The 72089-nt window shown below is 28.8% G+C and overlaps 6 protein-coding genes, 5 long non-coding RNA genes and 1 other non-coding gene across 12 annotated transcripts in view; 2 read left to right on the forward strand and 10 right to left on the reverse strand.

Moving 5' to 3' along the window:
- The window catches only part of LOC107025881 (transmembrane 9 superfamily member 9), a 4723-nt gene extending 511 nt beyond the window's left edge, over positions 1-4212 (reverse strand). Inside the window, exons 1-7 of the mRNA XM_015226655.2 lie at positions 3959-4212; positions 2178-2342; positions 1920-2029; positions 1718-1823; positions 1506-1618; positions 1267-1417; positions 1-951 (exon numbers count right to left, since the gene is read on the reverse strand). The exon at positions 1-951 is cut by the window's left edge and continues 511 nt beyond it. Of these exons, the coding sequence (XP_015082141.1) occupies positions 1-951; positions 1267-1417; positions 1506-1618; positions 1718-1823; positions 1920-2029; positions 2178-2342; positions 3959-4081 (1719 nt within the window). The 5' untranslated portion in view covers positions 4082-4212. The remainder of the gene's footprint in view (positions 952-1266; positions 1418-1505; positions 1619-1717; positions 1824-1919; positions 2030-2177; positions 2343-3958) is intronic.
- A 1762-nt stretch (positions 4213-5974) lies between these two features.
- Positions 5975-11677, reverse strand: LOC107024391. Its single transcript, XM_015225367.2, has 7 exons — positions 11296-11677; positions 11040-11081; positions 8550-8632; positions 8328-8429; positions 7586-7800; positions 6499-6593; positions 5975-6416 (listed from the first exon to the last, which is right to left on the reverse strand). Exons 1-7 carry the CDS (start codon positions 11435-11437, stop codon positions 6163-6165), a joined length of 933 nt encoding a protein of 310 aa, XP_015080853.1. The 5' UTR covers positions 11438-11677; the 3' UTR covers positions 5975-6162.
- Positions 11678-24442: 12765 nt separating this feature from the next.
- Positions 24443-25431, reverse strand: LOC114078057. Its single transcript, XR_003579510.1, has 2 exons — positions 25331-25431; positions 24443-24785 (listed from the first exon to the last, which is right to left on the reverse strand). It is a non-coding gene; the product is annotated as an uncharacterized LOC114078057 (long non-coding RNA).
- Positions 25432-26485: 1054 nt separating this feature from the next.
- Positions 26486-30684, forward strand: LOC107023984 (26S proteasome non-ATPase regulatory subunit 9). The gene is made up of 5 exons (XM_015224842.2): positions 26486-26727; positions 27733-27793; positions 28685-28789; positions 30026-30371; positions 30502-30684. Exons 1-5 carry the CDS (start codon positions 26587-26589, stop codon positions 30521-30523), a joined length of 675 nt encoding a protein of 224 aa, XP_015080328.1. The 5' UTR covers positions 26486-26586; the 3' UTR covers positions 30524-30684.
- A 255-nt stretch (positions 30685-30939) lies between these two features.
- On the reverse strand, positions 30940-36892 carry LOC107023983 (probable WRKY transcription factor 32). The gene is made up of 5 exons (XM_015224841.2): positions 36512-36892; positions 35164-35216; positions 32422-33095; positions 32155-32313; positions 30940-31540 (listed from the first exon to the last, which is right to left on the reverse strand). The coding sequence occupies exons 1-5, from the start codon at positions 36795-36797 to the stop codon at positions 31183-31185; spliced, it is 1530 nt and encodes a 509-aa protein (XP_015080327.1). The 5' UTR covers positions 36798-36892; the 3' UTR covers positions 30940-31182.
- A 4523-nt stretch (positions 36893-41415) lies between these two features.
- Positions 41416-42506, reverse strand: LOC114077862. The gene is made up of 2 exons (XR_003579150.1): positions 42401-42506; positions 41416-41728 (listed from the first exon to the last, which is right to left on the reverse strand). It is a non-coding gene; the product is annotated as an uncharacterized LOC114077862 (long non-coding RNA).
- Positions 42507-48256: 5750 nt separating this feature from the next.
- On the forward strand, positions 48257-51046 carry LOC107024040 (probable purine permease 5). Its single transcript, XM_015224919.2, has 2 exons — positions 48257-48530; positions 49647-51046. The coding sequence occupies exons 1-2, from the start codon at positions 48500-48502 to the stop codon at positions 50723-50725; spliced, it is 1110 nt and encodes a 369-aa protein (XP_015080405.1). The 5' UTR covers positions 48257-48499; the 3' UTR covers positions 50726-51046.
- Positions 51047-51465: 419 nt separating this feature from the next.
- Positions 51466-51538, reverse strand: TRNAE-CUC. Its single transcript has one exon. It is a non-coding gene; the product is annotated as a tRNA-Glu (tRNA).
- Positions 51539-54278: 2740 nt separating this feature from the next.
- On the reverse strand, positions 54279-54963 carry LOC114078098. Its single transcript, XR_003579645.1, has 2 exons — positions 54875-54963; positions 54279-54650 (listed from the first exon to the last, which is right to left on the reverse strand). It is a non-coding gene; the product is annotated as an uncharacterized LOC114078098 (long non-coding RNA).
- Positions 54964-56799: 1836 nt separating this feature from the next.
- On the reverse strand, positions 56800-57518 carry LOC114078099. The gene is made up of 2 exons (XR_003579646.1): positions 57430-57518; positions 56800-57072 (listed from the first exon to the last, which is right to left on the reverse strand). It is a non-coding gene; the product is annotated as an uncharacterized LOC114078099 (long non-coding RNA).
- A 5243-nt stretch (positions 57519-62761) lies between these two features.
- On the reverse strand, positions 62762-63837 carry LOC107025700. Its single transcript, XR_001457442.2, has 2 exons — positions 63737-63837; positions 62762-63052 (listed from the first exon to the last, which is right to left on the reverse strand). It is a non-coding gene; the product is annotated as an uncharacterized LOC107025700 (long non-coding RNA).
- A 3442-nt stretch (positions 63838-67279) lies between these two features.
- The window catches only part of LOC107024711 (protein YIF1B-like), a 10920-nt gene continuing 6110 nt past the window's right edge, over positions 67280-72089 (reverse strand). The window contains exons 2-5 of the mRNA XM_015225695.1: positions 69318-69504; positions 68648-68746; positions 68058-68209; positions 67280-67667 (exon numbers count right to left, since the gene is read on the reverse strand). Of these exons, the coding sequence (XP_015081181.1) occupies positions 67280-67667; positions 68058-68209; positions 68648-68746; positions 69318-69504 (826 nt within the window). The remainder of the gene's footprint in view (positions 67668-68057; positions 68210-68647; positions 68747-69317; positions 69505-72089) is intronic.

Below are 72089 nucleotides of genomic sequence, written 5' to 3' on the forward strand. Positions count from 1 at the left end.
AGTGAGGTATGACCTCCACCACCAAAGATAATCCTCACTGCATAGCTGGAAATAGCAGAGCACAATGGTAATCTCGGCACAGGTGACGATAAGGATGACGAGCACAATGAAGAGGAAACCAAATATGTAATAGAACTGCTGTAGCCAGATTGAGGTGAGGATGAAGAATAGCTCGATGAATACGGCTCCAAATGGGAGTATGCCACCGATAAGGATAGAGAACACTGGGTTCATGTACCAGGCTTGCTCCGGTACTTGTCGAGGGATCTTATTTGTTTTCACAGGATCCTCAATAGCTGGCTTCTTAAAACCAACATAACTGCCAACAAAAACGAGTGGTACAGCTATGCCAAACCACAAGAAAACTAATGCAAACATGGTTCCAAAAGGCACTGCCCCTGACGATTTCTCTCCCCAAATTAGAGCATTCAACACAAAGAAAAGAACAAAAACAACTCCGGGGAACATGAGTGCTGTCTTGAGAGTGATTTTCTTCCATTCAGATCCTTTGAACATCTTGTAAAGGCGGGCTGAAGCATAACCAGCAAAAACACCCATGAAAGCCCAGAGAAGCAACATTGCTGTCATCAATCCTCCCCGATTTGAAGGGGATAAGAATCCAAGGACAGCAAATGTCATTGTAACTACTGTCATTCCAAAGAACTGGACACCAGTACCAACATAAACACACAACAGATCAGAGTTAATTGGAGGCCTAAAGACATCCCCATGGACCAATTTCCATCCTGTTTCTTCTTGAGCCTCTTCCTGGGTCTCCAACTGATTATACTTGGAAATGTCACGGTAGAGGGTCCGCAACATAATCATTGCTACCATTCCCGAGAGGAAAAGAACAATCATCAATGAGTTAACAATTGAAAACCAGTGGATCTGATCATCAGCCATCAAAAGATAAGTATCCCATCTTGATGCCCACTTGATATCACTTTCCTGAGAGTTGAAGAACAGACACGGGAGTTACAAATTCATCACAACCAGCTAGCTTGCATGTGCTATTTATGCTGGCAACGAACTTTCTTTTAATTGTTCATGATTGTTACAAAGTAAAACACCGTCTTGAGAAAGTTTCATGAGAAATTCAACATCACCAGTAAAGTTTTGAATAGGACATTGGAGGTACTTTTGGGCATAAAGATAATGGCTGACCAGGGTATCAGGCTAGTAGTATATGCACTTAAACTGTAGAGTCAAACACGGAGACTTAAAAAAGATAAAACATTATCTTCATAGTTAGATGTCGTATACCTCAAATTCAACATCATATGTGAAGATGATTTCCTTCTTATCTTCAACCTCTTGGGGAGAATCAGAACTTGTAACAGTACGTTTGGCATGGGGATCACAAGTGGTCAATCGATTTTTGCCATTCCATTCCCCATCATATTCGTGTTTCACACTGGAAATGAAAAACGCAATTTATATATCAACATTCATGACAAAGAAACAATAATTGAAGTTGAAGCATATAAACCACACAAAATTACCTGAATGGTTTCACTTCAAATCCTACAACTCTCGCAGCATCAGTTTGTGGATCCTTGTGAAACTTGACAGTGAATGTCAGATGATTATGGATGAAATGCTTCTCCTCCTTGCTCTGAAGGGTAAAAAAATGCAGAGGAAATAAGTTCACAATGCCTCCAGAGTATTACAAACCAAATTCACCAAAAGAACATTGAAGAAATCTGATACATACTCCAGCATATTGTCCCTTAAGACCAACATGAAAACCATGCTGATAGACTGTAGTGTCCAGATCAGGCCTTTTGATAGGCATAACAAGAGGAAGATTGTCCAAGATCCTGTTAAACGTCACATCTCATGTCAGACCCAATACTATAGAACCAGAAAAAAAGGAAACAAAATTTAATATGCAGAGTCCACAAGAGATTTCTCACATGTTGACCCGATACTCATCTTCAATCTTCTCTTTTAACTCTTTGGCATTCTTTGCATTGAGAACAACACGACACACAACATTGCACATCTGTGGTTCTCTCATATGGAACTGCATAACACATTTCCCAGTCAAAACAAATTCCCCCTTGTTCAAAGAATAAGACAACTGCACACTAGCAACCCAGCAAAACCCTCCACAAGAAGAAGATAACAAAGAAAAAGCATGGGGAAAAGCATATCTGAGATAAGTGACTAACCTCAAAAGGAGAGTTCTCAATACGATCACCACGAAGAACTTCACCAAGATTCTCTGCACTGTCAACAATTTGTTTTGGCGTGCAGTAAGGAAGGGAATAATAGGAATAAGGAAGTTGTGTTTTTGTAGAGGTCAACTTGTTGACTTTCACCATCAGAGGGTCACCCTGCCCCATGAAAAAGAGAGGTGAAAGAAATCAATTTAAGACAAAAGAACATTTTTTACCAGACTGACTAAGAAATTTAGCGTGCTGAGGAGCCATTTAAATGTGGATACATGGACAAAATCATCATTTAACTTAAAGAAACTTGTACATAATTTCTTTGGACAAGAACAAGAAATGCTTAATAAAATTAAAGCTTTTTCCTGCATTCTGTCTACCAAGAATGTCTCTCTCTGACATTGCTCCTAACAATACTAGTAACAAAAGAAATTTCCTTTTTCATTATATCAATCTACAGAGTATACTCACTAAACATCTGAATCGACAACTAAAACTCTCAACAAGGACAACTTATACACCTCAATTCCAAGCTAGCTAAGGTCAGCTCTATGAATCTTTAGTCTCCAGTTAGCTCAATTTGGTCCCATTTCGTTCCGATATTCAAATGACAGTGATGATATTAGCTTTGAATTACATCTTTTATAGAGATAAAAACAAAATATTCAAAAAAATTCTGATCCTACGTGGACACAATGAACACTTGATATAGTATATCAACCAAAGACTAGAAGTAAAACCAATAAACACAGAAAAGTTAGTGATGGTAATTAGCCAAATGCACGGCAAAGACACAATACATGAAACACCAAAGACATCCTAATTAAAACCATTGGCCCAACTTGCAGGCATAGACAATCGAAACGCCCATAAACTGCGGTGCTCAATAAATGTTGGACAGTAGGATCAACCATTTGTATAGCACATTCGAAAGTACAATGTTGATAATACTTCTTTCTTTTATGAATAGAATGTTGATAATACCCGATTAAAACCATGTGTTTCTCTTGTACAAGGGGGAGTTGATTCAGACCATGACAAACACATCAAATCTAACAGAAAAAAACAGTAAAAACTACAGACACTAGACGACCAAAACCACTAAAATCCATTAAATGATATGCGTAGATCTAACAGAAACAAAGTGTTACATACCATCGGTCAATCTTACTAAATTTATTATCATTTTACTCTCAAACTTCCTAATCTACACCAGATCTAACATATAAGCCGCCAAATATCCAAATCTAAACTTATATCACCAAATAGCACATGTATCAACAAAATAGAATCCAGTTACATACTGCATAACAGCACACAAACTAGAATCGAGATCAACAAAGTACACTCATTTCTATCTCTAACCTCCAATATCCCCACCGAATAATGTAATTACAACATATCGCACACATAAACACACATAAATAGCATAAAATATTAGCATCGAGATCAGCAAAGGAAGCTCATTTTTTCCTCCATCTTCTATCTTCAACCACTAATATCTTCACATAATCATGTAATTACAACAAATCGCACACATAACACATAAATTAGCAACGAGATCAGTAAGGAAGTTCATTTTTTCTCCAATATTATATCTCAAACCTCCAATATCTCCACATAATCATGCAAATACAACAAATCGCACACAATACACACATAAATAGCACAAAAAACAGCATCGAGCTAATATTTTCCTCATCATTCAATCTCAAACCTCCAATATCTCAACATAATCATCTAATTACAACAAATCCTACACTACAGCTGGAAAAGCTCACCTTCATGAAATCCTGCGGAGCAACACCTGGTAGATAAAAACATTGAGCTTCAAATGAAAACAAACATATCAGCACAAAAACCGAGATCCACCGGTGAATCAACTGAGGCCTTACGACCTCCATAGCTCTCTCTCACTGAGATCTAGATCCACACACACCGACACGCACTGAAAATCAAAATCCGAGAGCGGTAGAGTACAAATTCCGCTTCTCTCTCTACAAACTTTCTCTCTCTATATGTAAATCTTTCTTCAAAGCTTTGGTGATATATATATATATCTAAATGATACACACAAAGTTAATTAGTGAAGAGTGGGGTAAAATGTGGATTAAGGAAGTGATTAAGAGATTAATTATGACGCGTTTGTTGTATAATGAACGGTTTAGATTGGATCTGAGTGACTGCCGTCATATATCTAAGTAATAAAAAACATTTAATGAAGTACTAATGGATTATTATTGGTAGATTATTAGATTTAATTTGTATTTACTTACCATAACTTTTGTTTATAAAATCATCTTATTTTCTTTAAAAAAAAATCTTTCTTTTTATTATGTAGGGAAGTCGTTCTCGTATTTTAAAACACTTGTTATGTTTCATTTTTTGAGAATGGATTTAATTAATTTCGGAGTTAAATGAATTAAATTATTTTAATATTTAAAGTAAAATTTAGAAATTCAAAAACTATTAAAGAAATGTTATATGATACAATTCTTCCTATATCAATATTGAAGGGAGTAAGGATATTCACCCGAACCTGATTATAAAAAAAATTACAATATTTTTTAAATCACAGCAATAAAAATTTACTTAGTGATTAAGGAGTTTTAATTCACTTTTGAGGTACTAAGTTCAAATTTTACTTATATTAATAGTTTTTGAATCTACATAGTGAAAATTTAAATTCGTAACAATTTAATATATTAGACAAAATATGTGTAATTTAATTCATAAAAAAAGATGTAACAAATAATTTGAAATGAAGGAAATACGTTCTAGGCTTATAAATATCTTTTTTTCTTGTTGAGATTTTTATAAATTTATTTTACTTAAAGAATAAGTAGATCATAGATCAATCAAAATTGACACCGATTTTTACATTGACAAGTTTTGAAGGTTATATTTAAGAAAAATTCAATACAAGAATAAGAAAAAAAGGGTAAATATTTTATAAGATTATCATTGAAATTTATATATATAGTATGTAGAATTGGGAAAAAACATGTATATGCATGATACATTTTTAAAGTTATTTTTCTTCTCACTTATCTTTAATAATAAATATTCGATATCCAAAATTTACTAATCGAACTTATATGAGAAAATCAAAGCAAATCTAATCATGATCCTTTTTTTCATTTATCAAACTCGAATCGACACCTTTGATTGAGGTTGATTTTATTTTTCATTCAGTTTATTATAATCCTTAATGGTATCATAAATAAACACCAAAAAGATAATATAATCAGACTTTTCTATATAACAATTATTTTTTATAACATATTTTTTTAGTATAACTGATATTTACTTATATTATTGTATCATAGCAATCAAAAAGTATTTCGAAAAGCATTATATTTTTCATAAAAATATTTTTTGTCATGACAATTACTTTTGACTTTAAAAATATTAAAATTTGATAGAAAGCAAATTGAATCACTAAGCAATAAACAAAAGTCCAGCTGTTAGATCTTTACTTAAACAAGAAATAATTTGAGTATTTAATTACCTAGATTAGGACTACCTACTTGTATATGACTAAACAAAACTTTTATTATAACACATTAAAATAAAATGCAAGTAAGTTTAAATCCTAAAACATACATATATTATATATAACAAAATTATATACACTTGCAATAACACAAAAATGGTATTAACCATTACTGGAATTTATCTTGGAATTAGTTATACAGTTCAAATTATCTGTCGTGTTTCTTTACTACACGCTTCAAAGAAAACATTAATATTAACTTGACCGAATAAGAATTCAAACTGAAAAAACAAGAACATGGTTCAGTATTGTAACCAACAAAACCACTCATTTTCCATTTGTTAACCAACAAATAAATCTTTCAACTTATCTCAATGAATTCACAGAAACAAGATCTTTGAGCCATATACCAGCAACAAAAGAAAAAAAAATCAATCAATAAATAACAATGCACAAGAGCGAAATGGCGAAAAGTTCAACAAGTATAGTTTAGGTTTCGTTTTCAGGGGATGCTTCGGTTAGCCTTACTGAACGAGGAAGCATGAACTCGGCGTATACAGGATAATGAGAAGAAGGATAAAAGCCATCAATGTTGTCGCTTACCACCTCACACGAGACGGGTATTAGAGATCTGCCTCTGAAAAGGATCCAGTCAACATGTAGATCCTGAGTTTGGCGATCCCAGCACAAGCAAAGTGCTCGGAATATTAACTTGAAGAACTCGAGTGGACCTTGTTTGGTACCTGATGTAATCGAACAGTCATTTTCATCATATCATATATCGGTAAGTCAATATAGCAATGGGATTTTGGAGGATTACACAACCTTTGAATCCATGATACGTCCGTATAAGGGATACGTTTTTTCTCACACGAGCATTTGGCCAAACATCTCTCATATCACCGACAACTCCGTGCTCTCTGAGAAATACAACATGTCAGCTATATCAAGCATTTTAGCTCACACTTTAGCGGTAACCACCGGTGGTAGAGCCAGGATTTTTACTAAGGGGCTCAAAATATGAAATGTAAACACATGAAGAACCCGAAGGTATTCATCATCTACTATATATACATAAAAAATAATTTTAACCATGTATAAACAATGTAATTTTCAAACCTGGCTGCGCTCCTGGTAATCACCGACAGGCATGCAATCTAGGCGATGACAAAAATGTAAATCATAATTTACTATAGCTCGCGCTACTAGTTTAGTTATTTCTTTTTCTGTGTGATAATCAATGTTCATAGAAAGCAAAAGTTATCATAGCTTAAATGCGAGGGAAAAAGGTTGTTTCCAATAGATGCTCAGCTCAAGGAAAAGCAAATGAAAGAAGTTCAGAAAAAGAAATAACGGAAGTGAAGAAGTCTTGGCAAAGGGAAAAACAACATTGATCAATAATGTCTCCCGAATTTATTCACACGGCACAGTATGACAAGGCTTTGAAATCTATACGGCGCAGAATAGTAACGAATATTGTCAAGTCCTGGACAAATGCGTCCTCTGGGGTTAATGTTCTAATAATACAAATAGAGTAGTTAATGATTTTCTAAACTCGATTATGTCTGAATAGCAACAATTGTCAAACTACATTTTGTAATCAGTATATTCCAAATGTTATATTGAAAGACGACAATTAGTTATTTGCTTATTCTATATGATAGATTAACCTGGCCGAGTAGAAACAGCCTACGAGTTTGCCAGTTGTCAAATCACAACTTAAGGCAATATATCCCTTGTTTGAGTAGTTAAAATCAGGCCATATTCCGTGGTCTGACAGGAAAACTAGCAAGTTAAGTAGTGCCACTGCAAGGTCGAGTTTGCGAATAACTGAATATAGTAAGCAAGGTACTATAATGGTAAGACTGCAGAAGCGATACAATAGAAAATAAAATGCCAGCGGCATTATTACCTAGATCTCCCAAGAAGAAAACGACCTGTAGTGGATTCCTTTTGGGTATTAAATCCCCCACAGTACACAACGGATAAGCTAGGGGGCAAGGATGCAATATGCTGCCAAGTGAGCAAAGCACCTCGCCTGCGAGCACGGGGACTGAACTCATCCATGGTTGTATTAACAATCTGAAATGAAAAACCTGGCGGCTCAACGCCTTTCAGCTGGAATGTGTAGAGTCTATGTCAAGGGAGCAAAGCACTCAATAATCCATGCAGTAAGGGGTCATTTCATTGCCGGTTAAAGTTATGCAGGTATTAGTTATTCAATAATCCATGAATATTTTTTTACCTTTCTCCCTGAGTTAAGTCATATTTGGCCATAAAATTCTAAAAGTCATATTTGGCCATATCACTCACAAAAATTCCAAAACAATTCCAATTTGTATTCATGGCCAAACACAACCCGGAATCTCAGTAGCTCAGGTGGTTCGCTAAGGGCTTGATTCCCCATCATGCAATTCCCTCCCCCATTCCCCTTCCCCTTTGTAATACACCAATTTCCAAATACCATTTTTCACTTTGAAAACAAAAACGAGTTTTTTCAAATTTCGCAATTTTCATGGCACAAAGCATCTAATAACATGGTAGTAGCTCTTCTACTTTTGGATAGTTCCCTTCCTAGCCGGCAACCAAACGACTCCTAAAGAACAAAGATGAAGGTGAAAAGACAATTAAAATTAAATAGATCAAAAGGATATTGCCCATGTTGCGGTGCACGGTACTGTAGAACCCCAAGACATACTTCCAGGCACCGAAGGTGATTCAGACAACCAAAATGTTCCCCCTTCTAAAAGCTCGACCTTCAATCGAAACCAGATGATCTAAGATAGCTTGTATAAAATAATTTTGTTTGATTTTCTCTAAGCCAGATGCTAAGTTACATTACAAAAGAAAACATGGTTCTTTAGGGGGAAGAAGACCTTTTCCTTGTCGTAAAATATAGTACAGTGCTGATCAGAAGTGTCTTCAGCTCCTTTTCTTGATATTCCAAACTGTTCATAACCTAGTTGGTAAAAATAAAACGATACAAATAACGACCAGCCATTAGCTCTTCAACATAAAGAATACTAACACAAAAACATACCTAGTGTAATCCCATGTGTGTACGCAGACCTTACCCCTACCTTGGGAGGTAGAGAGGCGGTTTCTGATGGGCCCTCGGCTCAATGATCAAGAATACTAACACTCCAAAAGAAAAAGGGAAATCATAAATGTTGTCATATTATACTTACCAATAAAATAAAATTAATTACTAAAATACATCCTTGTATTTCTTAAGACACATGAGGAACTCCTTAGACTGAATATGAACAATGTATTGTAAAATGCATCATCTTATTTTCCATGAATAAAGTAAACTTGGTAAAATTGAACATTCGATTCAGCAATCAAAAAAAGAAGGAAGAAGGTATTCAAAAGTCTATTTTTGACGACCAAGGAATCTGTTGTTTCAACTTCGAAAGTCGGGGATAATGTACTCATCCCTCTACCCCTCCCCACTTAAATACTAGACAACCATGTTTCAAGCTCATAATGTGCGTCTACTACATCCCACTGTACTACTTTACCGTTAACAAAGTCTTTAAAGTTACTCTAGTTTCTAAGGTTCATATCTATCATACACAACGATCATTTGGGGAGGTCATGATGATAAGAACAGGTAATAGAGGCAGATACTTCATCTATCCCATGTGAATAGAATGAACACAAACATTTCTTAGGAGAAAATTATGTATAGCTTTAACATTTGTTTGCCTATTACCTTCATTGTTTTTGCCTCAATTTGCATATAACATGTAGAACCATCTTGATTCAACCCCTTTTCTCTCCCTACATATTCCCTCATACTTTCTAAGTCATAAACATGTTAGTTTCTACAAGTCCAGAAATAGGATATGTACAACACTAATGCCAATTTTTTCATTACATATACTAACCTTCTCTCTGGTGGACCAAACACTAAAACATAGTCATTGTTTGGGTATCGAGTTGAACAAGCCGAGCCAAATCGAATTAGAGACAGAGTTTATTACAATATTATGTCAAGCTGAGTTCAGCCGAACTTGCTATAATAAGGAGTAGAGCTGAACTAAGCTATAATATATTCGAGCTCGACTGAACTGGAGACAACTCTTCAATATTTGTTTTACGAAAATCAAGCTGAGGTTATACAGTTTTAAGGTCTAAGTTTAGTGGGAGTGGAATGGTTATCTGAAAAAATAGTTTACCAGGATATAGGGTGAATATATACCACTCTGCAGTTCATGCCTTTGTTACTATTTTCTGGAAAACCATCTTCAAGAAATGGTACAACAATCCTCAGAAGAAGATGAAAGTAAAAGCCAAAGGTATCTCCTATCCCCAAACAGCTTTCTATAAACTGTAATTCTTCTATATACCATCCCCCGTGTCTTCTAATCGGAGATCTTTTTATGGTAGTCCATCATCCACATTCCTTACACCACCTCATTGAACATTATGACCCTCGTTTAATGTATATGCTGCTTAATGAATTTTTTTACAGTAAAACCTACAAGAATTGTAAGATACTTATTTGAGTTGCCAATTGTGCTTGCCTACCAACCTACTTAATGTTAACAATGTTGCTTGGACTCTTCAAATATGTTGCAGTGTCCGTGTAGGATGCTTCAAAATAGTGCGTTTTCTTGAGGATCCGACATGAGGGCAGCAAGATTTTTGGAGAGTCTAAGCAACATATATATTTCTAGAAGGCTGAACTTAACTGTATACAATAGAAGCTCCCTCTTGACGAAATGCTCAATATCTTACTCTTCGTAGCATATTTGAACAAACACTAAACTCTGGTCCATAACTCCATATATGACATAAACTCAAAGTAAAGACGACTCTCAAACTGTCATCTATCTCTCCAGCAACCATTTTCTGGAATGTCACACACAAAGAACAACCAGAAAAGTTGAAAACAAACATCTTCAATTTAACTTAGCTATACTGGCTACAACATTACACCCCCACCCAAATTCTCATAGCCAATTGATTCTGAGCACAAGCATGTGAGCACTTTGAAACAATTCTTCAGAAAAGCAAAATAACCTATTCTTCCCAGACAATGTGCAGAGATGATGAAGCTAGCTATAGTTCACAACTAACAACAATAGCGCACCGAAACTATCACTTTTTCGCGACTTTCATACCTCAACTACCCATGGTTCTCTCTACCTACCTAAACTCTCACTCGATTTGTATTAAAACACACCTCGATGCTGAGTTGGTCAAATATTTGTTCCCAATCAACAACAACCCGTGTACGCCAACTCAGCATCGAGGCGTGTTTTAATACAATGGAAGTGATAATTGAGATATAAAACTCGCGAAAAGGTGAGTTTTTTTACCATTAACTTAAAATAAGATCAATCTAAAAGATTTACCTTGTAAGCACTGCTGAATATAGTCCAACTGTGACTTCACACCTACAAAGCAAACACAACCAAACATTGATTAACAAATGGCTGCAGAAACAAAACACAAATCCAAAGAACTGCAAAAAAAGACACAAAACCCATAAAGCAAATCACAAATCAAAGCAACCCCAAATCACCCATTCCAACAAAAACCACAGAAAACCCAATCAAGATCCACCTAAATACAGAAAAGTAACAAAAAAAAATGAAACTTTATTCAAACCTTGTTGGGTACAGAGAATCATAGGAGAATAACTTGTAATAACACTTATACACAAATCTTTCCTCTTCTCCCATGAGTTTGGACTGTCCTCTAACTGATCTTCAAGAAGATTAAAAGTCATTACACTCAAAGAAACACTCATTTTTTCCAAAAAAAAAAATTGAATCTTTTTCTGTATAATCAACTAAAATTGTATCTTTTTTTATATAATCAAACACCCTTTATCTACATGTTCATGAATCAATCATCAAACACAAATTCAAGAACAAAACAACAAAAATCAAGATTGTTTTTTTAAATTATTTTCTGAAAGTTGTAAACTTTTGAAATGCAGTTTTATTCAATTTTAGCTAAAGAGAGCAGCAGACAGAATCAATCAAAGACGTGTCTGAAACCCAGAAGAAAACAGTGGCCATTTTCAACTTTCGCACGTGCCAAGTCACACGTGTGAAATGGATCAACAACAGTTGGATTAATTTTATTTTTTTTGCTATTTATTGTAAAAAAATAATAATTCAAATTAACCAACGAAACGAAAGAAATGTGGAGAGTAAAACAAGAATATAAAAGGGAAAATTTGTTCATTTTATTATAATCCCAAAATTTGATAGTCACGTATAAAGTCATTAATACACAAACTATGAAAATAAAAAATGATTACAAGTCTCGGTGGCTTTGTTTCTCAAATTGAACAAAACATAAGATAAGGAACAAGAGAGTCCGTGGGATGACAAGTAGCTACATCTCAAAAGTCCTCCGACAAGCTCCGAAAATAGGAGAATTTTCGGAGAAGAAGAAGGACAATCACACCGTGTTGGGCTCAGAACCTTCACAAGTGTAGAAGCAAGGAGTTAGACCGACGAACACAAGCAACCAATAAATAAGGCAAAACTAGCTAGAAAATGAGTACTTTTTCATCCCAAACAAACCTTCTCAAACTACAATATGCATATAGATCAACTCATCCGACAATTTCGCAATACTCCATTCACAAGGCTTAACGATCACAGTTCAATGGTCACAATTCAATATGTCAATCACAAGTAACCAAATGCATCGAGCCACAATAGACAACTCTTGCCGAAATCATTTCAATTTGGCACAATATTGCTAGCCGGAAACATTTCTCTTCGATTATCTCATATCACTAGTAAGAACCTTTACCCTTTGCTTTATATCACATTAGTTGCAGAAACGATTCCCCTTGGGCACATTATCACTAGTCGAAATTATTTTCTTTCGATTTCATATTACATCACAAGCCAAATTATTTTCCTTCGACTTTATATCATGTCACTTATTGAAATCATTTTCCTTAAGCATAACATCACATATCTCATCACGATACACAATAATATTAATGCAAATAAGTAATTTCACACTAATACTAATAATCGGTTAAAAAACATCAAGTGTATCAAACAGGTTCAATTTTACCCCTTGTAGTATTAGATACTTGTTAATATAATAATCAGAAAAATAAATAAGCCAAAAAAAAATTTGGATACATTTAATTAAAAAAATATATTTCATCATTGTTTGGGAAGATCCCTAGAAAAAATTGATGTAATTGAGAATAATTTTTGTTTTAATTATTCTTCTTTCTTCACTATAAAACGATCATATTGTGCTATTAAGTTTTCAATCACATATCAAAAGTTTTAATTTAATGGACAAATCTAGAATTTTATATTTTATATTTCTCCTAGTAATTTTCACTTTCTTTCTCCTTTCATCAAACAGTAAGTAATTTATTTATTTTTAATTTCTCCAATTAGTTACTTTGCTACTTTATTGTTATTTTTCCTTTTGTTGGTTTTGTTTACTATCATCATTCAACCAATCTTTTGGAATTGAATTAATTAAACTTATAGATTTATAAACATGATATTAGAACAAAATTTATTATTGATATTGGACCAATCATATTATACATGTTATTTTTATGCTTTAAATGTCCAGTTCTAAATACGAGAATAAATCTAACAAATGATTATATAACCAGCGTCGTTAACTTTTAAAGTCGAGTTACTTTCACCATTTTTTAAATAAATTATCATACAAAACAAAGATTTTCACAAAAAGAAACCAATCAACTAGTTAGAACTACATGTGCTTGACCTATTTACCCAAGTTTTATACAACTAATTAAACATATATTAGGATAAATTAATATTATAAGGGGTGACTCAAACAATATTGGTGACTTGTAATTACATATGATTCAAAAAGTAAATATGTACTTAGCTAGATTCATTAGATCATTGGAAAAGAATCTTTTATTATTCACCCTAAAATAAAATTAACGATAAATTACTATTTTTAGCTATAAAAATTATCTGTCGCGTTTTAAAAGACTCTCAATTATTGGTTTGTGTAGATATTGTAAGAGTTGAAGGTGGTGGTCTTTGTAAAATATGGAGTGGAAAATTCAAAGGGCCATGTTTAGTTCCCTATTCTTGTGATGAGACATGTAGGTTAGAAGAAGGGGCTCTTCATGGAGAATGTGAATGGATTGGCATTAAAGGAATTGCTTGCATTTGTATAATTGGTTGCTAATTAATTTATAATTGTATTTAATATTTAATAATAATTCACAGTGACAAAGCTAGAAATTTCACGAAAGATATTTTGTAATTTGTTTGTGTATAATAAAAGTTGATGATAAATAAGTGAAAATATAATAAGTTGTAGAACTTGAAAAGAAGAAGAAGAAGAGAGAGTTGGGGATAATTTCCGATTTCAATTCCGATTCTAATTTGAATCAAAATTATTAATAATTGTATTTAGCACACAATAATGGTTCAGAGTGACAGAGACAGGAATCTCACAAAAAAAGATGTTCTGTAATTTGTTCGTGTATAAAAAAGGTTGATGATAAATAGGTGAAAATATAATAAGTTGTAGAACTTGAAAAAAGAAGAAGAGAGAGTTGGGGATAGATTCCATTCCGATTCTAATTCGAATCAAATATAAATAACAAGTTAATAAAGAGAGTATTTTTTCCATACTGCAATTCTGTTTTGAAAATATTTCTTTTAATGAATTGAAAATTTACTGAAAATAAATAAAGTTTACGTATATTTTATTTTACTTAACCCCTTACTCATAAAATTACTCTAAATATGTCATTGTTATTGTGGTGATGTTGTCATTGTAGTGACTATTAATTGGTTGATATTGCTTATAGAACTAATGTGTATAACTTTAAATAGAAGTTATTTAAAGCAATTAAATTTATAAATATTTGTAAATTTAGACTATGCCTTAAATAGAGTTTTAAAAGGGAAATTTACATAAATATATTATAAGAAAAAAATATTTATCATTTATAGCAATAATATTTTTTTTTACTTGATCACTTTTAATTTATTTATAATACAAGTTTAATACATATTACAAGAATAATTTATTATTCACATATAATACAAGTTTTAATGATGGATAATGCATTTATCACACATTTTAATACATTTATAATACAATGTGACAATTTTTAACCAAACAAACATAAGATATTTCAAAAACAATTATAATTCAAATATATTGCAAACATAATTCACTTTTAATACATATTACAGATTATCATAATATTGCTATAAATGATAATAAATAAAAAATATCGCTAAAATTAATAATTATTTTTAAAAATATATTAATTGACGTAATTTTTCCGTTTTAAAATCAGTTATATGTGCACTTAGAGCCCATTTCATATAATTATTTTGAGAAAATTGAATAATGTTTTGGTTTAAACAACACAAGTTTGGATTGACTTTTAGGTAAAAGACCAAGATTATTTTTCGTTTTTAAAAAATAGCTTTTAAGACTATGATTACTCTCTGAAACTATTAGACTATATAATGACAAGTAAGATTTATTTATTTTAAATTAAAAATTTTAAATTGAGTACTTGAAAAAATAAATAAATTTTATTAAAAATATGTGAATTTAAATTTAATTGATCTCAATATGAATTCAAAAAGATAAAATTGACGATAATGTTGAAACATATCACATCAAAGTGAAAGCTAGAGGCGAAGATTTATAACTTGAAGCAACAAAATTTGTTTTATTTGTCTATTATTTGCTTAATTATATCATTTTTACAAATTTATATATCACACTCAATCGTGATGGAAATGTAACAAAATTCTAAATTGTAGAAACATTACCTCAATAATATATACACACAAGTTATCAGAAAATCGTTATTTTTTTAGAAAATATTTTTCTTTGAACCGATCATAACCTTTATTTCAATTATTTACACAAGAATATAATGAAATTTAAAATCGTTATAAGCATATGCTAATTATTGACTAAATGACATTTATGTGGATTTAAGAGGACCAAAAATTTCAATTTTTAACCCTTGGTGGATTAGATGCTTGTTAATATAATCAGACAAAAAAAAAAGCAAATTTGAATGCATTTAATTTTAAATTATATTTCATCATTGATTTAGAAGATCCAAGAAAAATTGATGTAATTGAGTATAATTATTGTTTTCATTATCCTTTTCTTTTGCCTATAAATATGAAAATATTATGCTAGTACAATATAAAAGTTTTAATTAATGGATAAATCTAGAATTTTCTATTTTACATTTTTCCTAGTATTTTTCACCTTCTTTCTTCTTTCATCAAACAGTAAGTAAATGTTTTTGTTTTAAAAAAAAATTCTTCCAATTAGTTACATTTCTACTTTATGGTTGAGTTATTTTTCATTTTGTTGGTTTTATTTACTATTATCATTCAATAAACTTTTAGAATCGAATTAAATATAGAATCTATTTATATATATAAAAAAAAGGTAAGTATAATATCGTTAATCGGAAAAATGAGGTTTCCAATTAAAAAAATAGGCCAAGTGAAACTAATATTAGGGCAACTTGATAATACTAGTCACTTAAAGTTGAATATTAATAAAAATTCAATACACTACAAGTTGAAAAAAAAAATACTAACTTCATGTTAAATAATTCATAACTAGTAGTATGATTTTTTCTTATAATTCATTACTAAATAAGATTATAAACTGATTTTACTGTTTAGCTATAAAAATTATCTATCAGAATTTTATTTAATTTATTTTAAAAAAGAAATATTCAATTGGTTTATGCAAATGTATTATTCCCTATGATTGTGATGAAACATGTAGGTTAAAAGAAGGGGGTATTGAAGGAGCTTGTGTTTGGACTGGATTTGAAAAAGGATATGTTTGCATTTGTACATTTGGTTGCTAATTAATTAATTAATTAATTATGGTATTTTCAATTTTCATGTATAATAAAAGTTGATGATAAATAAGTGAAAATATTATAAGTTGTTGATTGTTGGATATGAATGTATAAAAGTAATTAATTAAATATCCACTCTCTCATTGTTTTCTCTATATTCTTTGTTCATAAACTCTCTTCAAACCTAAAAGAAGTTTGAAATTGTGGTGCACTGATAGAAGCGTTTCACTCTTAAATAGGGTCCTACAAAACGTGATTTGAATTTAGTCGGAGCTTTAATATGAGCTCTGAACACCGAATGGAAAATCAAAAAAAAAAAACTTCCTGATTTTTATATTTTTTGTATTATTTAAGTGTTTTTATTTGTAATATTATCATAGAGCGTACGTATAATTTTTATAGAATATATGTATACAAATTATGTTATGATTAAACAATACTTTATTTTCTTGATACTTTGATTAAGTTTTTTATATATTTGTTTATAAATCGCATCTGAGGAATGTATCAAGTTTTTGAGTCAAATTAGTAACTTCATCTCCTTCTTGTGGAAAAAAACTCTAAATTGAATAATAATGCTAAAATAGAAAAAAAAACACATGCATAATTTAACTTCCATCTTATTTATCGAAGAATACCTTGTTGCTGGCTCCTAGTAACTTAGCTAGAGGAATCAAAAGATACATTTCAATGAGACAAAAAAAAAATAATACTAAGAAGAATAGAAACAAGTCAAACGATGATTTTGAAAATACCAAGAACGAGATTTGTTTCCTATTTGATGTTCGATATCTGTATTGAAATTTGATTTAATTCGAATTCGAGAATCACACAATTCATCTCTTGGGGGCGGCGCTCCTAACAAAATTCTTTCCATTCCTAAGTACTCGAACCCCCGATAACTCTGAGTAAGAGTAGAGGAATCTCAATCATCCCATCACAACCTGTATTGTATTTTTTTTTCTTGAATATATTATTAAGTTTGAATGTGACTTAATTAATTAATTAAGAACCCAACTTCTATTCTCCCTATAAATATCTTAATTCATCCCACTTAATCATACAACTCTTTATCACATTAGATATATAATTAAAAGAGAATTTTAATATGGCTGGTTATAATATTTGCTTTACTAGGTTTTTGGTGATATTTTTTAGCTTAGTACTCCTCATTGCATCAACTGGTGAGTTTAAAGAATTAGATGAAATTTTACTTTTATTCCCATAATTAATTTGATCCTTATGATGTGTGGCACTATAAAAGAAAATTGGAATTATATACTAATCTATCGCTAATTCATTACTATATTGCTAGTAGCTAATAGAATATTTAGTTATCCATTGATGAACAAAATTAGCAACAAATTATGTTGTTTAGAAGAAGATTATAATATCATTAGGGGCCACTCAACAGGAATTAAGTAATATGATTTTCGGGAACCTTTTTTCAATTTTTTTACAGGATTCTCCGTAATGACTTGAGGGAATAATACGTATAGCTTCATCATGGTCCACATTATTTTTTTTATCATTTAGGAGCCACTTAACACTAATTAGGTTAGGTGATTATTTTCTTGTTTTTTCGTGTATAAGTCAATGAAATTATTAATGACATGGTTTTCGAACATTTTTTTTCAAAACTTTACACGACCCTCTGTAATGATTTGAGGGAAAAATATGTATGGTCTCATCATGATCCACGTCATTTTTTTAGCATTTAGGGGTCACTCAACAAGAATTAGTTGATATGATTTTCGAGTTACATTAATTCGTAATGATACGGGGAACAATATGTTTAAGTCTCACCATGATCTGCGTCATATTTTTTAGCATTCAGGGGTCACTCAACAGGAATTAAGAGATTTTCTCAGTTTTTCGTATGCATTAGTCAATAAGTTTTTCATAGATATGATTTTTGACCATCTTTTTTCTCCAAATCTTTCCAAAACATATTTTCGATGATAATCATATTTTATCGTTTACCCTATTCGATTAGATTCTAGGTTTTACCCTACATGTCCATATTAAGAAACTATTTCTTTAAAACAAAAAGTTAGTATATATCACACTTTTTATGTCCAAACACCTACTTATATTAAATTTTTATTTTTTTATGCAGATGTTAATGGTATGAAAAATGGAATTTGCAAGAAATTTAGTGGAACATTTAGTGGACAATGCTATGAATCTGCTCATTGTGAAGAAACATGTGTAAAGGAAGGGTCTCCCTCTGGAGAATGTGAATGGAAAGGAGTTCATTGGGGATATGTTTGCATGTGTGAATATTTTTGTTGAAAAAAAAAATACTATATAATATATAAAATCATCAAATAACAATGTTGATCAAAATAAAATATAATATATATGTATAAATGAAACCTGTTTATATTTTATGAATAATAAAACAGGTTGAATAATACTTTGTGTTTATTCATGATTAAAGAATAAAGGTGTATCTAGTTTTTTGTGTGTATGTATACTAGATGTAGTTCTATTACAAAATATATAATTTGTGAGTTTTATGTACTTTTCTTTTTAGACTGTTTTTAAAGAAGAATCAATATCGTTAGTTAGATTTAATTTTTTTTTAAATATTATTATATAATATTTATATTATATTGTCTTACTCGCAGTGTTCACACTGATATTTTTGTGAAAGTTAGATTTTATGTTTCCTTCATTATATCTACAAGACGAGGTTTCATTCCAGACTTTCCGCCACCTTAAAGTTTCGTGACAAACCTTTTGAAGGTCAAGAATGGATGAGATTTAGTCAATATGAACTCGAAACCTCTTTCGTTGTTCTCAAAACTTATTCGTAGCCTAATTTCAAATGTTATTATAATTGTCACGTGAAAAAATTACTTAAGTTGTATAATTACTATTCTAATGATTATATATCGTCACAAATAAAATAATAATTTCAAAACAAGCCGATAATTCTCATCAAATGTTGTTTAAAACCATGAACTTGTAATTTATTTAATCAATCAAAAGATCAATACTAGATGGGCTTGAATCACCTTTTATTATTAGATGTGATGATTCAATCTGAACATAAATTAAAACTCATCGATAATATATATTAAAAAAATTATACATATATATAACTCAAAAATTCATATTTTATTGCATGAATATTGGCAATAACAAGCAAATCCCAAAAGAAGTCCACCCCAAAGTGCATCATTATAACATTTCCACTATATGTTGAACTCAACTTTTGGCACCCCAAAATTGCACCCACAAAAGGAAAATGGCCTGCATGCAAAATTGAAGAAAAATAAAAATAAAAATAATAATTTATTTTTAGTACTTTAGTATATTAATAAATGAATAAATAATATAAGTCTTTTCAAATAATTTGAATTTTAAACGAGACTGTCAGAATTTTAAATAAGACTGTCATACAGTTCGACATACTTTCAAAAATGTATGTATATCATTTTACTTTTAGATAAGTTGATCAGATAAACGTTATACTTAATGAAAAGATCAAAATTATGGTAACAAAGATTTGCTTTCATTTTTTAAAACTCACCATTTGACACAATGAGGAGTACACTGAAAAGTATGACCAAAAACTTAGAGAAGCAAACTTGAGATTCACAAATATTTCAAATTACTCCTTATATCAAATTGCAAAAGAGTTTTATATGAATTGAAATTAATAACAAATATTTATAAGGAGAGAAAAAAAAAGTTGGTTACTTAATTAATTCAAAGTAATTAGATTTAGTTTATTCAAGATATACAATGTTCTTGGTATCTTCAAAATCAACATTAAACAAATTATTTGAGTTGTTTACATCCTTGTTATGTTTGTCTCATAGTATAGTATTGCAGGATTCTTGAACACTATATTTGGATGGTTGTTACGTATTATATAAATGAGTGAATAAAAGTGTATGGTGATCTCTGATAATTTGAACTTTGAGATAATATAATCACACACTATAACATGCGTGAACGTTGATAGGTTTAATTTGAGTCTTATCGCCATTCATTACTAAAAAAAAAATTTCATACGTTTGATTTATGTAATTTAAAAGAATCAAACTCTCACGTGACAGAACTTACTTAAGATATAATTAAAGGTATGATCTCTTCAACAATTTAAACTCTAAGATCATGAGATAGTCATGTTAAGTCGGTAGAATGAGAAAAAATTGAACTTAAAATCCTTTCCTCATGAGCATACTATCGATATTGAGTTAGAATCAGAATTCATTTCTTTTACGGATCGCACACTTCAACATATAGCAAAACTACAAAATAGATGAAAGATGTCTTTTACACATGAATTATTTATTTTCAATATCATACAATAGAAGTAACATCAACAACACTTTATTCAATTACACAACACTTCTTTTCTTATTTTGCACTCAATTAGATCATTATTTTTTCATCTCAATTAAAACTCTCTTTTATCTTATTATATTTTATATTTTATATACATAATAACAAGACAAAGCTTTTATATTTTCTTATATGTATGCATTTTGATGATGATTTTTCAGTTTCACTTAACATAAATATTCACACATACAAACAAATCCCCAATGTATTCCTTTCCACTCACACTCTCCTGTTGAACTTCCTTCTTTAATGCATGTTTCCTCACAATGAGATGACACATAGCATTGACCACTAAATGTTGAACTAAATTGCTTGCAAATTCCATCCTTCACACCTTCAATATCTACATCCACATAAAAAGAAAAAAGAAGAGTAAAAGAGTAATATATATCTCATTGAAATTTATTACGTTGTCAGTCTCAATTTATGTAATATTATTTGACTTAATACAAAATTTAAGAAAGAAACAAAGGCGTTAGAAAACTCGTGGTTCACATTAGAGTATTTTCATTACTAGAAAATTGCTAATTTTCGACAGATGTTTCTATGGAATTTAGTGAGATTCTCGATCAAAATTTTGTTGAAAATATTATTGATGAACCGAATTCTGATGAAATGAATTAGGTAGGAGATAACGATTTTCTGGTAGTATAATTTTAGATGAAATATTGATTACATAATTCAATATATTATTATAAAAGCAGACAAAGACTAATTTTTCAAATCTCATCGCTACACATTATTAAAAAAGAAATTTTCAAATGTATATGAAAAAAACATGTTGTATACCTAACATAAATAATAAATATATAGATCTCTAACAATTTATGCATCCAAAATTATTTTATTTTTTTAACTAACCATTTGACACAAGGAGGAGTACACAAAAAAGTGTAACTAGAAACTTAGAGAAGCAAATATGAAAATTAGCCATATTCAAACTTCTTCTTAATTATATCTAATTAAATAGCAAAGGCCAAAGAGTTATATGAAAATTGGAATAAAATGGCAAGATATTTATAGGAACTAATTGGATTCTTAATCAATCCAAAATTAAAACTTAATTAAATAGTTAATTCTAGAAGCAACATTCTTGGAATCTTAATTCCAAAATCAACATGAAAAATATCGAAAAAAAGAATTGTTTGAGCTGTTTTTGTATTTGTTTTATTAAATTTGTAATTTTCTGTCTCATAATAATGAAATATTAATCTTGATACCTTTAAGCAACAAGATCCAATAAGCTATTTTTTTCCCATATTTATATTTTAGATTTAAATTATATATATAGAATGTATAAAGGGTTTTTTTTATATACAAGTATTGTAATAAAATGACAGATTTAAATACTTTTTACGCGATCATTATTGTAATTTTAGTGCTTATAATTGACCTATATCGATGAACCCAAATTAACTTTTTTTTTATAGAACTATCAATAAATTTTAACATGTTATACCAGATTAGCTAATTATAATTTTTATCAAATTATTATTTCGTATTTATCAAAAAAATTATCTATAATTACCTTACGATCTTATCGTGTGAATTATTTTATATATTGTCAATGCATAACTTAAACTTTATATTTGACTTATATTTTACAAGAAATTAATTATGCATGTGTTTTTTTAATTTTTTTTTTATGTTTTGTTTTTGGACTTTTATGTATGTTGGAATTGATAATTATCAAAACCAAATCGAGGTAATATTGGTGTATAGTGAATATAACAACCAATACTAACAAAAAGAAAAGTCAAGTGATTAAGAAAAAGTTTGACAAAAAAAATAAAAAGTGTCATGAGTTTTATCTCTTATTTATCAAAGTAAATTTGTTGTCTTCATTGGTGATTTTGAAGATAACAAGAATTATAATTGCTAATTGAATAAATATAATATATCAATTATTGATATCCTAATTTATGTATTGCCCCTATAAGTATATGTTGTTAGTGTAGGTTAATATACACCTAATTCTTGTAACAAATTAAACTTCTTGTTAATTATTTCATATAGAAAAAAAAGATATCAAAATATATAAAATGGCTGAATATTATGTTTGTTATTCTAACTTTCTTCTGATACTTCTTTGCTTGTTCCTCATTGCTTCAAATGGTGAGTAATGAAAAAGATTTAAGTATAAATATATACTAATAGTTTAAAGAATTTTTTATATTAATATTGCAATTTAATTTGTTATAATAAAAATTACATAATTTCTTTTTTCTTATTATCGTGTCAGATATATTCACATGTATAATCTATATATTATCGATGAAGAACAATAAAATAAAGTCGAGTTAAAGCACTTGATTGTTTGTATTGACAACATTAGCTTTATGATGTGATGATATATAAATATTCTCTATCCTCTTGTCATGTCATGACTCCTTTGTTGTAAATTAATATTAGTTTTACTCGAGCGTAGTTAGTCAGCTTCGTAATTTATTTATTTTTTTAAATTATTTGCAGAAATTGAAGTTGTGGAGGGTGCTAGTGCTGGTTTTTGTGATGCATGGAGTAAAAACTTTAAGGGACAATGTTACAATGGTTACCATTGTGATAATGTATGTACAAATGAAGGGTATATTTTTGGAGGGGAATGTTTGTGGGAAGGCATTTTTACAGGAATGGCTTGTATGTGTGTCTATAGTTGTTAAGACTCAAAAATCAAATTCCATCTCATAAATATATAATAAAATATAATAAGAGCGTAAAATTTATCTGTATTTAATATTTATATGAAATTTGATATTTTATGTATAAATATCGGTTGCAGATAAATATTATGTTAAGAAGATTGTTTTTGATTAGATGTTACTTTGTATAGGGCTGTGTATCGGTCGGTTTGGTTCGGATATGAAGTTTATCAATTTGTAGAGATACTAAACCGTTAAAGAACCATTAAGATGTTGGATTATCGGTTATTGATTTGTCAGTTTTTTATCGTTATCGATTTAACCGTTAAGATTTGACACAAAAGAAAAAACATTGAAAATCACTTAGAAACAAGGTGACAAACCAAATAAACATGCACTTGAGTTCACAAGTTACATCATTCTCAAAAGCAAACACTTTTATATTGCAGAATAATCAACTGTTTGAGACAAACAAAAATAAAAGTAGGAAATTAAACTCTGAGTCGAGGACTTTATATACAAAATGGTATAAATATAATTATTTAATTTACTATCGGGTTATCGGTTAACCCGTTAAGAAAAAACTTCAAACCGTTAAGAAGCAATAACCCGATTAAAAAAAAAACCGTTATCAAAACCACTAAACCAATAACCCAATACTATAAACCAATAACTTTTTTATCGGTTCGGCTTATCGATTTTGGTTCGATTTTGAAAAGCCCTAACTTTGTATATGTCTCGATTATCTCTGAAATAAAACTGAAAAGAATCATTATAAATATGTGCGATATTATTCAAAACTATTTATGTTCAACTATAATCACCTTTTGTTCCGTTCATTTCTGGCATGAAAAAATGTACCAAACAAAAATATGCACACAATCTTAACTATATTACCAAGAAATATTAATACCATATCTTTCATAGATAAAACATCAAATTACAAATATTTAGACCATAAATAATTTATGATCATTATTTTTTCGATATTAAACATGTAATCTCACAGACATTTATTCAATCATAAGACACATTGTGCCATAAGTAAAGTCTTATGGCCATATATTTGTGCTTCATTAATTTATTTTTTCAACATTTATAATAGCAATAACAATAACCCTTGTAACAATCTCCATAATCTTCATGATCCTTATTTTTGCACCAATTATCACATTTTTTTTCAAAACATTTCCCATTCCACCCTTTACTAGGCTTTCTACAGTATTTTGCTTCTGTTATCTGCATCTCTGCATTAAAAATCATAGGATAAAAAAAAATTAGGAAATAAAATAATAATAATTAAAAAAACATGTCATTTCATGGGTTTTTATTACTCTTTAAGTATCAATTTATGTGACAGTTTTTGCTTTTGAAAAGTTAATTTGAGTAATTTTTTAAAATATTGATAATGGTCAAAAACACATATGAATTATCACTGTTCGTGAGTTTCATATGTTAACTATCCGTTGTTTACTTTTCCTACTTGAACTATCGCTATCTAAGTATTGAAATACACCTAGTTGAGTATATGATGATAGTTCGTGGAGGAAAAAGGCCGGAAATGACTTGCCAACACGAGTAGTTTAACTCATCACTACCTCGTAAGGGCGTTGAGAATTGTTTTTGCTTTTTTTGACAATATTTAAATATGCTTTTGACCATAAATTGAGACGTGAAACTAGCGAAAAAAGTAAAACTCAGAATGAACTTATAAACGATAAAAAAACTCAACTTAATGGTGTTTGAAAAAAAGTAACAAAAATTGAGAAAAAAATATTTGAGAATTACTCACCAGAAGCAAACATGAGGAAAAAGCAAAAGAGTAGAGCACAGAAAGTTATTTTGCTAGCCATTTTTCTAATTAAAATATACTTTGAAATACTTTAATTTTGTGTGAAAACTTAGGATATCCAAGAGGGTATTTATAGTGATCCAAGGATAATATTTTATAATTTTAAAATATTTTTTCCTAAATTAGGTATGAATTAACCTCAAATACAAGATAAGGAAAATGTCAAAGAAATCAACTAGATTTTGTTTCTATGATTTCTTACCTCGTTAATTATGGACATCTATGTTGAAACACTGATTAATTTGAATTCACATCGTATAAGACTAGTTTAAAAAAGAAACGCTTCTTATCAAATTTTTTCATAATCAAAAATCAAATTTGAAATCTCTAATTAGACATCGGAATATTCTATTTATCTCATCATAGTTCTCGATGGTTAAAAATGTCAACTAGATAAGCATTGAGAGAAAAAAGTACTTAGTCTTTGATAAACTTTTGAAGTAATCAAAGTTTTAATTTTCTTCATCCCTCATTATGAAAGTAACAATATTCCTACTACTGTAAATTAAGTCCATGAAAAAAAAATTACTTGGAAGTTGTACAATTCAAAGGCAACTTATTCAAAGGTAGATATATAATAATTATTTTAAAAAAATATTATGGTTAATTTGAAAATTATAGTCAAACTAATTAAAAATGAAAATCCTAAAGAAATATACCATTAAATTAGTCGATATATATGAAAATTGACTTAGACACGATAATAATTTTTTAAAAAAAGAAGCTAATTATAAAAGTATTTTACATGGAGCTTCATTAAATTTCAGGAGATTTAAGATATATAAAAATGAAATCGAACAACACTTATAAAGAATATTTTTTTAAAAATCATTTAACGTTTTCGAGCGAGTGCACGTATTGGTAATATTTATGGATGTTGAGTCCTGAATATAAAAAAAATCATTGATATTCCGAATGGAATTCAATGCGCCACGAATTTGAAATAGTCGAACTCTAATTCACGTTCAGACACGAGATAGGAAAATCAAAAAATAAAAATTTATGTCTGGACTAAATTGTACTTTTTGAAACATTGCAGGACTTTTCTACAATTTATTCTTCCTTCACCTTCACCAATTCGATTTCAATGCCTCTATATTACCTTTTTTTCAGCATAAACCCTAGTTGAATTTGTGAAGAAAAATTGAGAAAAATCAAATTTTGAGCAAATCCCAGATAAGAAGATTTGAAAAAAGATGGTGGGTACAAATTTGAAAGCAGAAACTATGAAGTTAATGGATGAAAGAACTAATACTGAAGCTGAGATGGATGTTGTTATTCAGCGACTTTGCCAACCTGGTGGTCCTGGACTTTCAGGGAATCTAGTTGATTCTGAGGTAATTCTTTAACTTTTTTGGTTTCTGGGTTTTTTTTAATGTGATTTTAGATGTTGTGTTTAATTTTTTGGATTTTAGAGTGCTTTTATGTTGAAGGGGTAGTTATGGAGGAACCATTAAGTTGTCTCTGTGTGACGTTTAGGTTATGAGTTCGAGTGGTGGGGTCAATGGTCGACATAACACCTGTTGAGGTGTTGTTGGTCCTTTCTTGAATCCTGTGTGAACATGGATGCTATGTGCATAGGGCTGCTTCTGAGTGTTCTTGTGTTGAGTGGGGGCATAGAGCAATGATAAAGTTGTATTCTTGTGATGTATAGGTTAGGTTATGGGTTTAAGCTGTGAAGTTAGCTAAATTATGCAAGTGTATGGGTAGACTGACTACATTAATCCCCTTGGGGTGTGGCTGGTTGTTCCCCGAACACCGTGTGAGTGTTGGACGCTTCGTGAGGTGTAGTTAGTCTAATTGATGTTTAAGGGGAGTTGTGGATCAACTGTAAAGTTGTCTCCATGTGTCCTATAGATTTACGGGATTGAGCTGTCTAGTTGGTCTAACTGATGCAAGGATATGGGTAGACTGACCAAATTATGCCCCTTGGGGTGTGGCTGGTCCTTACCTGAACTCTCTGTGAACTTTGGATGCTTCGTGCTGTGTGATAAGTCTAACTAAGGTTGAAAGGGAGTCGTAGATCAACTGTAAAGTTGTCTCCGTGTGACTTATAACTATAAGTTAAAGGTTTGAGCTGTGTAGTCTGTCTAACTGATGCAAGGATATTGGTGAACTCCCCTAATTATGCCCCTTGGGGATGTGGCTGGTCCTTCTCCGAACCCCGTGTGAAAGCCTGATGCTTCATGCATCAGGCTGCCCCTGTGCTCTTATGTTTATTTTATTTATGTATAAAGGAACTGTATTTATTTGAGTGGTTGATCTTTTCTTTTTTTCCTTTTGGGTTTGTGATTTGATGTGTCTTTTGATTATAAAGACTGAAACTTTGAAGCTAATTGCAGGGGTTCCCAAGAACTGATATTGATATTCCCTCTGTGCGTGCTGACCGGCGTAGGCTAGCTGGTAATGCTCATAAACATCTGTTTTATTAGTTGTTTCTGCATTTTAGACTTGTTGGGGTTTGTGATATAAGCATCTGTCTTTTTTTTTTCTCTGATGCTTTAGTCAATGAAGTTGCTTTGGACTTGATTTTGATGTCATAACTTAGTGAAGTTCTGACTGATATCCCTGTAGTATGTTTTGAGGTAGTACTATTTTGTTTATAGCTATGGTGATTGGGACCAGCTTGAATGAACCTCAACTAATCCAGTGGATACCTTCTCACTTTGACCGGCAGAGGTATCCTGGTAAATTTGTCTTCAAAACTTTGGATGAAAGGATCACCCTGTTGGGGCTTGAACCTTGGTCTCCTATGATTATCATACCACCTCATCATCCCCTAGACCATGACCTTATGTTCAGGAAGTATAATTTAAACTAAAGTTGTAAACTCTCAATTTTTTATTGTCCCAAGTCTTGATTCTGTGCCTCCAAAACATGTTTACTTAGTGTAAGGAAGTAGAGAAATGAACATGTTAATATTCAGAAATAAGGTGCTCACGGAAGATGTTATTATGTTAAGATTCTTTGCTTTTAACTAAGGAAAGAGACATTTTTGTATTGAGTTGACGTGTCAGGTAATTGTGTGAACACGTTAAGTGTAGGGAAATTATATCCTATCCGGAAGTTGTAGGTGTTTCTGTAGGTACCAAAATTAGCATTTGAGTTTTCTAGCAGAGATTGAGCATGCGATGTTTTGCACATCGATTGTGGCAACATCAGAAATTCACCATCTGTATTCTGTAATGCTGTATACTTTGTTATTATTGTTTCCAGAACTACTCATGTTTCAGCAGCAATATAGTAAATTATATCTGGTCCTCTCTTAAATCGCATTGTGTTTCCACACTGCAGAGCTGCGTAATGATCACAAGATTATAACAGAAAAAATAGACCAAAATATTCAAGTTTTGCATTCGGCACGGCTTGCTTCTTCACCTTCTTCTGTCAAAGATTCAGGTACGTGACATTGGTGGATCACATCAAGCAACTTTTTGATAAGAACATTGTCATACTGTCCTACTTAAAAGGATCTATAGTTTTGTCTGAGAAGGTCAGTAAATTTCACATCAAGCAACTTTTTGATAAGAACATTGTCATACTGTCCTACTTAAAAGGATCTATAGTTTTGTCTGAGAAAGGTCAGTAAATTTTTATCAGCAAGTGGAAGAGACAGGTGCATGAGCAATAGTAATACTTCTCCTTATGCATCAGTTGGTTTTAGTGGAGCCGACTTCAGTGGTACATGTGTTGATTCTCCAGCTGATTTGCATGTTTCATGCTTAACCATCATCTTTGCTTATCCAACTGAAATATCATTTCATCTGTGTATTCTTTTGCATCAACTCCTTTGTTTGCTTGTAAATTCTCATTCCATCCTGCTATTTGGTTTACGTAGAAGGTCCCTAACCTATTGACTGTCTTAAAAACATTTACCTCATCTATTGAAATGCCTCTTAACCTATTGAATTTGGCTCAACATTACGCTCCTCTCTCCTGTTGAACCATAAATAGTGATGAGCATTTTTGGTCCAATAGATGGAAGGAGGATATTATTTAGCCGAATTCAATAGGTTAGGGCTTTTTTTTTTTTTGACAAAGATAGGTTAGGGCATTTGTAAGCCAAGAAATAACAATGAGGGTGTTTTTGATCTAATAGGAGAAGAAGGTTTTTTTCAGCCAAATTAAATAGGTTAAGGGTATTAGTTGCTCAGTTATACTACTTCCGAATTCTTACTTAAAACAGTCATGTGCATCACTACACATAAGGGTACTGGTACGTTGAACCATTTTCTAGAAGTTGAAGTTGTAGTTGATGTAGGATATTGATCTTCTTGTCTCGTATTGGTATAAGCTATTCTAAAGTTCACTGAAAATATCTACTCATCTCATGGTATGTTCCAGCCTTTCCCTTTTAGTCTCTTAAAATAGAATGACATTTATCAATATTTAGCTCTTAAATTTACTCTTAATAACATGCACGTATAGCCATAGAGATGCCATGATTAAGACCACACGTTTTAAGGGTACTTAAGATGTGTTCCTAAATTTGTTCTTTCTCTCCTGTGCACCATAGAATCAAACATCTTCGTATAAAATGAAACGTGGCGAGCTTACAGTTAATGGAGCATTTTCTTGTAGGACATCATGACAATATATCCTTTTCTTTCTTCTAAGATGCTTCTGCTGGTATAGGTGTTCAAGGATCTGCTGTCAATATTGGTTCCTCATCATCTCCAGGCAATTACTCTGTGACAGCTGCTACAAGTGCCGCCATGGACATAGATGTAGTTTTCAGCAGACCCTTTGCGGTGATTGATGAAATAACCGAGGCATCTCCAGCTGCAGAGGACGGTTTACAACTTGGAGATCAGGTTATAAGATTTGGGAATGTCCAGTCGGGTGAGAATCTGTTACAACGCCTTGCTGCTGAAGCACAGTCAAACCAGGGTTGTGTAGTTACCATGACAGTTCTGAGGCAAGGTGCTATGACTAACGTACAAGTGACACCACGAGTGTGGCAGGGTCGCGGCCTGCTTGGGTATGTCTATCTTTCCTTGTTACTCCATGAGCAGAACAATACCTTTTTGCTTCATTTTCTTTCCTCATTTATATCGTATCATCTCAACTCAACGTAATCTCATTAACCTGTAATCCTTTTCCATCTGCAGATGCAATTTTCGGATCTTATGATGAGTTTGTCAATGATATGTCACAAAAGCGTTGATATGAAGAAGGATTCGTCCGCATCTTCTTAAACCTTTGTGTATTTTCTGTTGTTCTTTTATTGAACAAACACAACATGTTTTCTGGATCCATTGCTCGCAATCAAATGGATGTTTTGCTTCATATGAGTTCCTTTATCACCTGTTGTGTTCTCTGTCTAAGCCAACAAGAAGATGCTTGTGTATGATGTATACAACAACATACTAATGTAATCTCACCACGTAGAAAGGTTGTTTCAAATAGACCCGTGACTTAAAATCAAAGCATGACAGAGTATTTCGAAAAAAGAAAACAACAAGACCAAGCAGCCAACAAAATACGAAAGAAAGCATACTAAAAAAAAGAACAATTTATATGCTAAACTGATTCATGTCCAATCTAGCTCTCCTAAAACTTGCTAATAAATAGAAGAAACAGATGCAAATTGACAAACATCACAATATGTTATTCTAAGTTCTATGTTACTTATTTTGATCCACAATAATGTACATAACTGAGTATAGACCATCTATATATTGGAGGACTATAAAAAAAAAGGTATACTCTTCTAAATTTCTACAAGAAAGCCCTATGGAGGAAAACTAAATAAATGCAGAAAAAAATAAAATCAGAGCAGCTAAGCAATTTTAGCAAGGCTTTATTTCAAATCCAATACTCAACAGAGTTCGAGCCGATTCCATTGCTTTTTCTCCTCCACCATCCAATTTTTCACCAGTCAACTCACCTTCTTTGTCCACGGACCATTGTGTGGTCGATTTTTGATGTTGTAGCGGTTCAGGTTTGTTAGCATGCATATTGGTTACGGAAGCAGGGGCAGTAGCAGCAATAAGAGGTGCACTCGGTGGACCATGATGTTTTTTGGGTACTGGCATGTCATGATCGTGTACTCCCTTGTATGTTATTGTTAAAGCACTTGTGGTATCTACAACCCTCTCAATGTGCTTTCGAACAGGACATCCAGCTGACGTACAGCGATAGTAGTTCCTAAAGGTCATCCAGGAAACAACTCAGGACAGAACAGGAGAACGAAAGAAGCAAAATGAAGTATACTTTTGACCAAGATATGAGTCAAAACGTAAAGTAGATAAAAACAAGTAATATGTGAGAAGAGTTGTCAATATTGATGTTGAATCATAAGAAATTCTAACTTGAAACAGAAAACTAGCAGGAATTATTTACCTGAAGAAAACCTAAGTGTCTTAACAGAGCAGAAAAGGGTGTAAGATGAGTGACACTCTCATCCATAGCATTTAACAACTATGTTGCTCGGAGTCTCCAAAATGCTGCTGCACCCGTGTTGGATTCTCTGAAAATGCACTACTTTTGGAGTATCCCTCATGCACCCATCGACATTTTTGAAGAGTCCGAGCAACTTAGTTTAACAGAGCAGAATAGGGTGCATGAAGAATAGAACTCATCCATCAGCACAATCCAAACAAAAGGAAACAAAGCAGAGAAAATAGAAAAAAGAACTCCAGTATGATTCAAGAAATGTGTTTAATGTGGCATCACTCCCTCCTGGTTCTTATAATTTCAGCGTAAGGCAGGCAGAACAATCAAACGATTTATCAAGTGTACGGCAGAAAATAATACAGTACCTTGGATGGGGATTTCCCTTCACCATTTTTTGTCCATACTTTCGCCATCTGTAGCCATCACTTGAGATTCCTACATCACAAGCAGCATGCACCACAAGCTTGGGTTTCTTTCCAGGTTTAGAAACAGAGTCCAAACAACTTGTGTCACTTTTCCTTGACCTGAAAATCATAGGTGAGAATTGTGATCAATCATATGGTTTTTGAACATTTGTAAGAGGAAAAGCAGAAAAATAAAATAACTAAAATTGAATACATAAGTGAACTTGCCTCTTCTTTTGTCCAGCCTCGTCACGGTGCTCCTCTCTAATAGTGATTTCAGTGTCAGTGTCAGACCCACCGGAATCCTGATTTGCTGTCTCAGCAATTGGTAAACTTTCTTGCAAATTTTCTTTTAAGGAGGATACTACGGTCTCAATAGAATTTCTACTTGGATGAGCTATTATACTTTTGCCATTGGTAGGTGAAGACAATAATGCAGACTTGCTTTCCCTTGGGCAATTTACTCTTGGGGGTGGATCATGATTGTGTTGAGTTCTATAAATAATCTCCATAACACGATTAGTGTGATCAGAGCACTCAATCTTCTTGGCACAACACTCAGAATGAGTGCATCGGTAATAACTTCGAGAACCTTGAGGACTTTTAACTTGCTTTTGACCATACTTCCGCCAATTGTACCCATCGCGAGTTGGTCTCTTTAGAACTGGTACAAGAGCTAGAACCTGGGCGTCAGAACTCTGCTTAACCACTTCTCCTGTACTACAATTTACTGCTGCTGCTGATCGTCTTTCTGCTAGAGTTGCACTTGGCACTGATGAAATGGACTGTGCAACAGATAAAGAGGACAGCTCCAATGAGGATGCTGCATCAGGAACACGTCGTTGATGTTCTGTTCGTGCTTGAGCATTCAAAGTTCCAGGTTTGGTAACACTAATTCTATCCTGCATACAACATGAAATGACTCATTTGTTCCATCCCACAAATATACATATCCAGTTCCAGCAATTCTGTATAAACTTTTCAGTAAAAAGTATAACATTATTATAAACAGAAAAGTCGAAACCAGATACTCTGGAAAATGTAATGTATTAACCTACAAACATAATTTGACTATTAATTATTTATAGCATCACGTCAAAAATAATGTTGCAATATGAGATATTATGAGTTAGAGTGGCCATGTGATGGTCAGCATATGACAATTGTTAAGGTTCTTGCATCTGCTTTCAATTTATCCAAAACTAAAGGATCATGACGATTCCTCAAGCGGTACCTGCTACTTGAGTATTATCCACCAACATGAGTACCGGATAACTATAACCCTAAGGCTCAGACAGATGGGAAAACACCTGCTGTTTTTTTGTCTCTACTGGTATTTTAAGCATGGTCTCCAAGGTTTGCACCCACTTCATTGCTCATTTAGGAAACAAAATCTAATGCACAAAACAACTATGCCTCACACTGGTATAGTAATGATATAGTCCCCTTTCCACCACCACCCACCCCTGGTTAAGTCACAAGTTCGAGCCTAGGCCATCATCTCTGAGTTTTTTTTTTTTAATTTCAGAAAGATACGTGACTTCACATACTCTTTCCGTCTTTCGCGACTTCACTCACAGCTGCGACTGCTTCTCTTCTTCAGACTTTTTTTTGTGTAAGTTCTCTTCTTCTTCTCTTCTTCATACTCTTTTTGGTTGGTTGCTGCCAAGCTTCTGTAAGTTTTTTTTTCTTCTTCTCTTCTTCTCTACGAAGCTGCTGCGATCTGCTACTGTTTTTTTTTGGTTGCTGCAGGGTGTTTTTTTATATTTTTATTGCTGCATTTTAAAGAGTTTGAGGATCTTGTTGAAGAATAGGAGTTTGATTCTTTGTGATTTAATTATGTTTTTGATTTTTTTGCTTTATATGTTATGATTTATGAGTATTATTAACTATCTATTTTCTTATAATCTAAGAATATATTACCTCTATTCAGTTATTTAATATTTTTTTATTTTTATACTAAATATCGCCTTCTGTAAAGCGAGCCCTCGTTGCTTTTTTCCGCTTCTCGCTTCCCAAAACACTGGTCTTAGAGGCTTCATAAATATATGGGGTTACTACATTTACATCAGACGCTTATATAGCTCTCTCAGAGAAAACGTCTAAATTTACAGTTACAATACCCATCACCGTGTATGTGATATCTCAAGCTCCTGCCACACATCAGCTCAACGTATTTCTACAGACTGCCCATCACCTACTAACGCTTCCCAATATCAACCATCATGAATAAGGAGGTGGACGAGGACACTCTACTCCATTTTCAACTCCTACCTAACTTGATCTTTTAAGACAAAACTACTTTGCCGCATGCTTCATAAAACGCAAATGAGGATAAACAAGAACTTCTAAATCTTCAGAATAACTTTGTACATGCAACATGGAATGTGCATAGAATCTTGTAGAACCGATGATCATGCACCCTGTTTACCACATTGACTCCAGAAATCTCAGTGATTTATATTGCAGAAATTTTTGGCTCGATTTATACTGACACTTAAGTTTCAGCTTTAGCAGAATTTAACTTCTGTATTCTAATCAACCTTGTACATATCTACTAAACAAAAGCAGCGAGCTCTCCGGTCCAAAACTCCAAATAGTGACAGAGCAATCACCTTGAATTTTCTAATTGCGCATGTTGTCCACCCCTATCGTAAATTACCTCAGTATCTCTGTGCTACCATTCAAATACACTACTTGTTTTTTCTTTTTTGAGTAAGTACTATTCAGATACATTGACACTTATGATTATAGTAACAAGATAATTGAAAAACTAACTTATTAAAATACAACAACATAACCACTCTAATCCGATAAGTGGGGTCCAGGGAGGGTAGTGCGTATGCTCCCTCTACAATATAATAAGAATATGCTACCACATCGAATCCACTCAACCATCTCCCGCATCTCGAAATAGATAAACTATCATAACAAAATTAAATATCAAGTCAAAAGAAAGGAACTGCATACCTTGATTTTTTCTGAGAAACCAAACGAGGGCAGTTCATATTCCACTGGTACTTCTGCCAGATTATTCAACACAATAATTACAGAATTTTCGTAGACAATTAAGCATGCATATACAACTCAAAAGGACTTACATTCCAGATATAATGGTCAAAAATACACGTGAAGTATCACATTTTTGCAAGTTTCCTATATGAACTATTAGATGTTTAGTTTTCCTATCTGATCTATTAACGACTATTTGTCAAAACACACCTCAAGTATAACTTATTCCCTTTTTCTACTTAAAAACTCATAAAACTCATGATCATAATTTATTTATTTTTGATAAGGAGAACTCATGATCATAATCTCTCTTACACAAAAATATAAAATCAAAAGGACTTGCCTTCTAGATATAATGGCCAAACACACCTGAAGATCTTTTTGCAAATTCCCTATATGAACTATTCGGAGTTCACTTTTTCTACGTAAACTACCACCAAGTATTTATTACGGGAAAAAGGACAAATATACCCCAAACTATCATAAATGGTATGCATATACTCTCCGCTATACTTATACGGACACGTGGCACAATCTTCACTATCGATCTAAATGTCGAGTCGGTGGATAATATTATGACACGTGTATGTCCGTTAGTATAAAACACACCTCGATTATGAGACTCGCAAATGATAGTTGAGGTGTTTTCTTTTTCTATTTGAACAATCATCAACTATTTATCATAACACGTGTGTGAACAATTGGTGATAGGTCGAATGAGAAGGTGAACACCTAATAGGGAAACTAATCATAATACTTTCGGTGTGCTTTTGATCAACAACTCTACATTCTACCCTTATATACACATAAAGCAGGAAAGAAATTCAAATGTATAGCACCCAAGTGTGTGGCTTAGCCGTCAATGAAGATGTTAAGCATCGTAAGATCTCACGTTCAATTCCCAGCAGAGACAAAATACTACTACTTTCTTCATCCCAATTTACGCTATGTTAAAAAGAACACTTTTGAAATTCTCACTAAGGGTGAAGATATATCTTAACATTAAGTTGTTACTAAATAATAAAAATGTGTCCTTTTCTATAGAACCTACTAAAAAACGATATCATGTCACATATATTGTATTTTTTTTCTCATGTTATCTATCATTGGTGCACAAGTTACTTAATACGCTCGTGGAACGTAACAGATATCTCGTGGAATTAGTAGAGTCTGTTACAGGGATACAAGATTATAAAAAAAATGGTTCAAATGTATAGAAATTGATCATAAAAAATGAAACATGAACTGCTCAATTTCACAAACAAAAAAAAAGCATAAGAACGAATTAAACGGCATTAAATAGTACCAGAAAGTTGATAAGAGGGAGAAAACTCTGAATCGAATTCGGATTGGCCATCAATTTCAATTTGTACGGATGATTCTGCATTAGGATGAGCTAGGGTTTCTGAAATTAAAGCTTCCGTCTTTGATTCTCGTAAACTCTCAGCTCCACTGCTACCGTCAATTACTCTATCGTCACCGTTGTCGTCGTTGTGTACGGAGGAATTTTCGATTTTGTTGCTGATTTTGTCTTCTTCTAGATTTGAATTTTTGAGTCCGGTTGATTTGGAGCTCTCGTTTTCGTCATCCATGGCGGATTCCGATGAACACACAGTGAGTGTGTTTGTGAAAAAAATGAATTAAGAGGAAGAAAATAGGTAAAGTTATATTTCAAAGTGAATTATTTTTTTTTAGTGTATTTGTTTTTTAAATTTTCCTTTTTGATAATAACAAGTTTTTAAGCCAAAATTGTTTATTTATGTGTATTTTGGTATTTTAAATATAATATTTTCAAAAAATTTACTTTATTTAAGTATGACAATATGAATTTAAAAATTTAAGGACTATTAGAAGAATATTATTAAAAATATGACGAAAATTTAATGAATTATTTTTACGAAAGAACATATTGATTCAATTGGTTTGATCTCGAGTAGTAATATTTCCTCTTTAATTTTGTAATTTTTTTTTATTAGCTTTGTTACGTGTAATATCGATTATTAAGGCTTTTTCGAAATTAATTTTTCAACCTTAAAATAAAAGTAAGATTGTATATAGATTTTACCCTTTTCAAAGTTTGATTTGTAAGACTGTTGAATAAGTAGTTGTTGTCATAAAAATCAGTCGCTCTTAGTTTTTTTTGCAATCCAACTTTAATCACTTAAATATTTAACAAAAATATTTTTAATATAACCATTCATATTTGATCGATTATTTAAAAATAATTTCAAGGAGCTTGCACCAAAACTCTAGTCATTTTTTCTCAAAATAAAAAGATCAATCAATCAAAGAACCAATTAAACAATAACATGGAGTAATTTTATTATATAATTTATAGCACTAAAAACTAAAGTTTTGAGATATCTTTTATATATATATATTAGATAGCGTTAAAATGATAATTTAGCAAGTAAAGGAAACATGAAAGAGACATAGAGAGTAGAGATCCGATTTATGAGGTGTAAGAATCGGACACATTTGATCGAGAAATAACTTATATATTCGAAAATAACTATTTTAAAATTGTTACCTAAGCTCAATATAAAATTAAAATAACACTATCCTGATATAAATTATTAAATAAACAACATCAAAATTACAAGTTAATTACTCCCAATACTTTGGATATTTATATACATATATATAATATATATCCAAATTAGGTATTATTTATATAATATAAGATTGTCTATTAATTTTTATAACAATCATGCCAACAAATACATAATTTATACTTATACCTAGGTCCCACATCTTCACACATTGGCCTTGGGTGAAGTCCACTATAATAATTATTACATAGCCTAATACAACAAGCTTCATTGCAATATTCATAATTACATGGACCTAAATTTGCTGAACATTGATAATCATTATCTATATCATCTCTACCACTCATAATATTCTCCATTTTTGTTGGAACCAAGTTGGTATCTCCCATACCACCTAAGCAAGGTAAAAAAAAAAGACGGAATAAATTTTTCTAAACAGAATATATAGTTTCAGATAATTTTAATGAAAAGAATATCTTTTTAGCGTTTAGTTTGCGAAAAAATAATGAGAAAAAAAGTATGTGAAAGAGGGTGTGGTGCACTCCTAAAGTTAAAGATAAATATGGTATAATTAGAATTAATAGATGTTTGAGAATTCTAATTAAAAGTTTCATTATCAATAATTATTAATGAAAAAAAATAATATTTCTTTATGTTCAACTCAAAGAAAAAGACACGTTTATACAAATGATTTTTTCATGCCAACTAATCAAGGGATGAAAAGTAAAATCATGAAAACAATTGATGGAATGATGAACTCGAGACAATTCACACAATCTCATTGTAACGTTCGTCAACAAACACCACAGTGTGATAGAACAAGTTATATGAAATTTTTACTAATTATAAAATATTTTAACTAGTCGAACATATAAAAAAAATTAAATTAATCTAAAAAGGAAAAAAAAACACATAACAAACCTGTTACAAGAGTAAGAACAAAAATGGCAGAAAAAATTGGGTACCAAACTAGAATAGCCATTATATATGAATGTTGAGGAAAATTATTAATTTATGATTTAAATAAATTCCTCATTTTAAATATTATGTATTTATATAAAAATGTCTTTGAAGGTTTTATATAGGGATGAAAATTCAAGGGATCCCAAAATTCAAACAAGTAGATAATATGTAATTAATCAAAATTGCTTATAATTTGTTTTTATTAGATTTTATTTCTCTTTTAATTAAATGATGTTGTTGACTAAGTAAGTTGCCCTTACTGATCAAATTGAATTTATTAGGACTCTTTGAAAGTTTTTTTTTTTGTTTTTAAGGTTAACTAGATATGGTTGACTAAGTTCGAAAAGATTTAAAATTTAAATTTTGTAAACTTTAGCTATGAATAATTGTTAATTGAGATGTATTTTGATAAATATAAATTGATAGTTTAGATAGAAAATTCACACACTTAACAGTGAATAAATTTTAAAAAATAAAATATTTAGATATCTGTTTTACTTTTGGTGATGGACAAAAGAAATATTAAATGGGAAGGTGGACTTATTATGGTCAAATAATATATAATAATTATAATCAAAGGACACGTGTTATTATTTTTAAATTATATTATTAAATTAAAATTATTTGATTTAATATATACATCGAGTATACGCAAATAGTTATAATTTGTTTGGATGGTTATTATTGATTGTATTGATATATTATATGCTATGTTTATTTTACTTGAATTTTAATTTTATTATATTATGTGGTTAAATTTATTTAACCCATTATCTCATTTCTCTTTCTCATTATTATGCTTTACATATTATTTGATAACCTCATTGTACCTTTTACCATATATTTTTTTCTCAATTCCAATTTTGTTTTCCTCATATTAGGAAAATTTAATACCATTATGATATTTTTACAAGACATAAATAGTGATGAATTGGTTGGTTTTTTAATCGAGGACATCCCTTTTTAGGGCAAAGACAGAAAAAAAAATGCTCATATTCTCACTATTTTTGAGTAAATACGAAATATAAAAATTATTTTTTATAGCTTTGAAAGTACTGTTATTGTTTGATTATTTTTTTCTGAAATATAATATATATATATATATATATATTATTTTTATTTTTTAATTAGTCGAACATGAAAAAATTGAAGTCATATAAAAAAACATCGCAAAAATTAAAAAGATAATATAAGAGAACCATAACTAACATGTTACAAGAGTGAGAACAAAAATGGCACAAAAACTTGGTGACCAAACTAGAATAGCCATATATATGAATCTTGAGGAAAATTATTGATCTATGATTTGCATAAATTATTAATTTTAAATATTATGTATTCATATAATAATGTGTTTGAGGTTTTATATAGGGATGAAAATTCAAATAAGTTAGATAATATGGATCAAATTGAATTCATACTACTAACTGCTAACTACTAACTACTAAGTGTTTATAGTTACTAATTACTGAGTTAAATAAAATAAATTATAAATTTAAACACATGATATGCACGTATTATAAGTGTTTATAGTTACTAATTACTGAATTAAATAAAATAAACTAAACTATAAATTTAAACACATGATATGCACGTATTAGATTGGTGTAAACACCTCTTGTATGAGTTTCAATTAATGGGTAAAATCAATCACTGACCAATTTTTTTTGCGCAAAAAAAATCCAACTTTAATCATTTAAGTATTCAAGAATTTTTTTTAATATAACCAATCATATTCAAACGATTATTTAAAAATAAAAAATTATTTTAAGGAGCTTGATCAAAACTCTAGTCATTTTTTCAAAATAACTAATCCATTAAAGAACCAATCAAAATAATGACATGGAGTAGTTTTATTATATTTTATAGCACTTAAAACTAAAGTTTCAAGATATTTTTTATTGAGAAAATACATAAAAAAAATTCCTTAATTTAACATTAGCATTTTAACTATTCAAGTGTTTAAATACCATCCTTAACATCTTTCAAGTGAATTTAATTCTATCCGGAAAAGCTGAGGTGGCAAAAGAATAAACTCAGGCGCGTGTATAATTTTTTTTCTTCAAAAAAGTAATATAAATTACAAGTGATCATATTCGTTTTCTTAATATATATATATATATATACATATATATATATATATATATATATATATATAAAGCAGAGATCCGATTTATGAGGGGTAAGAATCGGACATGTTTGGTCGGGGACTAAGTTATATATTTAGAAGTAACTATTTTAGAATTGTTATCTAAGTTCAATGTAAAATTAAAATAACATTATCCTGATATAAGTTATCATGTAATATTATCTCAATCAAATATAAAATAAATTCAATTTAAAATTAATAATCTCTTATTTCTAGTACCAAATGAGTCTTTCAATCAAACATCTCTATAATAATATTCATTTTCGTTGTCGTATTTTATTTGTTCAATATTAATTTAGCATATTCTTTTAAAAAATTAAATAGAATGATAAATTTCTTATATTACTTTTCAAATATAATCAATTTAATATTTGAAAAATTGACTTTATTTTTTTAAAAAAAAAAGGTAAAATAATAAATAAGTGAAACAAATATTTTTTTGATTTCTTAAACTGGACAGGTAAATATATATATATAAAACATTCACACAATATCAATTCTTCTTCTTATTATTATTAAATAAACGACATCAAAATTACGAGTCCATTATTCTCAATTCTTTGGATATATATAATATCCAAATTAAGTATTATTTATATAATATAAGATTTGTATTAGTTTTTATAACAATCATGCCTACAAATACAAAATTTATCCTGAAATTTAGGTCCCAAATCCTCACACTTTGGACTAGGGTGAAGTCCACTATAATAATTATTACATAGCTTAATACAACAAGCATCTTGGCAAATGTCATAATTACATGGACCTAAATTTGCTGTACATTGATAAACATAATCTAAATCATCTCCACCATTCATAATATTCTCCATTTTTGTTGGAGTATCTCCCATGCCACCTAAGAAATGTAAAAAAAATTAATATTAAAAAAGACGGAATAAAAATAATTCGAATAATTTTAGTGAAAAGAATATCTTTTTTATATTTGACTCGCGAAAAAATAATGAAAAAAAGATCATGCATGTGAAAGAGGGTGTGTTGCACTCCTAAACAAATAAATAAAAGATAAAAATTATTAGATGAGAGTATTTGGACAATTTAATATGGTGTAATCAGAATTAATAGATGTTTGAGATTCTAATTAAAAGTTTCATTAACAATAACTATTAATGAAAAACATAATATTTCTATGTGTTACGTGAAAAAAGACGTGATTCACTTTTATACAAATGATATTCTCGTGCCAAACTAACGTAGGGATAAAAATATAAAATCATAAATATAATTGACAGAGCGATAAACTCAAGACAATTCACACAATGTCATTGTAACAATCATCAACAAACACCACAATGTGATAAAACAACTTATATGAAATGCTACTTATTATAAAAACTTGTTTTTACTGATGTAAAACAAGTCATTTTCTTGATTGTCAAAGAACTTATTTTTCTAAAAGAAAATATTTTTTTTAAAATATTTTAACTAATCGAATATAAAAATAAAAATTATATTCATACCAAACACAACCTAAAAGGGAAAAAAAATACATAAGAGAAACATAACAAACCTGTTACAAGAATAAGAACAAAAATGGCACAAAAACTTGGGTACCAAACTAGAATAGCCATTTATATGAATCTTGAGGAAAATTATTGATCTATGATATACATGAATTATTCGTGTTAAATATTATGTATTATATAAAAATGTGTTTAAGGTTTTATATAGGGGTAAAAATTTAAACAAAGTTAGATAATATGGATCAAATTGAATTCATACTACTAACTTCTAACTACTAACTACTACGTGATTATAGTTACTAATTACTGAGTTAAATAAAATGAACTAAAAATTTAAATACATAGCATGCACACATTGAATCGGTGTAAACATTCTTTGTATGAGTTTTAATTAACTGATAAAACTTTTTCGCATTGAGTGTTTACACTTATCCAATATGTGCATGTCATCTGTTTAAGTTTATAGTTCATTTTATTCAACTTTAATTAATTAATATGTATTTTATTTCATTAAATCACATAATATTATAAATTAAATTATTTTGATGTAAACACTCAATGCGGATAAATTTTTTCCACGTAAAAGTTTGTTTTTCTTCCTCTTTTTGTCTTTTAAGGTTAACTAGATAGGAAGACCAAGTGGATTAGACCAATTAGATTAGGGAGATCAACCAATTAATATTAAGTTAGAGGAGATTCAAAATTTAAATTTTACAGATTTTAGTTATGAATAATTGATAGTTGAGATGCGTTTCGATAAATGTCTAATGATAGTTCAGGTAGAAAATTGTGACACACCAACTTAAGATAAGAAGTCTTGCATCGGCAAAAATCAATAACAAAAATTATATTTGCGGTCAAATGATAACTACTCATGTATCTTTAATTAAAGATTTCAAATTTAAGCATTATTGAATATCATATCGAAAAATAAGAAAAAAAATATAAGCGCATTTTCATGAACAGTAAGATCATTGTAATATCTCATTAAGAAACAAATTTATGGTCGCATTATAGTTATTTCCTCTATCCTTAACTAGAGGTCTCAGATTCGATCCTACTTACTTTTTATCATAAATTTGAATTCAATCACACTCCAATACAAATATCCAACACCAGACTAAAAAGCAAGAAAAATGTATAAAAGAAGATACAATTAGTGAATTTGCATGAACAAATAAGAGCATTAATGTAATATAATTGTATTAAAATATATTATATATATATATATCAATAACAATCATGCCAACAAATACAAAACTTGTATGGATAAAATCCAGGAAATTCAGTGCATATTGGTTCTGGATTAAGTTCACTATAATAATTATTGCATGTTTTAATGCAACAATCTTCATCACAATAGTCAGTGTTGCATGTACCTAAATTCCCAGAACATCTATAATTATAATCCAATTGTGTCAAATTTCCTCTAGCCATCTCCAAATGAGTCAAGTTGCTATCTCCCATGCAAACTACACACAAAAAAAAATAAAATGTTAATATATAAAAAGGTACGTAAATGAGACCACTATTGATCCTGAGTAGGGTGAGGTAAAAAAGATTATGAAGGGGTTGTTCAGATCATAAGTATTGAGTTCTTAGGTTATGGCTTACGAGTTTGAGTCATCATTAAGCTTCTACGATGAAGTTGAAAGAAAAAAAAGTTACTATGAGTTATAGTTGACTATAAGTGGCTAGTAGGCTATTTCTACGAATTTGTACCTAGAGCTCGATCCCAAGAAGTAGAAGCATCGAACATCTATTCCAACACATTCCTTAATGATATTAAAAATTTGAATTTTGATAAATAAAATATAATTTGAGTATATACAAATTAAATTCAAACTAGTTGAAATGAATTTTAGCTCATAAAGGTAGTGCAAATTATGTAAAATGACATCGTTAACTAGTTAAATGGTGTCAAATATTTTAAGACATATTATATATAACAAATAAATTATCCGATAAAATTGAAAAAATGGACACATACCTGATACAAATACGTGAAGTAGAAGAAAATAAGAAGGAATTGAAATGGCCATCCTCATGATTTTTGAAATGTTGTTGCTTTAATTCTTCAAATATGATAAGAAATATTCATATAATATACAATGTTTTTTATGATATACACAAATTCTGGCTATATATATTGGATAAAATGTATAGAACAAGGACTAGATAGGAAAATGAATTATATACATTTCTATAATTTGTTAGTCTTTTATTTGTAAATTCCTAAAAAAAGAAAATTAGTAACTAATTTGACTGAGTTATTATGAGTTTACTGTTTTCCCCCCAATTTTTTCTGACAATTTTGTTGGATTTTTACTACGTCATTTATTAATTTTTACCATTTTACTTTCTTTTTTTTTTCACACTAGTTAATTTTTTCTTCCTAATTTGGCAAAATTTCATCTGGTATTTGAATTTATCCTGTAAATTTGGGATCAATAATATGAGTAAGCTTATAAAAGCGAAATTGAAAATAAACTTTTAAAATAATGTAAATTCGTTGATAACATTAAAAAGGGTAAATGAAGATGTTAAAAAAATAAAATAGACTAAAATTATCTTACGTAAATGAAAATGATAAATCTTGAAATTTCATACTAACTTTATAAAATGACAAGTACCAATTTATTAGATAGTCAAAATTTATTCATAAAATTTATTAAATAACGATTCTTTTTATTTATGTATCAATTTTAGTAATGACTTAACTATACCATCTATTAGTAGTTGGACGTACACTGACGTATATTATTCATTTGTTTCACGAGCGAAATCTAGTATGAACTATTATATTCTGTTACGTGACATTATCCTTCATTTCATTAAGTTCAATCACATATTTAAATTTTTTCTCAATCCCTTATTACACAAGTCATTGTAAGTCGAGTTTGAAAAAATAATAAAATGATTGAGATAATTTGTAAGTCACCTTTTATTTTTCAAATTAAAAGTAAATCAATTTTAGGATTATTTTTGTTATAAATTTATTAAAAATAATGATAAATATATATCATTTATTACAAGATATACGAATAATATGCACTATTCATTAGACAATGCACATTAAATGTATTTCTTGTCATTTATTTTTTTTAGATTTTGTAACTAATTTGATCAAGTTATTATGAGTTTACCTATTTTTCTCTGATATATATGATAATACTTTTTTGGGGATTTTTGTTAGGCATTTATTAATTTTTTCCATTTTAGTTCTGATTCATATTGTTGAATTTCTTCCTATTTTAGCAAAATTTCATCTATAAGTCATCATGTAATTAGGGCAGGGCATAAACACCGGAAAACCGAAACACCGTATCGAATCGAATTTTTTTGGTATTTCGATTTCGGTTTTTTGGTTTTCGGTTCGGTATTCGGTATTCGGTATATGTTTTTGTATTTTTCGGTTCGGTTTTCGGTATGTGATTTTGTGTAATTCGGTATTTCGATTTACTGAAATATATTATATTATAATATATATTTATATTATATTAATTATTATTAAATAATAATTATTATAATTTAAAATAAAAAATTAAAAAGTAAAAGACTTTTTGATATAACTATTTTTAGCCCATTAAGCTGAAAATCAAACAAAAAAATTGTAAATTTTTAAAAGCCCAACTAAGCAGGCCCATTAAAAAAACCGAAATAACAAAACCGAACTGAAATAATAAAAACCGAACCGAAATATTTTGATTCGATATTCGGTACACAATTTACAAAAACTAAAAATCGAAAAAAAAATGAAACCGAATCGAAATACCGAATACCCACCCCTATTGATAATTATTTATCATGATTTATTTTTTTTAAAATTCTAAATCAAGATTGATAATATAAATAAGTTATATAGGCGGAATTATGAATAAATACTCTAAAAAATCTAGTCTATACTCTATAGGTGATTTAGTATAGCTAGAATTATTTTTTTATTTGATAATTTTGTTATATCTCTCACCATTTTAAGCAATTATTTAATTTGAGAGCTGATATTAACATTCTCTTTTACAAAAATATATATAAAATATAATTCTCATTTTAATTAGTGATATAATTTTTCAATAAAGAGATTTTGATTACGATCGCCAAATATATGACCTACTTGAAGTTTTTAAAAGTAAAATATTTCCCTTTTTTGTCACATCAAAATCACGTTTTAGAAAAACATCTTTATTAATATAAATCAAAAGGTGTGAAATATTAAGATAACATTAAATTAAAGTAACTTGATAGTAAAGAGGAAAAAAGTCATAATTCTTCAATAAAATAATAAAAGAACGCAAAACACGTTTATTTTTAAGTCAAAATTTATGGGTTTTTCATGAGAACTAAATAAATATAAATAAATTAAATTAAAGGACGTTTGAAATAATAAGATATTATTAGTATGGTAGAGTAGGTGAAACAATTCCTATTATTTATTAATCTTTTATTTTGATTTATGTTTTTTGTAACCTTTTATCTACAATCATATCATCGTTTATCAAAACAACTAGTATATTAATTATTCACAATTTTTTTTAATATATAGTTAATATATTTTTTTTTTATAATGCCACCAACCAATTAAATAAATAATTTGTGGACCATAAAGCACAGCACTAGAATATGCTGTCTGATTTCTCATCTCAAGAATCTTGAAAATGGGTAGACTTGAATTTTATTTAATTCGATTCAATTATTTCAAATTAAATTTTGAATTAAATTCAGATATTATACGTATGAAGGTTAAGAATTAAAAAAGAGAGTTAATACATTTTAATATCCATCTTGTAAAGACAATGAAAAAATTTGTCTATTTACTACTTTTTTTTTAAATTTTATTTATTAAATTATATTAAATTATTATTATGATACTTAGTTCTTGAAAATTTAAATTTCTAAATTTTGATTCGTAGCATTTTTTTAATTTTCTTTTTGGTATGTGTTGAATGACAGAAGCACTTATGTCTTTTGCTGAATTTTTTAATTGTTGGCAGGTAAGCTTTGATTACTTAAAGAATAATAATTTATTTATTAAAATAATAATAATCAATTCCCTTTGTCAAATGACATGTCATATGAGTGTCATATTCTTTGATTTGCTTTATTAAGCATAGGTATGTAAATGAATTTAAATAAATAAAATTTAATATTATTTTTGTAAAATTACCTAAAATTATTTTTAATAAATCCTCAATTCAATAAAAAACAATCTAAACTTTTAAATTAGTATGAAAAAAAAAAGTGTGAAAGTAAAGGAAACATGATAAAATATGACAAATCAGTCTGAATAATAATTATAATAAAATAACATGACAATCAAGATATATAATAACCGAACCCAAATAGCAAGGAACTACATGAGTACTAGTATGGAAGGGTAACAGAGAAAACATATGACGACGTATAAAACTTTTATCTTAAATTATATCCTTCACAATTCCTTATCTACGATCGTGTTTTCGTTCATAAAAAAAATAGTCACAATATATATATCTCTAACTCTAGTATATCAGTTGAAATTTACAAATTTTTATGTTATACATAATTAATGTATACTTTTCGTATATAGAAATATAATTATCTTGGCTTAATACATATTTCATTTGAACAATCAAATTAAATCAGATTTTAATTTCTCCAAACAAAGTATTTAATAAGACACATTTGATTCAAATTTCGAAAAAACTTTTACACACGTTTTCAATCATCTATCTGCTTTAGTTATATACATCTGAAATTTTGCTATTTATTGAGGCGAATACATATATCTAAAAACAATAAAAAATTATATGACTAAGTTAACTATCTAATAAACTAAAAAATACATAACAAAAAAGATCAAACTTAATTCAAGTGTCTAAATAAATTATTCGCAAAACTTTCACTATGTATTAAAAGCCAATTAGTATTTTTTTCCCACCTAAACCAAAAGATTTCATCTAATCACTGAAATCTTGATTTTGATTTGTGGACCATAGATTTGCTGTTCTATTTAGATACTATAATTTTTTGTCATCTGCTTCAATGGTTGTAATCTCAACAACCCCAGTTCAAATTTGAGCAGACCCGGAATTTTCTTTGACCCGACCCGATTAGTTTTGGTATCTCTACTCTCAACTTCTTTCACTGTCCCCTGAATTCTTGGGTTCATGCAACAATCATTGCTTATTTCTGTTCCAGGTCAGTATAATATGTGAAAATCTCAATTTTTTTTTCAGGTTTTGGGGTTTGTGGGTATGTTAGATTTGTCAAGATGATTGTTTTTTTTTCATGGTTCTTGAAAATTGTGAATTAAAGTTTTGATTTTTATCACTTGGGTGTTTTTTTCTTGTGTGTTGAATGACTCTACTTGTTGAAATTTTCAGCTTCTTATGCTTTGTGGGTATTCTTAGTTTTTGTAAATCCTTTCATGGTTGTTGAAAATTGTGAATTCAAGTTTTGATTTTTAGCACTTGGGTGTTTTTTCTTGTGTGTTGAAAGATAGTACTTGTATGGTGTATAACAACATATTCAGTGAGGTAGGAGTTACGTAGGCCTTATCACTATCTCGTGTCTTGTGCAGATAGAGAGTAAGAATTTAGTTGTGAAATAATCAGCCTCCTTTGACAAATGACATGACTATAGGGATATGTTAAGGACCACTTTCTAAATGGAGAGTAAGATTGAGTTCGGGATTCTAGTTCTTTTAAGTTATTGGTTTTAAAATGAATGGTTTGTGTATATTCAAGAGTTTGAATCGAAGTTATTTGTTTCGACCAAAACACATAAGCTACACTCTAGCTCCGTCCCTGAGGATAGGTGTCTAATATGCTAAGAGCATGTATTGAGTTTCACATTAGTTGAGATTGCTATAGTTATCTTCTTAGTATTAAGTCAAGTCCTTAATTTTTAAGTGGTTATTCATTTGCATATCCTCACCTTTACGGAGATTATTTGTATAAATTGCGATTTATGCATAGATCATAAGGTAGTTATGTACCGAAGAAGCTAAGGAAGTTCATCAGTAGGTACTGCAAGGTTTAAGCCTGTTTGCTACCTCCTTTTATCAAGCATTTTCTGATTGTATAGTTGCTTTACTTACTCCATGTTTATGTTACTCTTCCATATTGAATGCCATTACTGAGTACACAGTACACACTACCTTCCCTAGACTCCAATTGTGGGATTATGCTGGCTATGCTGCTGTTGTTGTTGCTACTTATGAGTCATTCTTTGATTCCTTTATGTGATCAAATACTCTTTCCTCATGTCGCTTTTGGAAAATGTCATTTATCTATGATGACTGGCTTCTTGTAGAGGAAATAATGGACGAAGCGCCGCCATCAAAGTCATTATGGCAATATATCTCGGCCTATTGGATGAAGCTTTGTGAAATGTATTACAACAAGCCGATTTCACATTGGATTCTTCTGTTTCTAAGTAGCATGGGGATGCTTGTTCCGTTCCCTGCTTCTAGCCTCTTGTCCCGATTATATTTCGCAAATGGTGGGAAGAGCAAGTGGATAATTTCATGGGTTTCAGTTGCAGGATGGCCTATGATCGCGATAGTCCTAATCCCTTCGTACTTCTTTCTTAAAGTGTTCCCGACGCCACTCGACTTAAAACTAACTTTATCTTATGTTGTCTTGGGATTCTTGAGTGCTGCTGACAACCTCATGTATGCATATGCCTATGCCTACCTACCAGCATCAACCGCTGCTCTTTTAGCCTCGACTTCACTGGTGTTCTCTGCATTATTCGGATATGTTCTCGTGAAAAACACTATGAATTTATCAATCATAAATTCTATCGTGATCATCACTGCTGCCATGACGATCATTGCTCTTGATTCAAGTTCAGACAGGTATGGATACATCACCGACCGTCAGTACATTATTGGTTTTGTGTGGGATATACTGGGATCTGCACTCCACGGTCTGATTTTCGCCTTATCAGAGTTGATTTTTGTGAAATTACTCGGTAAAAGGTCTTTCCTTGTTGTTCTTGAGCAGCAACTCATGGTTTCCCTCTTTGCGTTTATATTCACAACAATCGGACTTGTTATGAGCAACGGTTTCCATGAGATGAAATCCGAGGCAAGTACATTCAAGGGTGGGGAAAACGCGTATTACTCAGTTATCATTTGGGGGATTATCACTTTCCAGTTGGGAGTGTTGGGAGCTACCGCGGTTGTGTTCCTCTCATCCACTGTCTTGGCTGGTGTCCTTAACGCTGTAAGAGTACCGATCACTAGCATTGCTGCTGTGATATTGTTGCATGATCCTATGAGTGGTTTCAAGATCCTGTCTTTGATTATTACATTCTGGGGATTTGGCTCTTATATCTACGGTAGCTATACTCCCGCGAAAAAGGAAGCCTCGAGAACTCTCTCTTAGTTTTCGTGTTTTCCTCCATTGATAAAAGGATTGAAGAACACAAAGTTTATGTATATGTACTAGCTGGTTCTGTTGAAATGAAGTTGAAACCTATGTTGCTCGGACTCTTCCCAAGTGTTGTGGAGAGACGTGTCGGATCCACCAAAAAATAGTACATTTTTTCGAGGATCAGACACGGGTGCGGTAACATTTTTAGGTTGAAACTATGTACATGTAGAAGGTAGCAAAGAAAATAAACTTTGTTGCCATTTCACTATTTTCTATATATAGACATGCAACATATATATCAACATATATATCGAGATGTGTCGGTTCTTAATACTTGTCATTTCACAAAACTAATACATAAACGATAAATGAAATTATTCTTTCTATTTTGCCCTTGAGAATTATTAACCTTGACATTGAATATCTAGATAATTCATTTATGTTCATTGATTAATTTAATCATGTTAACTTGACTTTAATAGGACACTAAATAAGGGTACAATTGTAAGCTTGCTTTGTTTCTTAAGGGGTGTAAAACCTAAAATTGTGACAGCTAAATAGAAAAACGAGCATGAAATCTAAAATTGTGATAACTAAGTAGGAACGGAGGAAGTACTTTCTTACCGTCCCTATCTTTTCAAATTGTTTTCAAACAAGAAAGTATTACTTTTTTTTTCGGGAACATGCTAAAAAGAAAAGTATGACACATAAAAGGGACGGGAAGAAAATATAATCAAATGAAAAAATAATAGTTCCGTTGCCGGGACTTGAACCCGGGTCTCTCGGGTGAGAGCCGAGTATCCTAACCAACTAGACTACAACGGATTTATGGTAATTTAATCCACGTACTTGATTTATAATTACTTCAATTAGATTAAAAAAAAAGGCAATTAAGGATTTTAGACACGTTGCTTAGTATAGAAAAACTTTCGTTGAATCCGATTATATATAATTCAAGTCTATTGAAATTCGGAAACATTCTTTTTATCTCACAAGTTGAAAGATAGTATACGTTCAATGTAATTTTTAAAAATAATGAATTTTAATATTGTATAAACAATGTCATTTTTTGGGTAATCTGATCTTTCCTTTATCAAATCCGAGGTCAATCAATGAAATTTTACTTTGAAAAAGAATTGTGGTTAACTTGATTATTTGAAAAGTATTTTTAACAATAAACTTTAACTAATTTTCTTAAAACATAACTTATGCAATCAAACAAAATAGGTACAATGAATCAACAACTTGTTTATTTTTAGATTTTTTAAAAAAAATAACTTTTCAGAAAAATATTTTTGGAAAAAGAAAACAATTTGCGTTTGACTTAATCATATGAAAAGTATTTTTAATAATCATATAGTGTTTAACTAATTTTCTTTAAAAAGCTTTTAGAGGCAAATTACGAAAAAAGATAAATATTAGTGCACTTTTAATATTAAAATTATTTTATTGAGAAAAAATCACCACAAAAAATATATATAAGAAATATTAATTTTAATTTCAACTTCAATTTTATTTTCTTCCATATCTGCTTCAGTTTTTTTTTTTTTTATAGTTTATATTGTGATATTTTGTTGTAAGACACATTTAATTTGATGTTTTTTGTTAAATGATAAATAAAATTTAATTGTGTTTTTATAGTATGTATTGTGATAAGCAAAAATATAATCATGGCACAAAAAGATTCATTCACCTGACATTATTCAGAATTTAAAATTGACGAAAACTTATCACGATTCAAATCATATGAAATTGTCCAGAACCATGTATAACATTTGATAAAATGAAATATTCATGTTGTATTATGGAAAATAATATTGTAATAATTTCATATTTTTAGATGTTTAAAATTAATTAATTGTGAGGAGGATAAGGTGGACATTTATGTCTACATTTTTCATAATTATCATAACAATTATAAGTTGTCCAACAACACCAATCTCCTGCTTTTAGTGGGCTCTTCAAACACCATCCAGGAGCCATAAGTATCCCATCTTCATTAATTATTTCTTCACCTTCATAAAAATATATGATAAAAATTAAAACCAAAAAAAAAAAAAGATTATTACAATGAGAGATTTTAAAAAAAGAAAAAAAAAAACAAGCCAACCTAAGTAAATATGAATTAGTTCTAAATTTTATATATTACTAAAGATTATGACATGATGGATAAGAATCGTCCTGTTTCAGGTTCGAATCTTAGGTTATTAACAATGGAGTCAGTAATTAAAAATAAAAGAAAAATTAATTTATGAAGAAGCATATTAGAAACTCTACACCTAATATACATAATAATAATTTTGATTTTGTATATATAGTGTAAGCAGTCTAGATTCGTTCGTGCTTGGATTTGAAAAAAAAAAACAATATGCAACAATTTCACCCTTACTCTTATATGACGTAGTTTCGTAGATCTGAATTTTATCAAACTCCGAATAAAAAATTATATAGAAAAAGTAATAATCTATCTTGTAAAGTAAAAGAGAAAAATAAAAGAATAAATATTTTTGAATTATACTTACATTCATAAGAAGGGAAGATGATAAAAACAAGCAAAGTGAAGAAAATCAAGTGATTAGTTATAGCCATTATTTTCTCAAAGTAATTTTGAGTTTTTAGTGAAATTTACTTTGGAGTGGTTGAATATAAAACACATTTTCTATTGATATTTATAGTGGAAAATCATTTTTCACCTTTGGAATAAAGTTAAATTTTTTTCTTAAAATGATTATTTTAAATATAATTAAATTTTTGACACCATAACTTTATTGTTTGACTAATAAAATGTATTGACTTTAACTAAATCTTTTTACAATCTCTATTTATATAATATAATTATGTTTGTCTATATATGGTATATTTAGAATAAGTTATGTGTATGTAACGGTGAATCATCTGATTAATTTTCATTAAATACTTATCAATATTATAATAATATAAATTTTAAGTGGTTTTGATTAAACTAATTTAAAATTTAAAATTTAAATTAATTTATATATATTTGTGTGATAGTAAAACAATACTATATCTACATTGTAAATTCTTAATAATGTTAAATAAAATAATTATAATAAATTATATTATATACTGGTGCAACAGTAAATTGTGCATGTCTCATGGCAATATGTTACATTCTCTCATGACACCTACAAAAGGGGCCAAAAATTGATATGAATAGTCGATAGATGTATAATATACGTATAAAAAAGAGTTATTTTAATTTTGTTTACTATCAAATATTATAATGGGGTGGATATGATCTCTTTAATTATCCTAAATTAAAGGTTACATATTTGAATTCTGAGTTATCAGTAATAGACTCAGAATTTTAACTTAAAGAGTTTAGAATATAATACAAAGAACCCAAGACGATTCAATATCGATGGAAATATAATTAAAAACGAAGAGCGATTTTTTAAAGTTATTATTGCTATCGAACATTGGGCGAAAACCTATGAAAACAGATTTGTAAAGTAAAAGGGGAAATATAAAGTAAAAAAATAATAATGATTTTTTCAATTTTTTTTTTTATATGTTAGCATTAAAGATCAGTTGTTCCATGACATTAAACAAGACACTTCTTTAAAATATGTTATTCATCAGTACACACAGTACAATGCGATACGTTATAAAGCGATACATAACAATGTGGACATTCAAACAAGGGTAATTAATATTTCTTTTGAATCAAATGAAACCAATTGACATCATTTGGATGTACAATCATAAGTACAAACACAAGTCTTATATTTGGGACTACTATAATACTTGCAAATTCCCAATGCAGGGTGTGTTCTACTACCAAGGTATAAGTCACATAACCTATGGCAACATCTTGCATTGCATATTGAGGTACATGGACCAAGAGTTGTTGTACAATTCTTATCTAATTCTATCTTTTTACTCATAGGACTCAAGTTGTTATTTCCTTTGACACCTACAAAAGGGGAAAACTGATATAAATAATCGACAGATATATAATATACATGCATACATAAAAGAGTTACTTTTATTTTATTCGTAACAAGATTATAGTAGATGGATATATATGATCTCTTCACGCTCAATCAAATGTTTTCATATTTGAATTATGAGTTATCATGATTTTTCATCAAAGAGATTTGAAATATATATAATACATAAAAATTACTAAATACTTACATTCATTAGAAGGGAAGATGACAAAAAGAAGTAGAGTGAAGGAAATCAATTGCTTAGTGATGAACAACATTTTCTCAAGTAATTTTGAGTTCTTTTGGTTAAATAGACACATTTTCTGTTGATATTTATAGTGGGTTGAAATCATTATTGCCTTTTGAAAATAAAGATCAATGTAAATCAATTGTTTATTACAAGTAAACATAATTAAATTTTGTTTCATTAAAACATAATGACATCTAATAAATTTTAATTGCTAGTCAAAATCAGTATAATGTCTGTTACTCAAATTAATTACAATCCTGCATAATAAATGAGTAATTATTAGGATATGTGCCATTTCTATCATATTTCATTTAATATATTTGTGTTATATTATATTTATTATAAAAATACATTATAATGTGATTATTCATTTAAATATATAGTGTCTTAGATAAGCTTGCAATCAAATAGCCAAAGCAAACAACTTAAAAGAAACTCAAGCATGCAACTTAATCAAACAGACAATTTACAAAGTAGATACACATGAGTTTCAAATGGACGTATTGGATTGAAATTGGACAAGTTCAAATGAATTGAACTGAAACCAAAAGTTACTTGGATTCAAATCGATTATGTCATAACCCGTCAAACTTGAGTCATTTTTTATTTTGAATGATCCACCTTCTCCACTCCATCCCATCCTCCCTTACTATCTATCGAAGCTCGAGCCCTTCGAACCTACTCCTAACCATATCGACCCGAGACATAAGACATGCGACTCGGAATCCAACCTTAAATCGAAACCCGATCCCTACTTGGGAATATACCTTACCCTAATCAAGATATGACCCTGGCAAAAAACTCGAGCCCAATCCGTGATCCAACCCAGACTCCAGACGTAACACTAAATTGGAATCTAAAACTGTAACACCCCATATTTCGTACAAAGGACTCTCTCTCGCCTCTTTCCTCTATTCCTTTCTCTCGCCAATCTTACCTCGCTCGCCTCTCTTCTCTTTTTCAGTTATCTCTCTCACCTCTCTCTCGTTTTTCTTTTGCCAATCTCTCTCACTTTATACAAACACAAATGTATAGCTTATGTTTGTTTTTTATTTAAAATGAGAGAGACCGAATATACAACTACATATCTCTCCATCCTATACACTTATAACTATAAAAATACAAAATACAAATACATATCTCTCTGTCCTATACACTTGTAATTATACTAATACAAATCTTCCCCTGCCCAATTTTCCCTTCTCTCGCTTTATACAAACAAAAATTGTAAAAATTCAATATAATTTATGTTTGTATAAAACGAAAAAGAGATTGGATATACAAACATCAAATTTTATGCAGATATACAAATACAATCACATATACATAAACATAGTAGTTACATATATACAATTATATAACCGATATACATATACAATCAATACGTTTTTATACAAACGAAATATCTGCCTGCTATTTAACAAATCTGATGCTCCATAACAAACATAAAATTTTCTGTGGAGCGTAATTATATGAACTATAACTATAACATTTGAATATGATTTTTATGTTTGCTAAACCTAAAATTTACTAGCTTGCAATCAAACAAATAACTTCCAAATAGCTCAAGCAGGCAGCTCGCAAATAGTTTGCAAATAGTTTCATTATGATAATTCGCTTTATATAGTATATATCAGTAAAAGTTTTTCAAATGTTAACAATTATTATACGATAATTTCGTTATGATAAATCTTTTCATAATGCAGTATCAATAAAAGATTTCGAGAATTTCTTATGATGGACTAATCTATATGTTAGCAGCAAAGACTAGTTGTTTCACGATATTAAACAAGATGCTTTTTGAAAATATTTTATTCATTAAAATAATAAAGTACACAATACAATACGATACGTTATGAAACGATAGATAACAACCATGCACATCAAAACAAGGTGTAACTAATAACTCTTTGAATCAAATGAAGCCAATTGAGGTTTCATTTATTGACAATCATAGGTACAAATGCAAGTTTCATATTGTCCACTAAAATACTTGCAAGCTGCCTCTGGGTGCCCTTTACTATAGTATCCTTCACATTGCTCATGGCAACATCTTACATTGCATCTTGGGTCACATGGACCAAAATTTACTTGACATCTCTTAACCAATTCTGTCTTCTCACCCATAGGACTCAAGTTTCTATTTCCTTTGACACCTACAAAAGTGGGAAATTTGTATAAATAACCGACGGATATATAATATATATACATACAAAAAAGAATTACTTTCATTTTATTTATAATAAGATTATAGTAAAATTTAGATCGATATGATTTCTTATTTCTCAATTAAAGGTTTCAGATTTGAATTTTGAGGTATCAGTGACAGTCATGATTTTTTATTAAAGAGATTTGAAATATAATACGTAAAAGCTAAGAGGATGAACATCGACGAAAATGTAAAGTAAAAATAAAGATTGATTTTTTTAAGTCGATTTGATATCAAACATCTAGTGAAAATTAAAAAAGATAAAACTATTTTATAAGGTAAAGTGAATATTTGCCATACTTACATTCATGAGAAGGTAAGATGACACAAAGAATTAGAGTGAAGAAAATCAATTTCTTAGTGATGGACATCATTTTCTCAAGTAATTTTGTGAAAAATATTTTGGAGTGGTTGAATAGACAAACTTTCTATTGATATTTATAGTGGGTTGAAATCACTATTGCCTTTTGACTCAAAGATTAATGTAACTCTTTTACTATTTTTTTCTTAAATAACTTATTTATTACAAGTCAGCATAATAAAATTTTGTGTCTTTAAAACATAATGACATCTAATAAAATTTTAATTGCTAGTCTAATTAGTATAATGTCTGTTACTCACTAAAGATTACCATTCATTTCTCAAATTAAAGTAATTTATTAGGATATGCAAATTTCTATAATATAATAATATTTCATTTAATATATTTTGGTTATATTATATTTATTATAAAAATGCATTGTATTGTGGTTATTCATTTAATTAAATATATATTGTATTAGATAAACTTGTAATTAAATTTCTATCTATTATATTTAATTTATTTATATAGAAGAGTTAAGTGGGAGGACGATCAAGGGCAAAAATATAATATCACACTAACAAATATCTATTCAGAAAATGATAAATAATTCTAGAAACATCTTTTTATATATGAAGTGAATAATGATCAGGTATAAATATAATTTCACATTAACAAAAATTTATAGTTATAGATAACATCTTAAGTTATTGTTATTACCATTAACTTATTTTATTATTACTTCACTTTCTTTTCTTTTGTGAATTATTGTGATATCTATTTTATTATTACTTTATTTTACTATACTTTAATTTATTTTTTAATATTTTTTCAATTCATTATGCTTATAAAAATGTTTACTTTTTATATAAAAATTTATCATGAATTAATTATTTTCATATTTATTTTGGTTTTAATTAATATACTTGAAAATAAATAAGCGTGATAAAATTAATAATTATATATTAGATTGAAATTAAAGAAAAAAATGTTACAAAGTAACTTTATAAATAAAAATGAATAGGATGATATATTTGTATAAAGACGAACAAGAATAAAAATGTAATTACATACTAACAAAAATCTATCAAGAATAAATAATTTTAGAAACATCATTCTATGTATGAAGTGAATGATGATCAAACGTAAAAATATAACTTCATTCAAACAAAAATCTACCAATAATGATAACAAGAAAATTAAATAGTTCTAGAAAAATCTTTAGTAATTCATATTAGTATTACCTATTTTTGTTATTTCTTCATATTTTATGAGTTATTGTGATATCTATTTATTAAATAAAAGTAAATAAATTATTATTACGCTTAGATCTTAATAATTATATATCAAGTATAATATTAGGTGCAGTCAATCAAAACTAAAATTAAAATTTATATGTATATTTAAATTTTGTGTATTTGACATATTTTTTAATTTTGTAATCTTAAATATGCTATATAAAATAATTAAAATTCAGAAGTTATTTTCTTTTTGAAATGAATTAAAAATAAATTCATATAAATTGAAAAGGAGGGAGACATATATTAAAAATGAAATAACGATTTGAAAACTTTAATTCTTTCATTTTAATTTCTAATTTGTTACTTCTATTGAAAATTATTATGCAACAATTTGTTTATGATAAATCTCTTTATAATGTAGTTCTACCAATAGTTTTTTTTTGAGAATTTCTAATGATCGACTAATCATTGCCAATGCTAGAGGTTAAGTAGGCTTGATTGTTGATATACAAGACTTAAATATGCATGAAAATATATAATTAATTTAAGACACACATTAAGATATTATTACAACGAACTTAGATCAATGTTTTTTTGAAAAAAAAAAAAGAAGAGAAAATTGCAACTCATCTCATTGAACTTTCATCGATTAATATCAAAATTCTAAAAAAATACAATATCCATACGAAATTATCTAGTATTCAAAACTAAGAAGTACTGAGCGCTAGGGGTAGGCATTTGGTTTGGGATTATCAAATTCCGAATTCGGTAATTGGTACTAAAAATTAGATACTAAATATTAAAATTTTAAATTTTGATCGGTAATCAGTAATTAAATTTCGATTAGGTATGATATTCAGTAATACTGTATTGTATTTTTAGCCGATTGTATTACAGAGTTAATACTATTTTCCAAACATTTCTATTTTTTTTATGTGGAGACACAACATAGTAAAAGTCAATAATAAATAAGAAGACATCAAGAAAAACGATTTGATACAAACTAAAAGACATAAGTTTGTTGATTCATTGAATCTATTTTGTTTGATTGAATAAGTAAGTTATGTTTTAAGAAAGTTAGTTAAACACGATATGAATCTCTTACGGTGTAATTGAAAATATTTTTTTTCTTTAATCCGCCTCATGTAACGTAAATTCAGATTAGTTAAAGCCACAATATTGATATCATATTCTAATTTTGAAATTTAGGGAGAAGTGAATTTTCTTAATCATATACTTAGAATTCATGAGAGGAAAGATAACAAAAAGAAGCAAAATGAAGCTTAACCATTATTTTCTCAAGTAATTTTGAGTTCTTTTTTTATGAAAAATATTTTTGAAGTGATTGAATAAAATATATATATCATAGATATTTATAGTTGTTGAAAATTGATATGGAGTATCATTTTCCATTTTGAACAAATTCTTATTAAGTAAACTCATTAAATGATGACCCCATTCCTTTTTTTAGTTGTTATGTTTACTAAACATATTTTTTTTTTAAAAATAGTTGTTAATTTAAATAATTAAGAAAGGATTAATAAAAAAATTTCAACTAAATTTATCTTTCCCTACAATTAAAAGGTACATAAATAAATAAAATATAAAAATCAATGAAGGATATAATAGAAAAGTTAAAGCACTACATGATCAAAACATGTATATGTTTGTGAAATGAGATATCCATGTTGTATCATGGAAATAATATTGTAATAATTTCATAAAATGTTTAACAAAACTCTTAAAGAAGATGATTTATTAATTAATTATACTATTAATTAAGAGGAGGAGGCCAATGTGGACAATTACGTGGACAGTAAATTATACTAGTAACTAATTTATGTAATTAATTATACAAAAAGATTAAGCATTACTATATATCATAATAAGAGAAATTAACCTCATATATACGGTATAATTTTTTAAATGAAGGCGTTCATCTCTTGCAGTTCTACCCTATGCCTAGATATGACAATAAGTCCTAGTTGGAAATATTTTTTTTCTTTAATTGGCCTTACGCATGAATTCAGATTAGTTAAATTTCTAATATTAATATTAGATATCGTGTAAAAAATAAAGATCGAAATTAACATCGAACAAATTCTAGTCAAAGGAGATGTATTAGTATAAGATAAAATCTCATAGCTAAATAGTAAAATTCACTCAGTAATTTTATCTAGTGATAAATTATCATGATATTATATTAGTAACGAGCAATTTAACAGTAAATCCTAACAAATTATAGTTTTTAACGTATGATGAAAAATAAATTTTCTAAAATCATACTTACATTCATGAGCAGGAAAGATAACACAAATGAGCAAAGTGAAGAAAATAATGTTCTTAGTGATGGCCATCATTTTCTCAAATGATTTTAAGTTTTTTTTGTAGAAATTATTTTGATGTGTGTTGAATAAAACACATTTTCCATTCATATTTATAGGGGGTGAAATCATTCTTCCCTTTTTGGATTATAAATACTTTATTCCTAATCTATCTTTTTAATAATATAATCATATGGTGTTTAACTAATTTTCTTAAAACATAACTTACTTATTCAATCAAACAACATAGGTACATTGAATGAACAATTTTAGGTTTTATTTTATTTTTAAAAAAAATAACTTTTCAGAAAAGTATTTTTGGAGAAAGAAAATAATTTGCGATTGACTTAACCATTTGAAAAGTATTTTTAATAATCATATTGTGTTTAACTAATTTTTCTTTAAAAAGTGTTTTGAGAGTCAAATTATAAAAAAGATAAATATTAATATACTTTCAATATTAAAATTATTTTATTGAGAGGTATTATCTTAACTATCTATTTGATTTTTTTAATTGATTGTTTTATTTTTATTAAATCAAAATATACATATTAAAATTTTCAACCAATAATAACCTAGATAAATAAGAAAATAAATTAAATGTTGATATGATATTAACATAGAGATTATCAATCAAAATATACTTTGAAATTATTCAACAAATTAAATTATTATATACAAAAAATTAACCACAAAAAATATATAAGGGATCTATGGGTAAAACTATATATATGGTTGAGATATTTTAGTCTTGAGAAAAATAATATTCTATTTTAATTTTAGTTTTTCAGATGCAGAAAGAATTGTTTCTATATCTATTTAAAAATAATCCAAATACCTTAATAATTTTAAAAAAGTATTTTTTTTCTCAAAATTAATATTTTTAATCTCTTAACAACGATAATATTAAACAGACTCTTAATAAGATATCATTTGTCTTATCACTTTTTAATATCTTTACGATCCTCTAATGTAACTGAGTAAATATTAGTATAGGTGTTCTCTGTTTTGTTTCCATTTATCTAAATTTTAATTTTAATTTTAATTTCAAATTCATTTTCTTCCACATCTGCATCACATTTTTTCTAGTTTATATATTTAAATATATAATATGATTTTATTATTTTTTGGGAAACTTACATAAATATATTATAATAAAAAAATATCTACCATTTATAGCAATAACATTTTTTTTTCACTTGACTACTTTTAATGCATTTATAATGCAAGTTTAATACATATTACAAAGATAAATTTATTATTCAAATATAATACAAGTTTTAATGATGGATAATACATTTATCACACGTTTTATAATACAATGTGACAATTTTTTACCAAACAAACGTAATATAATTTCAAAAACAATTATAATTCAAAAATATTACTTACATAATTCACTTTTAATACATATTACAAATTTATCACAATATTACTATAAATGGTAATAATAAAAAATATCGCTAAAATCAGTAATTATTTTTAAAAATATATTTATTCATGTAAATTTTTCGTTGTTTTTTCATAGTATTGGAAGCCCATCACATTTTACACAATAATGTTTTCAAAGTCTAATTATTTTCTCACTCTTCTTTAGATTATATATAAATAAATATATTATCATATATTAACTACTATGTATAACATTCATATGAATATATATAATGGACACATGTAACAACTATACAATGAGCAACAATTAATAGATTTTGAATTTATATGTGATTTAATCATGTGTAACCATTATCTTTTTATATAAAACATATTATATCATTTTCAATTTTTATAAATATTAGATCTTTAATACGACTGTATATTGATCCCGTATTTAACACGGACAAGATTCTTCACAATAATAAGTACAAAGGCAAGTTTTAAGTGGCCCACCCATATCCTTACAAGCTGGCTGAGGGGCTTTATGAGCATAGAACTCTCTACATGTCTTATAGCAACATTTTTTATTGCATCTTGGCTCACATAGACCAAGATTTACTGTACATGCCACAAGTGTATTTGTTTTCTCACCCATAGGACTCAAGCTGCTATTTCCTTTGACAACACCTATAGAAAAGGAAAATCCATATAAATACGATAGATATATAATATTTATATACGTATAAAAAAGAGTTATGATCTCTCCAGCTTAATTCAAGGCTTCAGATTTGAATTATGAGTTATCAGTGATAGAGTCATGATTTTTCATCAAAGAGGATTCAGCATCGACGAAAATGTAAAGTAAAAATAAAGATTAATTTTTTTACGTTGGTATTGATATCGAACATCAGATAAAAACTAGAGAGATAAACTATTTTGTAGGGTAAAGGAGAAATATAAAGTAAAAATTGCCATACTTTGTATTCATTATAGGGTGGATAAGAATCATTCATTTTCGATAAAGATATTTTAGGTTCGAGCCTTACGTTATTAACAACAAAGACAGTGATTAAAGATTAAAAAAATAAATTAAAGAAGCCTGTTAAAAAACTCTACATCTACTATATATAACAATAATTTTGATCTTGTATATATAGTGTAAGTACCCTAGATCCGTTCGTGCCTGAATTTGAAAAAAAAAACAATAGGCAACAATTTCCCCTCTAATGTGGGACTCTTACGTGACGTAGTTCGTGGATCTGAATTTTATCAAATCCCGAATCAAAAATCATATAGAAAAAAATAATTTAACTTGTAAAGAAGATAAAAATAAAGTAAAATGAAAGAGTAAATATTATGCATCATACTTACATTCATAAGAAGGGAAGATGATAAAAACAAGCAAAGTGAAGAAAATCAAATGATTAGTGATAGCCATTATTTTCTGAAAGTAATTTTGAGTTTTTAGTGAAATTTACTTTGGAATGGTTGAATATAAAACACAATTTCTATTGATATTTATAGTGGAAAATCATTTTTCACCACTTCATTTTTTTTAAAAAAAAAATTTATTTTAAATATAATTAGTTTTTGACACCATGAATAAATTATTTGACTAATAAAATATATTTGACTTTGACTAAACCTTTTTACAATCTCTACTTATAATAATTATTATGTTTGTCTTAATATGGTATATTTAGAATAAGTTGGTGGATCATCCCATTAATTGTAATTAAATATTTAAAATATTATAAATTTTAAATGGTTTTGATTAAACAAATTTAAAAATAAAATTTAAATAATTTATATACATTTGTATAGTAGTAAATCATTTATCTAAGATAAGTTATATAAATGTATTTGTCCGATAGTAAATTATCTAATTCATTGTACTACAAATACTACCTACACTGTAAATTCTAAATAATGTTAATTAAATAATTATAATAAATTATATATATTTGTAGGATAGTAAATTATCGTTCTTTTCTGGTGATTTGGTATATCGAAATCTAAAACTGTGAAATAACTTATCAAGAAATAACTCCTAATAAAATAATTGCTAATTTTACGTAAGCCACTATTATAGTCTAATATTGATATTAAACATCGAGTAAAAAATTGAAAAGAAAATTTAGTTTTATCTCGTAAATAAAATGATGAATAAATATTCAAAAATCATATACTTAATATATTCAGCAAAGTAAAAGAAAACCAAGTGCTTAGTAATGGCCATCATTTTCTCAAAGTTATTTTGAGTTTTTTGTGAAAATTATTTTTGTGTGTTACATAGTAAATATAATAATAATGTTTTACAAATTCATTTTCAAGAAGTCTTAATCATAGAGAAAAATAAATTAAAATTGAGGTATCAACACCCGTTAATCATAAGCATATAACATTGAACTACATAACGCTTCTTTCAAATACAGTATTCATCAAAATAATATAATACGTAGTACTTTCGATACGCAATAACCATGCACATCTAAACAATGTGTAGTTAATAACTTTTTAAAATCAATTAAGCCAGATGATGTCTCATTTTTGACAATCATAAATTGGCGACGTGATCCTTTCTTATTCACTTGTGCTGGTGGCGGAGAGGCACCGTATTTATGTTGTATCATGGAATTAATATTGTAATAATTTCATATATTAAGATTCATAAAATGTTTAACAAAACTCTTAAAGAAGAGGATTTATTAATTAATTACTACTAATTATGAGGAGGAGGCCAATAGGGACATTTATGTGAACATTCATCCATTGTATTATAACAAAATAAAGGGTCTAAACGTGTATCACAACACCATTTAGATACTACCGGGATACACTTGCCAAGACTAATAAGTCTCCTATCTTTAATAATACTCAATTTATTAATCACTTCTTCACCTAGATTTAAAAAAAAACACAAATGATTATTAAGATGAGAGAAAAAATAGATAAAATAGAAAAATTAATAAAGGATAAAATAGATAAGTTAAAAGCGCAACATGATAAAATATGTATATATTTGTGAAATGAGATGTAGATAGAGAAGTAATACACAATAAAATGAAATATCGTTATTGCATGCTATGTTTTAAATTGATAGTTCATTTTACTTTATTAAATCACCTAATAATAAATAGTGTATTTACTTGATGTAAACACTCAATGCGGATAAAAAATGTTTAACATAACTCTTAAAGAAGATAGATTTGTTAATTAATTACTACTAATTAAGAGGGGGGGGGGGGGTCANTTATGTGAACATTCATCCATTGAATCATAACAAAATAAAGGGTCTAAACTTGTATCACAACACCACTATACTCAATGTATCAATCACTTGATCTTCACCTAATTTTTTAAAATAATATTTTTTTTAAAAAGATAAAAAATAAATAAATATAAATGATTATTAAGATGAAAGAAAAAAATCTAACATAATTAAATCAGAGTAAATTTTTCATTTTATTTACTATAAGGATTGTTGTGGAAAGGATACTATTTATGTACTAAATTTTGAATATGATTTAACAGAGATCATTAAAAAATTATAAAGAGTAAAAAATAATAAATCAAGAACATCCAGCATCTACTATTTATCGTAATAAGAGGTCTAAACTCTATATACACAGTATAATTGTTCGATAAAAAAATAAGTATTAATTTTAGTTGCTTTATAATATAAAGCAAACTACAATTATACAAAGATTGAAATTATCATCGATAAAAAAATAAGTATTAATTTTAGTTGCTTTATAATATAAAGCAAACTACAATTATACAAAGATTGAAATTATCATCGAACAAATTTTGTTTCATAGATAAACATGTTAGCAACTAAAAATTTAACGATAAAATTTATAACTAATCAAATTTTAAAATATAATGAAGAATGAATTTTCTTAATCATACTTACATTTATGAGTAGGGAAGAAGACAAAAATAAGTAAAGTGAGGAAAATCAATTGCTTAGTGATGACCATTATTATCTCAATGTTTTTTTGTTGAAAAATAATTTTGAAGTGGTTAAATAAAATACATTTTTCATAGATATTTATAGTGATTAAGAATTAATATGGCGTATAATTTTGCCATTTTGGAAAAAATCTCATAAAAAATCATTAATTAAATTCATTAAGTAATGACCCCACCCTTTTGTTATTAATTTAAATAAGCAAGACAGGATTAATTAACATTTTCCAATTTTGCCCTTTAGTATTGAATATTCTACCATTAAGAGGCACGTAAATAAATAACAATTTTAAAGATTAATAAGGGATATAATAGTCAAATTATACTTCTAATTATTTTTTTCTTAAGGATAGTATAAAAACTTACCTTATTACTACTAAAAAGAAATAAAGTGAGTTTTTTTAAATTCAATTTCAATTTGTTTCAAATATAGTTTAATTATTTTCTCAATATTCTTTGACTTTTATATTAGAGAAATCTATTTATAGTATATAATATCACCAATAGTTTTTCGAAATATTGAGAATTGTTACATACCATATCAAGAAAAAGAGAGAATTATAATTTCCAATGTCAAATTCTCATCGATTAATATTAAAATACGAAAAAAATAGAGATTCATACGAAACAAAATATAACATATCGCTAAATATTACTATTTGGCACATTGTAATCAACATTAAAATTGTAATATTTTCCCAATATTTTCATATATAAAGCTTAATGTTTAACAAAACTCTTGATTGAGACAAAACGATTCCCTCAATACAAAGTTGAGAATTTGTTAATTAATTAATACTAATTATGATTAGGAGGCCATCGAGGACAATTCTATTTGACTAACAAAACTCGTAGTATAGAATCCTTAAATTTCAAATTCTGACTCTGTGCCTCGAATTCTTAAATTTCAAATTCTGACTCTGTGCCTCGGAGTGCATTCACTTAAGCTCCAACACCAACATTTCCCAACCAAAAAAGCAAGGGAATTTGAGACAAAGCCATGAGAAGCAAAAGGTAATTCCTCTTTGTTGAATGCTTCTCAAAGGTTCTTACTTCACCAATTAAAATCCTCTTCATGGTCTTTATCAAGAACACCCCCATACAAAAACATTCAAAAATTGTTACAAAATAAAATGCATAATCCCAAATTACCCTACATAGCAATATAATTGATGCATTCACAAAAATATAGCCACTATAAGCAACAATATCAAGAAGTGGCACTTCTCCACTTCCTAAAGAGTGTAATGTGGCTTCAAGTAAGAGGATTTGCAAGAGCCAACAAAGTAGTCCTGTTGTGGATTGCACACCTAATGCTTCTGGACTAAACCTATAATAAAAAATTATACAGAGTTTTAAGTTCTATATACTGATGATCGTGTTAAGAACATATATACATATTTAAGACACGTAAATTTATACGATAAGTGGTACTAATTGGTCAATATGATGTACTATCACAAATTCAACCGCGTTGACATTGTAAACAGTATTTTATCGATATATAACTTCATCCATTGAAATGTCTGTACAGAGACAATATTTTAGAACGTTGATAGAGCATATATAGAGTAGTATAAATGAACAGACTCACATGCTTGTTAAAGCTAAAAACGAAACTTAGCTTCTCGATAGCCGACCAACTGAGTTATTAAGATTTAATTACCAAACCTAATAATAATCATATATAAAGATAGGATATTCATTTTAATAAACTTACTTGGTGGTAATGCCCAAAAAATAGCCAGCAAGAACCAAATAAGTACCAAAAGCCATCATAGGGATATATAAATCAGGTGCATTTATATCATAAATTGGTGGTTTGAATGAAAATTCTCCTCTAGCCATATCTCCAGCTCTCATCCAATGTCCCTAAAAACATATTTATATATTAAAAAAATCATTCATATATTGAATTAAATAAAAAAAGGATATAATTGTTGTATTTATTATCGACACCCTATATAAATGTTGTTAAAGGTTTTAGTAATTCTGAATATAATGACATTAACTTAATTATCATCAAATATTATTGTAAACAAACGTTCATTGCCGCTAAATGTCTCTTTTGTTATAGCGATGAAAAACACCTTTTTGTTTTAATATACTATCAATAATGTTAATCTATAATAGTAGGCTTAGTAATTAAATTACAATTTTTATCAAGTTATTAATTACTAATGTTTATATATCATAGAAATCACATGTAATTACACTAACATAATTGTGTAAATATTATTTATACTGTCAAAATATATAATTTAAATTTAAGTAAATGAATTAAAATACAAAATGTTGTGGACTATTTACCTTGTGAAGAAATGGGAACAAAATCACCTTCAATTTATTTTTCACATAACTTTCATTCACTTGAAAATAGTACTGAGGATTGGAAATGTATCTCCCAATCTGTAAGTAGTAAAGAAATTAAAATTAGTAATAATTTGCAAAAATAAAAAATATTTGTCAAATTTGCAAAAGGTCAAAAATTAAAATTAGTAATAATTTCAAAATACTTTCCAAAAAGATACTTCAAAAAAGTACGGTGCAATCGAATCTATCTAGAATAGTCTATCTCCTCAAAAAATACTTTACTATAACAATCGAATTCAACTTTCATATTGTATTATATTATATACTCTTTATAACAACATCTCACTAGAGCAATCAAAAACATGCGGACAAATAACATCATTATAATTAATTTCGACAGGTAGATCAAATGCACTAACAATTAATTAATATGGATTGTGGTGTAGTGGCGAGACTGTTTCACCCTTAATCAGAGGAGTTAGGTTAGAGTCCCAGATATAGAAAAAAAATTATTGGGAGCACCACCTCCGAATAAACCCTGCAACGCGCAACTTAAATTCAATCGGAGCTCCAATACAACTCCGAACACCGAATGAAAAACAAAAAAAAAAACTATTAATTATATATTATTTTTATTTCTTTCCAATAAAAGAAAAGGTATACTTACATTGCTTTGAACATAGGCAGAACTTGAACCTAAAACTTTTTCTCCATAAGCACCAAGTTCACTTTTGATAAGATCAGAGCCAGCACCATATAACAACATATTCCCAAATGATGTATCAATTTGTTTAGTACAAGTCTTCTTGTGATATTCTGATGTTTCATACATTGTTGACTTTATTAATATTATACTACAAAAGTAAGAAAATATTAATATAAATATGATTATTATTAAGAATTCAATAAATTTCATACCTTAACTAAGAATATTCACATTTTTTTTTGATAATAGGTCAAAAGCGGACAATATGTGCTATAGATTTAAACTGTGACAAATATAATATGAGAGCCAGTACGATGTAAGACATATCTCAAACAGGATGTTGAGTCCTTAAGAGGTTGTATATGACAATCATACAAAGGGTGGGAAGCTTCTAGATTTGTAAGTTTTTGAAAACGAGGTGCATGTGAGACCTTAGGTGAATCCCACTTCGAATTGGGAGAAAAAAGTGAAAAACTTTATAAAGCTAAGTGATCACACGATATACATATTTTTTAGACTCAATTTGATATAATTCAAAAGACAAACTGATATGAACCTAAATAAAATGCAAATAGCACATGCGCAAAATTGAAAATTGAGGTATAGAAATTTTAATTTTATGAAGTCATTCGTCTGAATGCTACGTGAAAAATATAAACCAAAATGATGGATCAAATTGAAATATTAAAAATGTAGAAAATCATAACATGAGTAAATATTTGAAAATGTTACAATTATATATATACCTTTAGATTTTGAAGAAGTTTACTCAAAACACCATGCAAAAAGTTTTTTACTTCTTAATTTGCAGAAATCAAAAGATAGTCTCTCTTTATTGTGTTCTTTTTATACATTTTCAAGATGAATTATTACTATATTATATACTTTATTTTTTTTATTTTTTTTTGGTTATTTAATTTTGCATGGTAATGAATGACAAAATTTTAGACGGTCCGCAATTCAATGCCACAATTTTTTTATTTCAAAAAATTGGTTACTGAAATTGCAGTTGTATTTTAATGAAATGAAACTACTAATTAATTAATATCAATGAGTCCGGAGCTTAAAGGTGAAAAATATTAACAAAAATTTTAAAATGGCATATGAAATTTTCACGGTAAAATCAAAATCCGCTGAAAAAAGTAAAATCGTTGCAATAGCAACGATTTATTAAATTTGATGTTTTTTTAAAAAAATAAAATTAAACAAAATCGCTCCCAAAGGAGCGATTTCCAAAATAAATTTTTTTTAATATATCGCTGCTGAGGCAGCGACTTAAGTTTAATTATTTTTTTAAAATTATTTTTTGCTTCTTTTTTTAAAAAAAAAGTTTAAGTCAATTTTTTTTAAAAAAAAAAAAATCAAATCACTACCAAGGCAAATATTTTTAATCAATTTTTTTTATTTTTAAAATCAAATCGCTAAAAAAAATTTGATTTAAAATCGCTGCTTTGGCAGCGATTTGATTTTAAAAAAAATATTAATTAAAAATCACTGCGATTTGACTTAAAAAAATAAAAATATAATTGATTTAAACTTTTTTTTGAAAAAAAAAAAAGAAGCAAAAAATATTTTTTTTTAAAAAAAATTGAACTTTAGTCGCTGCCTTAGCAGCGACATATTAAAAATATTATTTAAAAAAATTATTTTGAAAATCGCTCTTTTGGGAGCGATTTTGTTTAAAATTTTCTTTTAAAAAAAATCAAATTTAACAAATCGCTGCTATAGCAGCGATTTTACTTTTTCCGGCAGATAAAATCGCTACTTAGTGAGCGATTTTTCTGTTTTAGTTAAAAAAAATTCATATACCATTTTAAAATTTTTATTGATATTTTTCACTCTTTAGGCTCCGAATTCAATATAAATACGTGACATTTTTTGCAGTATAGTGTTGGGTCGGTATCTCTGCTATATAAGCTATATATACCTGCAAGCTTTGGACCATACTAATTATTTTCCCAATGCATGGCCTAAAAGTCCGAGTCAAGATTTTAATTTTATGAATTCTAATTTTAAATTTAATATTTATAATAAATTCGAGCAAAAAATGAATTATATTGAATTTGTATTCGGGTTTTAGATCCAATCATACATTTACTTACTAGATCATTCTTATATACAGCCAAATCTATCTATATATAATAAGCATTGGCGAAGCTAGGGTACTATAGAGAAATCATCTAAACTCTCTTCGTAGAAAAATTATATGTTTACAAGATTAAAAATATATTTAGATACATTAAATAGATGTTAAATTACTTTGACTTCTTTATAATTCATATGTTTACTTCTTAGTGGAAACTCAAGCTCCACTTTCGATAACAAACTTATCTGTTTGGATTCTCTTTTACCTATTAGAGTGATTACTCGTTAGTCGTTATATACTGATAATATTATTTGATATTTAAAAATGGATATTTGCGCAGTTAGTGTTTTGTGTTTGAATCATAAAATTACACGTTTTCTTCTTCATAAATATTACTGATAATACGAAAATATTAAGTTATACCCCAAAAAAAAAATTACTTATTACGAGAAACATAAAATAATCAAAAGTGTTAATGATCCGTTTTGAGCCCACAGTAGTCATTATCTAGTTAAATGGGCTTAAACAATTTGGGCTTCTGAATTTGAATAATCACTGAGGCCCATATCTTCTTAAACAAATAATCACTTCCATACAAATTATTCACATTTAACCTTATTATATAATTTACTTATATAACCACTCAC

The sequence above is a fragment of the Solanum pennellii genome, chromosome 7, assembly GCF_001406875.1.
Source record: "Solanum pennellii chromosome 7, SPENNV200".
Classification (NCBI taxonomy): domain Eukaryota; kingdom Viridiplantae; phylum Streptophyta; class Magnoliopsida; order Solanales; family Solanaceae; genus Solanum; species Solanum pennellii.

Excerpts from the sequence above, each read along its gene's own strand:
- LOC107024040 (XM_015224919.2), top strand. The coding sequence starts at position 48,500 with ATGCAACAATCATTGCTTATTTCTGTTCCAG. Across the intron at positions 48,531-49,646 it reads ATTGCTTATTTCTGTTCCAG|AGGAAATAATGGACGAAGCG; the intron begins GTCAGTATAATA and ends GGCTTCTTGTAG.
- LOC107024391 (XM_015225367.2), bottom strand. The coding sequence starts at position 11,437 with ATGAGTGTTTCTTTGAGTGTAATGACTTTTAATCTTCTTGAAGATCAG. Across the intron at positions 7,801-8,327 it reads CGTGCACCGCAACATGGGCA|ACATTCCAGCTGAAAGGCGT; the intron begins ATATCCTTTTGA and ends CATAGACTCTAC. Across the intron at positions 6,594-7,585 it reads TTTCTTCTTGGGAGATCTAG|AGAGCACGGAGTTGTCGGTG; the intron begins GTAATAATGCCG and ends TGTATTTCTCAG.
- LOC107023983 (XM_015224841.2), bottom strand. The coding sequence starts at position 36,797 with ATGGATGACGAAAACGAGAGCTCCAAATCAACCGGACTCAAAAATTCA. Across the intron at positions 35,217-36,511 it reads TCCCTCTTATCAACTTTCTG|AAGTACCAGTGGAATATGAA; the intron begins GTACTATTTAAT and ends ATAATCTGGCAG. Across the intron at positions 31,541-32,154 it reads AAGGGAAATCCCCATCCAAG|GAACTACTATCGCTGTACGT; the intron begins GTACTGTATTAT and ends GATGACCTTTAG.
- LOC107023984 (XM_015224842.2), top strand. The coding sequence starts at position 26,587 with ATGGTGGGTACAAATTTGAAAGCAGAAACTATGAAGTTAATGGATGAA. Across the intron at positions 26,728-27,732 it reads GGAATCTAGTTGATTCTGAG|GGGTTCCCAAGAACTGATAT; the intron begins GTAATTCTTTAA and ends AGCTAATTGCAG. Across the intron at positions 28,790-30,025 it reads TTCTTCTGTCAAAGATTCAG|GTGTTCAAGGATCTGCTGTC; the intron begins GTACGTGACATT and ends CTGCTGGTATAG.